This window comes from Hemiscyllium ocellatum, unplaced genomic scaffold, assembly GCF_020745735.1.
Source record: "Hemiscyllium ocellatum isolate sHemOce1 unplaced genomic scaffold, sHemOce1.pat.X.cur. scaffold_434_pat_ctg1, whole genome shotgun sequence".
Lineage (NCBI taxonomy): Eukaryota > Metazoa > Chordata > Chondrichthyes > Orectolobiformes > Hemiscylliidae > Hemiscyllium > Hemiscyllium ocellatum.
The window spans coordinates 413,566-485,654 of NW_026869053.1; positions in this window are offsets into that span (position 1 = coordinate 413,566).

Consider the following 72,089-nt stretch of genomic DNA (forward strand, 5'->3'; position numbering starts at 1 on the left):
TCTCCACTGAGCCACGATGCTGCCCCACGGAAAATACTTAGGGGTTTTCAGAAACATGACAAGTAAGAGTTATGACAACGTGGACAGACACTCAGAGCAATGAGAATTAAAATGGAAGTGTTACCATATCAGTAACAGGGTAGGCCACAGGGTGATGGGTGAATGGATCTCGGTGTGCACTGAGGACAAACAGCTGAATTGCATTCCAGAAATTGCAGCTCAAATCTGGAAATTCATTTGGTACTTTAGATCACAGCTGGACAGAGGGAGAATTGTATTCAATTACAACCTACAACGGTTTGCCCAGTCTAATCTTTGAGTCTATTATTCCCATTATCGGATCGATATTTCTGTGACAATTGTGGGTGAATATACCAGGATCAGAACCATGTGTATCTAAAACTGATGACAATCCATTTAAAGCTATCACACTGACGACTGTACTTACATTCCAAACGGCAGGACTAATATCTGATAGAGAGGGCAACACGATTACAAAGCAAACAGATCAGATCGAAGCTCTGCAGTCCTTCCGCATCCAGTCAGAAATAAAGTTGAACCATGGAACAACTGTCGAGAGAAAAGGTCTCCACAAATATTATTTGAAAACAATATTCATTTGGATTTGGACATCGCTGACTAGGTCAGTATTGATTGCCCAGAGGACTGTTAAGAGTCAATGACATTGCTGTGTGTCTGGAGTTACATGTGGGCCAGAAAAGGTATGGATGGCAGTTTCCTTCCCTAAAGGACACCAGTGAATCAAATCGATTTCTCCCACAATCAGCAATTGATCCATGATCATCATTAAACTCTTAATCCCAAACATTTATTGGATTTTAATTCCTTCAAGTACTGTAACAGGAATCGAACTCAGGTCAACAGAACATTACTGGGGTTGTTAGACTAACACGTCAGCAGCAACTCCACTTGGCTGTTGCTTCACCATTCAGCGACAAAAAGGAAACTTGCTGCACATCAGTGTCAAAGACAAGGATGCTGTGTATACACCATCCTCAGCCAGAAGTGTTCTTTGGATGATCATCGCAGAATCACAGATGCCAGACTTCAAACAATTCGATTCGCTGCACATAACGTGGAGAAACAGCTGAACAAAGTCGATGCGACAAAGGGAATAGGTCCTGACACCATTCCTGCCATAGGACTGAAGACTTGTGCTGCACAACAAGCCGTGTCTCTGGGGAAGCTGTTTCATTCCGGCTCCAACTCTGACATCTCCCTGGCAATGCTGAAAATTATACAAATGTGTCCCGTCCCCTAAGAGGAGTATAATTACAATATGACCAATTACCACCCCCCTCAGTCCCATCATGATAATCAAATTGATGAGAATTCCTTTGACAGAGCTGTCGCCCAGCACAGAAATAACGTCACAGTGCTGTGTCCGATAGGCCCCCATGTGGAGACGGTGTTGCTGTGGAAATGTCACTGGATTACTAATCCAGACCAGAATATTGCTCCGGCAGCGGGTGGAAGTTAGAAACAATTAATAAAATATCAAGATCTAAAATCTGGTGCCAGTAATATTGACCTTGAAGCGCATGTCCATTGTCAACGTAAATTTCTTTCCTCAATGTACATTCAGGAAGTGAACCTCCTGTGCTTTCCTGGTCGAGACAAAAAGTGACTCCAGACGCACAGACATGAGGCAAACTCTTCAGTGGTCTCTGAAGCGGCCATGCAAGGCCGTTATATCGAACTTCTCCGAGGTCTTAATGGATAAACATGAGATAACGCCCGGCACCAGCCTCTATATCGGAAAAGGAATTAGGAAGCACAGCCCTGTCGACACTACAGAGACCTCCTTCCTTACATCTGAGAGCTTATGACAACATCTGAGAGCTTTCCCACAGACTGCACAGAAACATCGCGAAATGAGTGGGGCATTCAACACATTGAGCCTTCCCCAATGTAGGTTTTGGCCAAACAATTCTTCAATTAACCTTTCCCTAACACTATATACTGTATATCCTTTGAAGTGATAATATATCAGAAAGATATGAAGAAGGAACTTTGGTACGTCAATTTCGCTCTCCCATTCAATATAACAATGGCTGATCCTGTATCTCCACACAAAGCTCCTGCTGCAACGTCACCCCTTTACTGTCTAGATATCCTTGTTTATATTCAGTTCCTTCGATTCCACTGTCTTATGTGGGACAGTCTGCGAGTGCAGACATTTACTCTCACCTCAATGCAGAGTGGCTTGTCTGTACCTAATACTGTGACCCTTGCTATAGATGTCCCATTATCATTCCTGCTGACAATCGGTTTCACCCTGTCAGAGTTTTATATATTTCACTGAGATCACCACCCATTTTCCTAACCTCCATGGAATACAGGCCCAGTCGACTCAAACACTGCTCGCACAACAAGCCTGCCATCCCAGATATCAGTCTGGTAATCCTTCATTACACTCCCTCAATGTCAGGTTTGTGCTTTATTAGGTAAGGAGACCAATACTGCACACATATTGCACAATGTTGGAGATGGGGTCTCACCAAGGCCCTGTGTAGCTGCAGTAAGACACACCTGGGCTAAAAGCCCCCGGAAATGAAGGTCAACACATCATTTATCTTCTTATCTGCTTTCTGTTGCAGCAGTATCGCTTTCTGTGACTAGCGCACAAGGAGATCGAGATCCTTTTCAATGATACAGCTGCCCACTTGGTGGATCTATGCATACTGGTCAGTGTGCTAATATCAATCCCAGTAATGACTTCTGGCTTCAGAACTCACTGCCCTGCATGGAGCTTGGAATTTGGTGAAGAAGTCAACAAAAGTATGCACATAAGTATCTTCATGCAGCAACTTGTATAAATTAATTCCTTTTGGAATGCTAGCCTGTTCGCCTATTTTTCCAAGCAAAATGCTCAATGTTACGTCTATCCACACTGTTCTTCATCTGTCACGTATTTTACTATTTCATCCACTCGTCTCACTAACTTTGAAACTTTTTTATATCCTCCTCACCCACTCACAATCTCAGTTTGGTACCATAAGCAGATTTGGAAAGATTACATTTAATAGACATGAACAAATGTTTGATCTGTTTTCTGAACAGGTGGAGCCCAAACCTCAATTCCTGGATTGTCCCGGTAGTCATTGCTTTCTACTGAAAAATATATGGAACGGTTTATGCTGATTCTCTTTTTCCTGTCAGCTCTCCAATTCTCAACCCATGCCAGTATATTAGATCTAGCTGTTACACACTGTTAAGCGCCAGGACAGACCCCCTCATATCATTTCAAGGAAGTAGCATAGACCCAAATTTTGCTCGTTGTCTTAAGCAAGAGTAAGTCGGATATTCCAGGAATGATGCAGCTGGTCAAATCGCTTAGTTTTAAACAAATCAGAAAGTCTCTACAAGATTATTGAGTGAGACGCAAACAGAAGCGGATACAATGCAACATAACTTAACCTATCCGAAAACCCAACAGATTATGCCAACTTAACGATGGCGTTCCAAGTATTTGATATAATCCCCATAAACACCCTATGGCAAAACCGAATTGGGAAAAAAAGTCAAACCCAGTTTCTTACAGGAGAGATGTCAGAGAGAGGGAGGAACAACATGGACCTGCATTTCTGGGTCCGGGAGCTTCACAACTGGCTGCCTGCTTTAAGTAAACAGCCAGATTGCGGAAATCAGACCAAACAATCCAAAGGAGAGGAGCAAAACTGGGATAACTGGCCACTCCCCTTTCATAAGAACAGAAGAACAGAAGGACTGGGAGCAAGAGTAGGCCGTCTGGTCCTCTGCCATTCAATCAGATCATGACTGATTTACTCGTGGTCTCTGACCGACTTCCCGCGCTCTCACCGTATCCCTTATTTACTTTATTGTTCAAAACGTATCTACCTTAGTTTTAAAAACTTTTACTGAAGTAATATTAACTACGTAACTGGGCAGGGAATGTCAGAGATTACAAACCTTTGGGTGAAGAGGTACCTTCTCAATTCAATCCTATATCGACTCCCTCTAAGATTGCGGCCATTCCCTCTTGTCCTAGCTTCACTTGCCAGTGTAAACATCCTCTCTACTTCTATCTTATATACTCACTGCATAATTTTATAGGTTTCTATGAGATCATCCTTTCATTCTTCTAAATTCCAATGAATATCGTTCCAGTCTGCTAAGTCACACCTCATAAGCCAACCCCCTCACCTCTGGAATCACCCAAATAAACCACATCTGCACCCCTCCAGTGCCAGTATACTCTTCCTGAAGTAAGGAGAACAAAACTGCATACAGTACTCCAGGTGTGGCCTTACCTACACCCTGGACAGCTGCAACATAACCTCCCTACTTATAACCGCAATCCGTTTAGCAATGAAGGGCAACATTCCATTTGATTTCCGCAGTATTTGCTGTACCTGCAGACCAACCTTCTGTGATTCATGCACAGGGACACGCAGGTCCCTCTGTACACGTTTTACCATTCAAGTGATAATCCTTTTCACTGGCACTCCCAACAAAATGGATGATATCACATTTCTGAACATTGTATTCCATCTCGGTGATAAAAGAAATGACTGCAGATGCTGGAAACTAGATTCTGGATCAGTGGTGCCGGAAGAGCACAGCAGTTCAGGAAGCATCCAACGAGCAGCAAAATTCACGTTTCGGGCAAAAGCACTTCAGCACCACTGATCCAGATTGTATTCCATGTGCCAGACCGTTAGCCACTCACTGAAATTATCTATGTTCATTCACGAAGTCTTATAGTACTCTGCATGCTTTGCTATGAAACGCATCTTCATGTCATCTGCAAACCTTGACGCACTACACATTCTCTCCAACTCCACATCATCTATATAAATTTTCAATAATTGTGGCCCCAAAACCGATCCCTGTGGCACACCACGAGGTATTGATTGCCAGCCAGAATATCTCGCAGTTACACTCACAATTTGCTTCCTGTTGGTCCAGCAATCCTCTATAATGATACTTTACCTGTAACCGTAGCTTTCCATTTCTATCTCGGGCGACCGACTCAACACAGACATCTACTATAAACCGACTGACTCCCATAGCTACCTGGACTATACCTCCTCCAACCCTGCCCCCTGTAAAAACGCCATCCCATATTCCCAATTCCTTCGTCTCCGCCGCATCTGCTCCCAAGAGGACAAGTTCCAATACAAGACAGCCCAGATGGCCTCCTTCTTCAAGGACCGCAGATTCCCCCCAGACGTGATCGACTATGCCCTCCACCGCATCTCCTCCACTTCCCGCTCCTCCGCCCTTGAGCCCCGCCCCTCTAAACGCCACCAAGACAGAACCCAACTGGTTCTCACCTACCACCCCACCAACCTCCGTATACAGCGTATCATCCGCCGTCATTTCCGCCACCTCCAAACGGACCCCACCACCAGGGATATATTTCCCTCCCCTCCCCTATCAGCGTCCCGCAAAGACCACTCCCTTCGTGTGTCATGCAGACTATGCCAGTGTACTGCTCAGTAAGCTGTACTATCTGCCCAGCATGGGGAGCTGTGCAGACCGTGCCAGTGTATTGCTGTGTAAGGTGGAATATCTGCCCAGCATGGAACACGGTACAGACCATGTCAGTGTTTTGCTCAGTAAACCGGACTATCTGCTCGGCATAGAGAGCGATGCAAACAGTGCCAATGAATTACTTAGTAAAGCAGACTATCTGCCCAACGTGGGCATTTATGTGTGATTTCAGTTACAAGCCATGGAGTATTGACTCAGATTTGTTTCTGCAGGATTGAAGCTGTAAGTGTCAGCAACAGATGAATGCCATCTTTAAGGCTGTATTTCACAGCTCACGGTTCAAATAGCAGATGGGTTGAGCCAGTGAAATATATGCTGGAGTTATCAATAGTTACAATGAGTAATAGACAGAGTATGGTGTCAGGAATTGTTTCATGGCCAAATGAATCACCACTTGTCATCTGTCTATTTCAGCCTCAGTATTGACCGGGAATGGGATGTAGTTAGAGGAACGAAATGCAGTCTGTAAAAGAACAGAACGTAGTGACCTCAATGCTTTCAATATTTAAACAGTAAGGGCAGTGATACAATGGATCATTTTTCCCAGTTGAAACTAGACAGGTCAACATAGAGACTCATGAGTAACACTGCCAGAAGCAAGGTGGGAGAGAGTGAATTAACAAGTTCATTGCCGCAGTTAGTAATGGTTTGTAAAGTGAGTATCTGGACTGAGAGTCTCAGCATGAACAATAACAGCGAGACAGATAGTAGAGTCAATGAAAGGACAGTGTTTCGGTCAATCATGATTGATAAAATTAATGACTGAACATTGAGACTTACCTGGGACACCAACGAAAGCGAGGATTGGATAATAAAAATATTGAATAATGTAAAGTGCATATTTGATCCGCAACGATAATGACATTCGATCATAATATGTAGAAAGATACCAAACATTCCAAGATAAACTCCTGTTCGTTCTTGATACATTCCAGCCTAATGTTCTTAGATTCTGATTCATTGTTGGAACATTCCAGACACTTGTGCTCCGATTCTGATCTCTCCCCACTGCCTCTCTTGAGCTGCCGACCCCTGTTAATGCTGTCGGTGGTGCTTCCACTCGTACTGTGGAATAGCACATTTAGTGGAACCCATTTATCATTAAAACATGAAACACCTCCACTGGGATAGTTAAAATCCATGGAGACTGGCAATAATCACAGTCACTGAACAAACAGGCTCAGTTAACCCCTTCCTTACGTCACTTTTTTCTATCCCAAAAAAAGGGGACATTTACTCAGTCTGGGTGGAATATATGGGCGTTGCTTAGGGATGGACCATAAATCTTTCAATCTTCTTATTCTTTCTTCCATATATGTGGGAGTAGTGCAAGAACACTGCAGGGCTCTTTTTATTACGTATTGTTTATAAAGGGAGATAGTGGTAAATGAACAGACCAGCTACATAAGGTGACTAGTGGGGACACCTCCGGAGGCAATAAACCAGTGTACCATATTTATTGCCCATTGGCGTTGTGCAGTGCTGCTCCTTGTCACATCATTCAGTGTATTGCGATTGCTGCTCAGGAACAGGAGAAGGTAAGTCTGTCCTCATGTGTCTATTACAGAGGGACAGGGGGAGACCATTCAGCCTCTCGACCCTGTTACAGATGGACAGTGGGAGGCCATAAAGCTTCTTGGGTATGTTGCAGAGGGACAGGAGGAGACCATTCAGCGTCTCGAGTCTGTTACAAATGGACAGGAGGAACCCATTCAGCCTCTTGATACAGTTGCAGAGCGACACGAGGAGGCCATTCAGCCTATTGAATCTGTTCCAGAGGGACAGGAGGAGGGAATTCTACTTCTTGAGCCTGTTATTCTGTAACTGCCAGTTTTAAAATACTTGTGAAGGAGAACAGTCCCGACATAAATTGTAAAGTTCTAAATTAAATCAGGCCAACTTTGAAAGTTTTGTATTGGCAATTTCAAAATCTGCTTGGGAGAAGCTCATAGCAGGAAAGTGGGAGGCCTTCACAAATGACATTACAAAGTCTAGAGAGAGTATGTTTCGTTTCATGAGCAATGCAAGGCTGGTAGGTGTCGGGAATGCTCGATGGTGAGTGGAATTGAGGTTCTGTTGAAGAAAAGAATGGAAGCATGTGATAAGTATAGACAGTAGGAATCGAGTGAATCCATCGAGGAGAACCAGAGTTGTAGGCTTATACTCAAGAGGGAAATCAGGGGGGTAAACTAGGGGCATGAAATATCTTTCAAAATAAGGCAAAGGACAATCCAAAGAGATTTTACAAATACATTGAGGTCAAAAGAGTAACTAGGGAGAGGGCAGCGCCCTTTAAAGATCAGAAAAGTGACCTATGTGTGGGGCTACAGGAGATTGGTGAGATACTACATAAATATTTTGCATCATTATTTACTGTGGAGTAGGAGTAGAGAACTTGGGAAATGAATGGTGATATCTTGCAACGGGTCCATATTACAGAACATTAGGAACTGGCTATATTAAAATGTATTAAGGTGCTTAACTCCCTCTGACCTTCTAAATGACTCTTGGATAGGTACTTGGAAGTTAGTACAATGAAGGTAATAGGTTAGTCTGATCTTAGAATAGGAGAAACTGCCGGCACAACATCAACAGCTCAAGGGCCTGTACTGTGTTGCACTGTTCTGTGTTCTATGACCTGATCAGGTGTACCCCAGAATCTGATGGGAAGCGAGGGAATCTATTGTTTGATATCTGGCTGAGATATGTTTATCATGGACAGACACAGGTAAGGTTGTGCCACTGTTTAAGAACAGTTGGTAAGGAAAAGTGAGGAAACTGGAGACCGGTGGGCCTGATGTCATTGGTGGGTTAGTTGTTGGAGGGGATTCTGAGGGACAGGATTGACTTGTGTTTGGAAAAGTAAATTTCGATTAGCGATAGTCAACATGAATTTGTGTGTGGGAAGTCTTGTCTCACTAATTGGATTTAGTTTATTGAAGAAGTGACGAATAAGATTGATGAAGGCACAAACGTAGAAATATGGAATAGAATTAGGACTTTAATAAAGCATTCAAAAAGGTTCAGCACGGTAAACTGTTAAGCATGGTTAGATCGCATGGAATACAGGGAGAGTTGTAGATAAATCGCTCAAAGGTGAGAGATGAAGGTAATGCTGGTGCGGGATATTTTATTTCGACTGGAGGCCTGTGACCACCAGTGTACCACAAGGATCTAATGGATTTTGTAAGATGTAAATGATTTGGATGTGAATATAATATGAATGATTAGTGAGTCTACAGATAACACCAAAATTGGTAAGGTTGTGGACAGGGAAGATGTTTAACTTAGAGTAAAAAGTGACCCTGATAAGATGTGCCAAAGGGCCGAGGGGTGACTGATGGAGTTCATATCAGACAAATGGAAGGTGTTCATTTTTGTGAGCGAAATTGGATCGGCACTTGTTGGCAGGATCCTGGGAAATGTTTCCTAACAGAGACAGCTAAATAGAAACTATAGAAACCCTGCAGTGTGTAAACAGGTCCTTTGGCCCATTGAGTCCACACTGACATTCCAGACAACAAGCTGACCAACACGCCCATACATTACCCCGGTAACTCTACATTTCCCACAGGCAATCCACCTAACTTCCATATCCCTGGATACCGCGGGGCAATTTAGTGAGGCTACTGAACATAACCTGTGCAATTTTGGACTGTGGAGGAAACCCAAGCATCCAGAGGAACCCCACACAAACATGGGGAGAAGGTGAAAACACCACACAGAGAGTCACCAAAGGGTGGTATCGAACCTAGGTAATTGGTGCCGGGATGCAACAGTGTGAGCCACTATGTCACCCAATGAGCAGTTGTGAGAGGGACTGCTTTCTCCCACTTTCTCCGGATCTGTCACATCTGTTCAGATTATTCCGAATTACAGTGGGGTGCTTCCGACAAGCCTTCCTTTACTTTTACCCTAGGATTCGCATTCTGGTGGACAGTGCCTTAAGCTGTAACTGACTCATTGTCTTCACTTCTGGCCTCACCCCTTCCTCTCCTCCCTATATCAAGTTGTCCATTCATACTGCAGCATGCAAGATAATTGCTGATCTGAACTAAAACAAACAGCTACTAAAACAAACAGATCAGAAACAAAAAAATAACAAACTGTTCTGATGAAGAATCCCCAGATTTGAAATATGACTAAATTTGACGCAAATTTTAAATAATTGAAATTCTTCATATCCAGTATGGCTTCTCCCCTACTCATGGTATTAAAAGACGAGAAATAAACCAGATCAAACCCACCCTCCTGTAACCTCAAATATTCCTTTTCATCAAGGTGCATCTCCTGCAATAGGACAACATCCACACTCTCCTTCCTAATACTAGAAAATACCTTTTTCCTCTTGACTCGCGAATGGTTCCCCTTAATGTTCCAGGTACACCATCTAAGGACAGCATTAGGCATAATACACTAAAACAATATTTGAACTCCAGAGAGGAAACACTCGAATTACAAATCACTGAGCATCAATGACAAAAGTCTCATAGAGCCTGAAAACCATACAACCTAAAGCTACTACAACTAACAAGCTCCTAAAACTTTCCAAAACTAATTACATACATCACCACAAAACAAACAGGATTCAAACTGCCAATGGCATTCGGGAAGGGCATTTACCACCACCCTCACCCACTGTGGGCACTAACACGTCCCAAATCTTCATCTTCTGCTCCACTATCAATACTGCATCCAGAACAATTAATTATAAAAAAAACAAGATTGAACTGCCCTTAGATAGGCATTTAGTCATCATGACCAACTTCGTAACTCCCTCCAGTTAGAACCACACCCGATACACCAGCAAAGCAAGAGAAGAATGAGTCGTAATATGAATGAAGAAGTTAAAAGTGTATACTCTACCCATCCACGAATGTAATTTAATACTGGCTAATACCAGAAACAAACAACAAACTTTCTTTAAACGAAAGAAACATGATTATCGATATCCATTCAAACATCAAGCCTACTTTAAAGTGTCCACAAAGTTTTAAGTTTCCCTGGAGAGCCAGTGGATCTATTGAAAGATTTACGAGTGCGTGGATCTATTAAGAGCAATACGGAGCACTGCTAGGTTCCTTCAGGAATATGAATCTCAAGTTCCCTTAGTCTTCTCTTGATGTCATCAAAACATTTTGTTTTCTGAATCACTGCCGCTGAAAAGACATGAAAGAACATACAACTGGAGCCTTTTTCGAATCTTTTCCATGGGTTCTGGAAGCTTCTATAAATCTTTGGTTGTCCCCATAACTATATAATCGCACAAGGAGAGGGCGAGGGCGTTAGTCTGAGTCTGACCTGCGCGCTATAACAAGATGAACTGTCTTACTCTTCACCCGTCCCTCTTCAGCTTCGAAGAGAAGGAATCGCGGCAGCCAGTTCTCGCAAAAAAACTCATTGGCTGACCACCTTCCGTCTGGTCCAGAAGACCGATGATGTGAACATTCTTCATCCAGCCCCTGTTCTCGAGTCGTCACTTTGTTCAGTTAAGGTATGGACCTATTTTTCAAGGACAAGGATCTGCTCCATAGAGGTATCGATCGCAGTTTGGTGCTCGACCTCATCCATTTGTTTCCAAGGTTGTCAAGTTGCTGCTCATGTTTTTTGGAGCAGAGCTGAAAGCAGGTCTAGCCTATTTCTGAACTCTTCTCCAATCATGGCTTCAATCATTTCAGTGTCCAAGGCCTGGTGAGTAACCGGGTCCATCAAACTTGCAGAGGGGGATTGCAGCTGTGGTTGCACGCATGTTCGATGCTTCTGATGGTTGCACCCTAGTGTTGGGACTTACTCTAACCTTTCCCTGCATTGTCTTTTCCACTTGACAAACCGGGATTAGTATAAATTCTGTCGCTCTTTATATGGTGAAGTTTAAGTAAATGATTGTGGTAGCGTGAATTAGACCACCATATTGCTAGTGCTGTGATATGTGGGATTCCCCTTGATACTTTATCGATGTTATAGTTTCGTTATATACCTGGATGTTCTGGAGCCGTGTCATTCGGTACTACTGTCTACACTTCTCTTCGATAATCCTTAGCTCCTTTATGTTCGTGAAACTTGCATCAGAAATATTCAATATCTTTGCCTCCAATACACTGTGGGGAAGAGTGTTTCAAAGACTCACTACATTGAGAAAACAAATATAAACCTACTCATCGGTGTGTAAGATTAGTTTTGTTTTGTATGCTTATCTGAGAAAGGATATAGTTACTTTGGAAGCAGTTCAGAGATGTTTCACTTCACTTATTCCAGGGATGAAGGATTTACATTATGACGGCTTTAAAAGGCTACTCTTGGATAAGAGCTAGTCTTATTGAAATATACGAGACATTGACGCGAGTGGATTAGGCAGATAACCACTGAATGTTTGTATAGTCCAAACTTGATGTCTTTGTCATAGAACCTCAACGGTGTGGAAGCAGGACATTCTGCCCATCGAGTCCACACCAACCCTCCGAACAGTACCTCACCCAGACCTGTCCCCCTACCCAATCCATGTAACCCTGAATTTCTCATGACTAACTCACTTAACCTACACATCCCTGGTCATTCTGGGTAATTTAACATGGCAAATCACTCTACGCTGAACATCAACATCTTTGGACTGTGGGAGGAAACTGGCGAACTGGGAGGAAACCCACACAGACACGGGACGAATATTCAAACTCCACATAGAGGGTCGTATGATGTTGAAATTGAGCTCAGTTCATTGCTGATATGAGGCAGTCGTGCTAACCAGAAATCCACCATGCTGCTCCATTAGCCCTATTCGTTACCTGCGGCCGATAAAAAAATCTGCCTGACTTGTTCCTATCACTGAACCTGACCCAGTCTGAGACCTTTATCATCGGTCATATCACCAAACTGGTTACATTAAAAATGTGTTGTGAGCAGTGGAGGAGTGGGACTAGAAAAGGAAACTGGGGACAACCTCCAACCTCCGTCTGAACCAGAGTGAGGAGAAATTCACAAAGTGGGATTTCATTCAGGTCGGAATTCTCTTTCCGAGAAGTTTGGAAGGGCTGAATGGTCTGATTTTCCATAAACAGGTGAATCAGGGATAATGGTGCATGGAAAGATTTGTGTTGTTGGGACCACAATGAGATGAGCCACGACCTTATTTACTGGTGGAGTAGTCAAAGGGCCGAATTGCTCCCTCTGCCCTGTGTTCTGATGTTCTATTCAGCCCTTCAGATCTGCTATACAGGAGCAGGTCAAGGCCATTCCGATGGTTAGGTACAGTTTTGGTAATGTACGTGTAAATTCCAGGCAAAATCAGGAAGTGGGCCCCACCCCCAATGCCTTTTTCCTGGCTTCCCCACTCTGTTACTTCTGCTCTGGAATTGCTGTGAATACAGCCCCCATACCCCACCCAGGGTTAACTCAAACAAAATATCTCCTCTCCCTGAATGCAACATTGTACAACACGACTTCCAGTAAATAACCGGTTACTTTCCAAAAGCAAACATAAAAACTTAAAAAGTAGGAACAGGAGTCGGATATTCGGCCCCTCAAGCTTGAACTCTCATTCAATAGGAACATGGCTGATCGGCTCCAGGGCTGAACTCCCCTTTCCCACACAATTCCTTGTATCTCTCCACAACTGTCTGGGTTAGCGAATTTCAGACATTCACTACTTGAGAGAATACATCATTTTTCACCTCAGATTGAAATTGATGTTCCGTATTCTGTATCTACCTCCTCGAGTTCGAGACTGCAGGGAAATGGTTAGGCTAAATTGTTACTGTTTTCTGTTTCATTCATTTCTTGAAGACAGGCGCCACATTGAAGGTTTTCTACATTCGCTGCAATACTCGTGTAATCCAGAGAGTTATGGAATATTTCACACAGTGCCGCTAGTCACTCTGTGATCACATCTTTTAAAATTAACTGTGAATACTGCTGACCTGCCTACCGTTATTCCTATCTGTTAGTTAAAAACCTTGTTGCTTTTGTTAGAGACAGTTCAAGAACTTCCCTCCTATTATCATTTTGTTTATACCATTGACAAGCTTACAGTACTTTCCCCATGAGAAAATACTGGTGTAAATTATCTGCCTGTTACCTGTGGACAATTCTCCAGTCACAACCTCCAAATGATCTCAATGTACTTTCCTCAGTTCACTTCTGCCTGAGCTCACACACACAACTTCAACCTTTTTTATGTAGAAGGAAAAGCTCATGAAGCTTGTTTTTATATTTCTTCCAAATTTATTGCATCGTATCTTTTCGTACATTTTCCTCACTTTCTGGATTCATACAGTCATGTCGTGCGCAAACAGACCATTTGGTCCAACTTGTCCACGCTGACCAGGTTTTCTAAATTAAACTAATCCCATCTGCTTGCACTTGGCCCATATGCCTCTAAACGTTTCCCATTTATATATTGGTCCAAATGTCTTTGAAATATTGTAGCTGTGCTTGCATCTACCACTGTTCATCTGGCAGCTCATACCGTTTGAAAAACGGTACCCCTTTGTCTCTTTTAAGTTTCCCCTTTCACTGTAAAGCTATGCATCTGTATTTGAACTCCCCGATCCTGCAGAAAAGACCTTCGCTATTCACCCTCTCCATGCCTCCCATGATATAATAAACTTACAGAATGCCACCCCTAAACCTAGTACACTTCATCTGATATTAACTTCAAGATCAAATATTTAACAATAATCACTGCAAATTTGAAAGAATATTAAAAATGAAAGGTAAAGAAACAGCCCAAACTTCATACTGTTAGATTTGCTCTATGTTACAAAACTAAGGCAGCACGAATGTCTTTCTACTGCCAATAAGAGGTCAAGTACCTCACTTCCTTAGTGTGAAGGCAGTGATGATGTGTACTGTGAAAACATATAAATCTAGATCTATTTAATACCACATGGTCAACATTCTCCTTCCCGTTCTCACTATGAACTTGTATGGATGTGTCTTCTTTATCTTGCATTCAGTTAGAGAGAACCCCTTTCCCCCTTTCACACTATTAATTTAAACCCATTTTGTATCATCTTCGTGTTCACCACTGCTAATAGCGGTTTTATCTTTTGTCACGCCCTCTTTTCCAAGTCAACCATCCCCCAACTCCAGCAAGGGATTAAAAAGCCCAGTTTCCAACCCTTTTCAGTTCTGAAAAAGTCACGCTGGATTTGGAACACTAAATCTGTTTCTCTGTCTCTGCAGATTCTGCCAGACCTATTGAGTTTCTCCAGAAACGAATAGACACAGCACAACTTTTCAATTAAACAAATAACTATGGATACTGGAAATAAAATTCAAAAATTGCTGGAGAAACTGCGAGCTTTGTAGAGGGTCACTGGACCCAAAAGATTAACTCTACATTCACTACAGAAGATGCTGTTGGAGCTGCTTGGTTTCTTCAGCAATTTCTGCTTTTGAACAAGTTCCAATGACGTGTGTGAAAGCTGCTCAAACGCCCTGTCCAACACGGTGCGCTGTGCACTGGGAATTGAACGATAGCCCAAAGTGCACACATTCATTGGCTCTGAAACTCCATTCGGCTGTCATCACTGACACCACCGAGCTCTTAATCTTGGTCAGGGAGAAAAGCAGAGGGAAACACATTCAATGCAAACGCAGAAGATGGCTTTACTTTGGAAGGAAAATATTCAGATGAATATATTAAAGGATTTGAGCAATGTAACAAAAATGGAAGCATGACACCAAGGAGAACCCTTAGCAGAATGTGAATATGAAATTGAAAGTACTACCGCATCAGAAAACAGGTGAGGTCACTGAGTACACGGCTGATGGGTGATTGGGTCTCTGGGTGAACAGTCAGTAGAATTGACTTGCAGATATTGCAGCTCAAACTGGGCTATCATGTGATGATGTAGACAACAGCAGCAACAGAAACAGGATTATATTCAAACATAATCTGCAACATTTTCCCCAGAATATTCCATCAGTCTACCATTACCATCAAGCCGAGTGATGGTTCAGTGACGAGTGTGGGTGAGCATGCCAAGGTCAGAACCAGGTGTACCTAAAGCAGATGACAAACCATTAAAGCTACCGCACTTGAGTGGTTTCATTCCAAACAACAGAACTAACATCTGATGGAGATGCCAAAATGATCCCAGGAGTAACAGATCACATCTAAGCTCTGCAGTCCTGCCATATCCAAACATAATGTCGGTGTACTATTAAAAAAAACTTACTGGAGGAGACGACTTCAGAAATATCCCAATCCTAAATAATGGAAGAGCCCTGCACATCAGTGAAAAAGACAAGGATGTAACTGCACCATCCTCCGGCAGAAATGTTGAATGAATGATCCACCTCACCCTCGCCATGATAACCACAGTATCGCAGATGCCAGCCTTCAACCACTCTGATTCGTTCCACGTGACATGAAGAAACAGCTGAACACAGTAGATATCACAAAGGCAATGGGTCCTGTCCCCATTCCTGCAATAGGAATGAAGATTTGTGTTGCACAACAAGCCGTGTCCCTCCGGAAACTGTTTCATTCCAGCTCCAACTCTGACATCTCCCTGACAATGCGGAAAATTACTCAACTATGTCCCGTCCCCTAATAGGTGAATAATTACATTCAGACCATTTAACACTCCCTCAGTCCCTTTACGATAGTCAAATTGGTGGGAGTTCTTTTTGACAGAGCTGTCAAGCAGCACAGAAATAACCCGCGCAGTGTGGTTTCCGGTAGGTTCCTATGTAGTGATCGTGCTGCTGTGGAAATGCCACTGAATGATTAATTAAGTACAGCATAATGATCTGGCAGCTGGTTGAAGTTAAAAATAATTATTAACATATCAAGGTCTAGAATCTGGTAATGGTAACAGTAACTTTGCATCCAATGATGATTGTAAACTTCGATCTCCTTCCCCAATGAACTTTCAGGAAGTGAATCTCCGGTGCTTTCCTGGTCTGGCCTAAATGTGACTCCAGACACACAGACAAGTGATAAACTCTTCTATGGTCTCTGAAACGGCCAAGCAAGACACGCTATTGTATCAAAATGTTCCGAGGTCTTAAAGGATAAAACTGGACAGAATATCCGGCCCCAGTCTCGTTACCAGAAAAGGGAACGGGAAACAGACCTGTTGACCCTGCAGAGACCTCACATCTGAGAGCTTGTGACAACATTGATCGAGCTTTCCCATAGACTGCACCGAAACATCGGGAAAGGAGTAGACCATTCAACAATTGAACTGCCCCCACTCTAGTTCATGGAGAAAATCTCCTCAATGCAGTTTTCCCGACACAGTGTACACATCCCTTAATATGTTTATACATTGTGAAATATAAAATAAGAACTGCTGTAGTCCCTTCAGTCCATTAATTTTGCTCCTCGATTCAATATACAGGCAGTCCTTTGATAGCAATGTTTATTAAATCGTATTTCGCTGCAATGCGATTCGTGAATTGTGCAACTATTTTTTCTATAAAGTGAATTCTCATTCACTGTGACGCGATTCTTTGCCCAGCACCAGCTGAACAACAAAACCCAGCTTCGTGATCACTCTGCCTGCAAAATGCACAATCAATGTGTTCAGCTAAAACGGGAATGTAATCCGCTCTTCAAGCCTTGAATCTGAGCCCGAAACTGGGAATATTAGCCTATATTTAGAAATAATGTTATTTCAAAGCGGGGAGAGTCTTGGGGAAAATTGAGATTCTGCCTCAGCATCACGTGGTCAGTCAGCCCTGCGTGCTTTCTGGAGAAGAGCTTGGTAGAAGGTACAGGGCTGCAATCAGTGACGGTAATGTGAAAGTGTTACATTTCACAAAGCACTATTTCATTGCAATATATGATTTAAGGGTTTACTTACACTGTGCTAGTGTGTGTGTTAGACTAACTTTAATTTTTGTTTGTTACTGACATTATGTGATTCACCCCTTACTCCTTTTTCCCCATTGGCCCCATTATTGATATTGCATGATTATCTGCTACACAGTGTTGCACAGGAACACAGTTGCAGTGATATTGGGGAACAACCTGTAAAGATATCTGATCCTCTATCTTCATACCATAAACATGCTCTCTCCCTATCCCTTTACTATATAGAAATTCTTATTTATATTCAGTGCCTTGGTTTCCACAGCCTGATCTGGGAGAGAATTCCCCAGGTTCAACCGTCTCTGAGTGTGGACATTTATTCTCATCTGAATGCAGAGTCGACTCTCTGTATCTAATATTGTGGTCCCTTGTTTTTGATGTCCCAGCCAGGGGGATTATCACTCCTGCTTCTATTGTGTATCGTCCTGACAGAGTTTTATGTATTTCACAGAGATCTCCGCTAAGTTTCCAAAACCCATCGAATACATGCACAGCCGCCCCAGACTCTGCTCCCAGAACAAGCCAGTCATCCCAGAGATCAGTCTGATCATCTTTCGCTGCTCTCCTTCAATGTCAGGTTTCTCCTGTATTAGGGTAAGGAGACTAAAACTGCACACAGTAATGCACAGTGTTCAAGATGGGGTTTCACCAAGGCCCTGTACAGCTGCAGTAAAACATCTTTTCTCCTGTAGTCAAATCGTCCTGAAATGAAGGTGAATACACGATATATCTGCCTCCCTGCTTTCTGCTCCTGCAATATTGCTTTCAGTAACTGGTGCACAGGGAGTTCCAGATCCTTTTCAATGTTACTGGCCCACACTTATTGGGTCTATATACACTGCATGCCAATGCCATTCCCAGTATTGACTTCTGGATTCAGATCTCGCTGCCCTGCACTGACCTCGGAGGGCTGCACTGAAGGAAACAAAAATGCAGCTTAAGTTCCTTTACAGATCAACATTTTTCAACCAATCCCTTTTCAAATGATAGGCTCCCGTTCTGTTTTTCCCATCAAAGGTCACAACATCACATATCCCCTGCGTCCCCTCACCCCCCAATTCCTTTCCATCTGCCACGTATTTACCCAGACTCTCCACTTGTCTCAATCACCTTGCAGTGTTTTGACATCCTGCTCACCCACTCACAATCCGATATTGTTTCGTGCCATCAGCAAACTTGGAAATATTGTATTTGATCCCCTTAACCAAATATATGATGTGTGTTAGGAATAGCTGGGCCCCAGGCCCCAATCTTGCTATATCCTCTATAGAAAAACGTTTCATTCCTAATCTCTGCTTCCTGCCAGCACTCCCATTCTAAAACCATATTAGACCCAGCTCCATTGGATTTGAATTTGCATAATAGGCTTGGGGCTTGATCAAAACTCCTTCTGAAAATCCAATCATATTGCATTGATTGCTTCTCCATAATTATGCTCAAAGTCACTTTCTCAAATATGATTCCCATTTGATAAATCTCTGTTGACTTTGTCTGTGCTCATTACCTTTAGTTCCAGTACTTCCTCTAAAACTGTTTGGTTGCTAATTTCATTCTAATCCGTTTTGCTCTACAGACTAATGTTGGCTAGTATTATTGGGAAGTTTTCTTTTTGGCTTTAATTTATTCTGTGAAGACATAACTGAAGTATTTGCTCCATAGTTCTGCCTTTGCCCTGTCCTCAATTCTCTGCTATCAAACTGTAAGAAAGCTGCACCTTTTCCCCCATAATTTTGACATTGACATATTTTCAGAAGACATTACAAGTTTAACCTTAAAACCCATGTTAATATATTGTTCAGAAACCCATCAATTCCTAGATTAAGCTATCAAATGATTGACTTTCCACAGCCATACAAACACAGAAGCACAGACTTGGTACCATCATAAATACAGCACGTTCTACATTAGTCCCATTTTCTGACACAAGGCCTGTAGTCGTGAATCTTATGGCATTTCAATTGCACAGGCATGTAATTTCTAATGATTGTGAAGTTACCATGACAACTCCTCTCTCAGGAAGTGGGTGAAAAAGCATCCTCAGTTCCTGTCCAAATCTCAAACCTTTCACTTTAAAAGGTGTTCCTTTGCTCTTGGTCCTTTGACTAAAAGGATCAGATGCTGTCAATGCACCCTTTCCATGTCTCTCGGAATCCTATCCTTCTGAATCACGGCCCACTCAGCCTTCTCTCCTCGAAACTAAACTACCTCAGCTTATCCAGCCTCTCTCCAAAGCTGATATGCTCCTTCCCAGGGAACATCCTGGTGAATCTCCACTGAAGCCCCTCCATTACAATCAGATCCTTCCTGTAATGTGGCTCCCAGAACTACAATCAGAATTCCATCTTGGCCAAACCAAAGTTCCACATAGATCTTATAATCTATGCCTTGATAAATAAAGGTTATGTTTACGACCCCTGTGTTTGCTCAAATTGTGCATTCACCTGTTTAGTCACATTCAGGGAAAAACTCTGAGCCTCCTCGTGTGCTGCTGTTGATTGTGTACTCCCCTGTTTGGCTCCTACTTCCAAAGTGTATCACCACATATTTATCAGGGTTACATTCCATCTGCCATTGCTCTGCCCATCTGACCATGTCATCTGCATCTTCCTGTAACGTAAGGCATTCCTCCTCACTGCGAACCACCCGGCCAATATTTGTGCCAAATACAAACTTAGTTGTCACACTCCCGCCACCCCTGTCTATATTCACAGCTGCATCATTTATGAATACTACAAATAATAAGGTTAATGATGACACAACATCAGGATATAGTGCAAACAGTTTATTCGGAGGCACTAGCTTCGAAAAGCTGCTTCTTCATCAGGTGTTCTGCGCTTTGAAAGCTCGTGCCTCTGAATAAACCTGCTGGACTATAACCTGGTGTTATGTGATTTTTAGATTTGTCCACCCCAGTCCAACACCAGAACCTCCGTATCACAAATAATAAGGGACACAGCACTGATCCCTGTGATACACCATTGGACACTGGTCTCCAGTCACATTAACAGCCTTCAACCACTACCCTTTGTCTCCTAACACTAAGGTGATTTGAATGCAACTTGGCAAGTTGTGAATGACTCCTACCTGTTAGCTTGTTATTCTTTTCTGCTTGCAGAATATATTGGGATTCTCCCTAATCATAGCCTGCCAGCGGGTTTCTATACCCCTGTTTTAGGCAGTTCTCACCGAGTGATGTATTTCCTCATTATTACGGTCTTAAGTGGCCAATCACTTATGTAGACATTATTGATCCTGAATCTGAATTAGACAGCAAGGGAAGCATACTGTTTATTTCCAACTTGTCAAATGTTTTGTGAATTTTCTAAATTTTACTGTGACCCTTGGTGGGCGGCACGGTGGCACAGTGGTTAGCACTGCTGCCTCACAGCGCCTGTAGACCCGGGTTCAATTCCCGACTCAGGCGACTGACTGTGTGGAGTTTGCACGTTCTCCCCGTGTCTGCGTGGGTTTCCTCCGGGTGCTCTGGTTTCCTCCCACAGTCACAAAGATGTGCGGGTCAGGTGAATTGGCCATGCTAAATTGCCCGTAGTGTTAGGCAAGGGGTAAATGTAGGGGAATGGGTGGGTTGCGCTTCGGCGGGTCGGTGTGGACTTGTTGGGCCGAAGGGCCTGTTTCCACACTGTAAGTCTAATCTAATCTACCTCTCATTCTTTGAAACTCTAGAGAACATAGACCGAGTTTCCTCATCAGGCAATCTCATTGTCTGAGGGATTAATCTGGAGAATGTTCATTGCACGTTTTTTGTGGTAAGTATCTTCTTTCTCAGATTCGGTAACCAACACATTACTCAATCGATGCACGTTTGCTCGCTGAGCTGGAAGGTTCCTTTCCAGATGTTTCATAACCTTACTAGGTAACATTTTCAGTTGATCCCATGGGAAACAATGCTGAAAATTCCTGCTTTCCATTTATATGTTTGGGTTTCTTTGGGCTGTTGATGTTATTTCCTGTGGTAATGTTACTTCCTGTGGCAAAGTCACTTCTCTGGTACGCTGCTTTGGAAAGTTAGAACGCATGAAATTGAGGAGGATCTGCCAAATTAGATACGGAATTCTCTTGATGATAGGAATCAGAGGGTAATAGTGGAAGGATATTTGTCAGACTTGAGGCCTGTGAATAGTGGAAAGCCTCAGGTGTTGGTGCTGGGGCCACTACATATTACATATATCTATGATTTACATGAGAATGTATAGGCATGATTCGTAAGTTTGAAGAAAACACTGAAATAGGCGGCATCATGGAGAGTGAGGAAGGTTATCAGAAATTTCAGAAAATGCAGCAGTACCTTGATCAGCAGGAGAAGTGGCTGAGAATTTGCAAATGGATTTTAATTTGATCAATGTAAATTCTTGTATTTTAGAAAGTCAAATCAAGGTTGGAGTTTCATGGTGAATGGTTGGGACCTAAGGAGTGTAATGGAATAGAGGGACCTTGGAATTCAGGTGCATGGTTCTCTGAAACTTGATGCAGAGGTAGACAGTGCAGCGAAGAAAGATTTTGGCACAGTGGCCTTCATCAGCGTATATCACTGAGTAACAAATTTAGGGAGTTACGTTACAGTTATACAGGATGCTGGTGAGGCCATACTGGGAGAATAATGTTCAGTTTTGTTCACTTTGCTATTGGAAGGATGTCATTAAACTGGAAAGGGTGCAAAAGAAATTTACAAGGCTGTTACAAAGGACTCAACGTTCTGAGGGATATAGGGAGAGGTTGGACAAGCTACGACTTCTTACTTTAGACATATGAGACTGAGGGGTGATCTGATAGAAGTGTGTGAGATCATGGGAGCGATGGGCAGAGTGAATGCACTCAGTTTTTTTTTCCCAGGGTTGGGCAATCACAGACTAGAGGGCATCAGTGTAAGGTCAGAGGGGAAACAATAAAATATAACCTGAGGAGCAACTGTTTTTCACACAGCGGTGTTACGCAAATGGAACGAGCTGCCAGTGGAAGAGGTTGAGGAGGGAACATTCGCAACATTTAAAAGGCATTTGAACAAATATACAGACAGGAAAGGATTAAAAGGATGCCGGGAAAGAGCAGGGAAATGGGGTTAGCGTGGATGGATATTTTGGTCTGAATGGGCGAGTTTGGGCACAAGGGCCTATGTCCGTGCTGTCGGACTCTATGACTTTAACAACCATTGCTTGCCTCCCACTGTATGTTGTATTGTACTTTCCAAATTCACTGGAGCGAACTTGACCTGGCTACCATGATGTTGAAACAGAATGATCAAGCATTCTATATTGTATGCAGACACCGTGTAAAATGCACCTTATTTACGTCACTAATCCTTAAAAGCTGCTTCAGAGCAAGGTTATTAATTGGTCCTTCTGACCACACAACAACAAATCCAAAATAACCTGCTCTCTAGTTTGCTTCGCAACATAATCTTCAACCCACCTCATATACACTTACAGAATTTATTTCCCACATCATGAGCAGTCAAAATTTAATGCAGTTCAGATGCAACTTGAGACCATCTAATAAAACTGCAGTACCATGAGACTTGCATATCTAATTTCCAGAGCATATGATGCTCAGATTTTCTGCAATCATTTTGGTTTCGAGAAATAACACACCAATATTTGCTTTTCATTGCTATTTGTATGCTCTACCTAAACTGATTCTGTGGAATCTGAGGGACAGCTGTGTGTCATTATTAGTGATAGATGTGGACAAGACATTCGGAGAGCATCACCTCGACACTGAGATGACCTGAAGTAATGTCCATCAATACAGGACAAGCATCAATATCCTCCCTGCTCTGTCAGGCTAAAGGTCACGGTATTCTCTCTGCTCTATCACCCTCACTGTATATCTGTTATAGCACCTACCCCCAGAGAATCCTCATGTTCTATCTCCAAATAAGGGTCAGGCACTTCCACTCTCACTATTGAATTCAACAACATCCTTCCCACACCTTGTCTGTCACCTACGCAAAAGCCCCCACACTAATAACACTACATGGATTGAGGAATGTCGACTGACTCGTTCCAGACACATCACAATTCCCCGAGTCCCACCTGCACCAGCACTAACAGCAGGGCCACCCATTCCTGCCCTCACTCCCCCCCTCCCTTTCGCTCATTCCAAGAGAAACAGCCTGGAATAGGACAGAAAGGGCCAAGCCGGGTGATTGAGAGCCCAATATCCATTCTGTCACCCGTCTACCCCCGCCATGTGGAGAGCACCCTAGTACGAGATGGAGCAGACTGGGATGCCTCGTGTGGAATTTCTGAAACATCCATATCCCACTGATCGATGAAGGAGCAGTGCTCAGTGAAAGACAATTCTCACTTTAAACCCACGTAGAAACACACAGAGACATATGCAATCACACACAAATAGACACATGCAGAGATAGAAACACACAGGCTGATACACAGAAAGGCAGACGTAGACACACAAATACACAGATGACAAGAAGGTGGACACACACACACACATAGAGACACACAGGGGCACAGACACTAGTGTCATTAGGATACAAATAGATAAGTCTTTGACTAATAAGGGGATCAAGGATTCTCGGGGGAAGGCAGGAGAATGAGGTTAAGGAAAATATAATAAATTATTGAACGGCACATAGGACCCGCTGAGCCGAATTACCTCATTCTGCTCCTTTTCCATGCTCATGTAAAGTTATGCTATCAAGTATTCTATTCCTTAGACAGCAGCAGATGCTGGGTTTCATACATATTTGATTCGAAAGGGTCAGTGGCAATGTGGAACAGGTTCGGAGTCCGGAATGGTTTATGTTTATTCCTAATTATTCTGTCCTTGTTACTGAAAAGAGGTGGTGATTTGATGTTCAATTTTAAAATAACAGTCCCACAAAGAAAGAAGGACGCCGCTTTCCCTTTGGTGTTTTGCTGCCTGTGGTGTCCTCATCCTCAGGGAGCAGTGAAGACTCAGTTATTGAAGATATCCAAGGCTGAGCTTGTCTGGTCTTTGCTGGACTGGAGAATCAATGTTTATTGGACACAGACAGGAGACGAATGGGCAGACACACTCGGATCATCCATGAGCATTCTGAATGGTGCCCCCAAATGGCCAATGCTGCCCCAACGCCGCATGTTGTTCCCTCAATCACCCTCGAGCCTGTTACAGAGATATACTGCTGCCCCTACCCCATGTGTTGTTCCCTCAAGTCACCCCTCGAGACTGTTGCAGAGATATACTGCTGCCCCTCTGGCATGTACTGTTCCCTTAATCCAGCCCTCGATGCAGTTACAGAGATATACTGCTGTCCCTAACCCAATCTGTTGTTCCCTCAGTTCACCCCTCGATGTTGTTACAGAGATATAGTGCTACCCCTACCCCATGTGTTGCTCCCTCAATCCACCTCTCGATGCTGTTACAGAGGCAATCTGCTGTCCCTACCCCATGTTTTGTTGCTCAATCCACCTCTCGAGGCAGTTACGTGGTAGGGGAGACCCCATGTAGTCAGACAGGATCGTTACAATGAGACAGGAGGAGGTCATTCTGCCCCTCTAAGGAATTACACAGGAATATAGAATGAGGTAATTCAGCTTGTTGAGTGCATTACACAGGCCAGGAGGAGGACATTCAACCCGTCTGAACGGCTGCACAGGAACAGGGAAGCTGTCGGTATCAGGAAATAGAGAGTAGAGACAAATGTTTATTTTCAGGCTGCAAAGATGCAACAGATGGAGTGCCTCAGAGATCACCGTGGGGTTATCAGTGATCAAATATCTTTTTCAATGATCTGCAGGAAGGGGAGGGAATGGCTTGGAGCTCAAGTGGATGGTCATTCAATGTCTTGTCAAATGGACGTTGCGAATCTGCAAAGTCGTATAGATAGGGAAGGTTAGTGAGCTAACATTCAGCAGAAATAACCTAAGGTAAGTTGTCTATTTTTGGCATGAAGGATAAAACAATTTAAATGCAGAGAGATTTTAGTACTCTGTGATTCAGGCAGTGTCCATGTTCATGGGACATGAATCATATGAAGTAGGATTTGATTTGTAAGGTAAGTGGATTCATGCTGTTTTTGGCAAAAGATATTGGTTTAATCGCAGGGATGTTTTATTGCATCTGTACAGGGCATTGCTGAGACCACACTTGATGCACTGTGTGCAGTTTTGATCCTCTGAACTGAAATAAAAGGATATAATTATTTTCGAAGATTTTCAAAGAGGTTTCCCTCTACTCATTCCGGGAATGCTGCCATTTGTTATGGGGGATTATCAGTTTTGACCAGAGCTGATAAATAGTATTGAGCCATCCATTCTGAAATGTGTATCAACTGGATGCATTGCATCTCTTGTCAGGGAGACTAAAGTGAGAGAATGAATTTTAAGAAAAAGATGTATTGACATTAAAACACATACTATGAATAAGCCTATCAATATTTACAAATTACACAAACATATGTAAGCATGTCATCAAATTAAAAAGTGGGGTCATTTTTTTGCGATTGAAAGGAATTGTGTACGAAAAGAGCAATGGTGCCCCTGCATGTAATCCATAATCGGGTTTTCCAGATAATGTTCCAGGAGAGAACACATGGCCCAGTTTGTTGTTCAGTTGACATTATTGTATGTTTCAACACAGAGAGAAAGAAAACAGTTCTCTACCTGAGAAGCAGCAGCCGATTGATCCCTCTCTCTTACTTTTTTCCGCCCGATACAAAAATGTGAGACCATAAAATCTCTGAATTATTGTATTACTCTCAATATCCATGATAAAGTAGAAGCATTGTTTTAAGCAACATAAATCATCTTTAACTACTGAACTGAAATAGAATATATCAATTGCACTTGTTGCATGGAATAGTAAACAAATGTTTACTGTTGTCATTGGTTTCAGGAGCAATAAGGTACTTACTCAGGTTATTCTACTGAACAATAATCAGATGGTGATGGAAGTCTTTGTGTTGCTTTGCGTGTATTGTTTTGTGTGAACATTGGGTCAGATAAAATTGAGATATTTGCATGAATTAGGAACAGATTGATAATTGTGTGCGAATGATCAGATTTAACATCAGACAGTTTTTGATTTTTTTTCGTAGATTGCTGAGTGAAACGTTCTTAAACCATCGTGTAATCAATGGGATAAGTGAAAGATGTGCAAACTGAACTTTCAAATGAACACACCCTGATATTTTCACGCCATTTCAATATCACATTCAAGAAAAATAGGTGACTGAAAAGCAAAAAAAAAACAAATCTTACACAATTCATAAACTGACCAATAATTAAAAATTGATAAATAATCGCAAGTGATATTTGTTTATTTTACTGAGAAGTTAATTGATCTTTTCTCATATTTATATCAATGGAGCATAAAATTCTGTTTTGTTTTAACTAAGATCTACAGAACAAGAGCAAATTAATAACTATCATGACTTTGTGTATTTCCGCTTTCTGACTGCAACATTCTCAATATTTTCTGGGGAATATTGATTGAATGGAATTATATACATTTTGTTATGAGTGACCAGAAGAAGGTATATAGCAGACAATGTGATTAGTGGAATGGACGATGATATCTCCAAATAATCTACTGATATTTTGATGGGATATACAGTAAGTGTCAGCATCGAAGCAAATTATAATCAAATAAATTTAAAAATGACTCCAAGTTTAAACTAAATACAATATTCACAATTACTGACAGATTGTACATTGCAATGTCCATGCAGTTTTTATTCTACAGAAGCATATTTCCACACTTGTAGCCCTTACTGGATTGCACAATTGTTAGATATAAGATATATTAGCAACAAAGGGATTTTCAAATACATATATTCGTGAATTTGAGAATAATGCGATATCTTATCTTGATATTAGACTGAGTACTTTGTAGAAATGAAGAGAAATATTGCAGGGAAAAGTAATTGGCGCTCTCTGAATTTCAGAGGCTGAGACGATTGTTATATTTCACCTGAGCAAAAATCAAACATTTACAAAGAATTTTGCAAGGGATATTATTGGTCGTTTGGTATGTGTATGGACCTGACTAAATCGGTATTAATATAGTAGCATTGACAATAAGAAATAATGAATGAATTTTTTGAAAAAAACACTGCAATTTTACCAAGTCTATTTTAAATTGCTGTGCAATTATTGTAATTGATAATTGCTTTTAGAATCCTGACAGATAAATTGACTAACTATTTTGAAAACACTTTGCTGTGATATTGATTGGATATTCATCGAGATTAACAAACTGAAAACTAAAGCATAAAACGTATCTGTATGATATGAAAAAAATCAATCAGCGGCAATTGAAAGAAAAATATTTTGTTTTAAAATGCAGGCAATGCAAGATTTATATGCTTCCAATAGTTTTCTTGATGAGACATGTCAATTTTGTTGATGTATTTTTTACCACAATAAATGTTTCGATAATTATTTCAGAATTAGGAGGAAATGGATTCGGCCATGGAAGTGACTATTATTCTGAACAAAATATAGAGTCACTGACTTTTGATGCGGAAATTAATTCTCATAATTGTTCACTGACATCTAATATGGAAGGAAAAGGAGAATTGTCAACATTTCCAAGCAATTTGTTTTCATATTATGAAATGAAAATAAAAATTTTGGAGGGCAATTTGTTTGAAAAAAGGAAACAGTCATTTCATATGACATTTGAGCTGAAGATTCGTTCCCATTTCCCCATTGTAGTCTTTGCAATAATTTAAAACTCAGTGTTGGTTGAACAAAAGAACAAATGGACATAATCGAAATGCATTCTTGTACACCAAAAAGTAAATGTAAAGCAATTTTATGCTGAAAATTATATCGCTCTGAATGTAATCATTTCACACACAATAAATGTTTGTATTGAATTGAAATGTCATCATTGCTATAGAAGTGTTTTCCCCTGACAGGGAATGAGGATTCAGGAGGCAGGCTGAGCTCAGGCATGTGGAAGATGTTTACTCATGCAGCAACCAGTTAATGAAGGGATCATACCCAGAGTAAAAAGTGAGGTCTGCAGATGCTGGAGATCAGAGCTGAAAATGTGTTGCTGGTTAAAGCACAGCAGGTTAGGCAGCATCCTAGGAAGGGCTCTGGCCCGAAACGTCGAATTTCCTGTTCCTAGGATGCTGCCTAACCTGCTGTGTTTTAACCAGCAACACATTTTCAGCATCATCCCCAGAGGCCACTCACGGAAGGGAGATCCATGACACATGGTAACATGTAGAGTAAAAGGCAGCATTTTACGGACTTTCTGCATCACAATGGCCACATACAATGTGGTTACAGCCCTTCCCTCCTCGTACAGCCACCCAATTGAAGCACAAAATTGCAGGTGGGCATTCTCATGGACATCCCCAGATTCATATTGGAATCTTTCCATGCATCTTGTTGACTTAGATTCCAAAGTTCTTCCTGAACTCCCTCGGGCCTCTAAGTTTACCTTATCAGTTGGGACATTTTTAATTCTGGTATTCATTATATTTTATTTTATCAAAGCCAATTACTCCTCATATAATTCACTGTCTTCATTGTATATGTACAAAGAAATAGGAAATACAGTTAATTTTAGCTTACTTGCTATAAGATGAGTAATATGACTTGTGTAATAAAGTTCGTTATATTGTGTAAGATTATACAGCTACTCTTTCTGTCAGGACTTTATAATTAATGGGCAGTCAGCATCATACCGTGGAGTAAATTCCTAAAACTAGCTAACTTCAAATCTCAGTCAAATGCTTTTCTATAATGTTTTAGTGGGCATGTGTTACATACATGAAATTTATGTTGCAAATTTCCCCTATTATACTCAATAATCTGTAATTAGAACCTTTGTTTCATATTCTGAGTAACTGTAAAATAATAACTATATCTAACAAATGAACCCTTCCGTTGTCATGATAGCTGATTAGTGAGTTAAGTAGGCTGCGCCCTGCATCTGCTGTTTATTCATTTACTGGGACAATTATCCTTTCATTTATGAACATCAGGATTGGTGATTTGTCTGTATGTTGGCATGTTCTTAACAAGAACTGTATGGAATGCAGTCGTCCTGGTGTTGGAGTAGATCCATTGGTAGTGTGATTTCTTTTAATTTAAGGCTGGAACAGACTGTTAGTCCAGTTTATCACCCCCTGACACCTTGGATTTTAGTTCTAAGGTCGGCTGCCTGTTTTTAAATGACAGGCATTTTGTATGAGCCAATATGGACCATTCTATTCCAGGTGGGGGCAGGCCATGTCTATAACAGCAAATCAACTAAGATTCAAGTATTGAAATAAAAATCACCATTCGCTGCCATTGGTTTCTGTACAATGCAATACGTTTAGATTATTGAGCATTAATTTCACACTTAAAGCTAGACGTACTGGATTTGGTCAATTCTTAAATATTATATACAAGCAACAATTAATCTTAAAAATATTTCATAGCAAACTTAAAAAAGATTAGAAATCTCATATAGCTGCCTGTCATGTGTAAAAATGAACAACATTTATTGGAGTGTAAAATAATCAGACGTCTCTTAATATGTAAGGCGGAATATTAATCCAATGATTTCAGTGAACATTCAAATGAGAAGGGAACAGATATTACCTGTGAGTGTTGGATAAGGAATCATTAATTAGTTTGTATTTGTGTTATCCTGGAATAAGACAACTATTTTTTTTTAAATAATGACACTAAGAAATACTGGATTAAATTAAAATGTGAATTTGACGATGTTTGTTGCAAAACCTAAACTGTGTGATTTTTGGAATGACAATGAATTGATAATTAATTTTAGAACTTTGGCAAAGTAAATGATTCAATATGTCTAAATGGATTTGCTCTGACGTTGACTAGATATTTCTTAATCTGTCAGCCGAGAATGCCAATTCTGGCATGATGATATGGAAAGACATTAGACATTCAGTGAACATTGATCAGAAATGGTTTGTCATTCAAAATTCTCAGATCTTCAAAATTTCTATACTTGGTTTCTCTACTTTTCTTCTGAAGAAATATCATATATAATAAGAACAAATTCTGCATTGTACTTAATTCATGCAATTTTTCATCTCATCAATATTTAGACATTTGAGTCAGAATTATAAAGAAAGTAAGTCATAAGGGAGATTTATTTCCACACAAGCATATAGTCAACAGCATTTATCAATGTATTTGTTTCAATGTTGTCTCTGAATAAGCAGATAAATACATGTAAGGGGGATCTTTTGACAATGTAATCAGCCACAATTAAATTTTTAACATAATTTTTGACTTGGAAATCTATCAGAAAAAAATCCTATATTCAGGACTTGCTTCATCTCGATACATGTTACGTGTAGTATCCTCAGTCATAAGAAATAAGGTGTCATCATGGGTCTGGAAAACATATAGTGTGTAAATTATAATAAGGTTTCTCTTACGTATCTTTGGATCTGGTGAGACTGAGATATTCATCCTGAGAACAAAACGGCACGTGCAAAGCGTATTTCACCGAACAGTAATGAGGTGGTCTTGAAGACCATTACGAGTACTTTGATTTCAATAATGTTGAGCTGATTTCCATGATTTGGGAAATATTTTACAACATTTTACCAAAATTCTGGATTCTAAGCATTTAATGGGTTTCATGAAAACTCCCCTCACTTGTCGTCATTATCAAGCGAGGTGTATAACGCTCAGGCACTGGCTGCAAGTCGAGGTGCCAGGAAGTCTGCATAAAACTCTTCAAAGCACAACTCTCGGGCTGGTTGTGACTGGATCTCTCGAACATTTGTGACCTCTTTGACTGGTCTTTCCACAATTATCTGGAGGTGATCATTTTGTCTAATGTTTGCTTTAGGTTGGCCTTTTTAGCTCCGATTTCTCCATCTGTAGGAATATTTATAATGTTCAATTATGTGCGACAGGTCACTTGACGTTACTGGACAGGTAAAATATGATTGGGAGATGCCGGTGTTGGACTGGGGTGTACAAAGTTAAAAATTACACAACACCAGGTTATAGTCCAACAGGTTTAATTGGAAGCACACTAGCTTTCGGAGCGACGCTCTTTCATCAGGTGATCACCCGATGAAGAAGCATCGCTCCGAAAGCTAGTGTTTTTCCAATTAACCTTATTGGCTATAAACTGGTGTTGTGTGATTTATAAATTTGTACACCTCAGTCCAACACCAGCATTTCCAAATCAGATCAACCATGAATTCGTTGAATGGTTGAGCAGACTCCTTGCGCTGAATAGCATACTTCCACTTGGTTTAACATTTCGTCTAACGCCTTATTTTATTCACAAGTTCAGAATTGTGAGGGGATGGGATGAAGTGACATAAAAGGTTTATTGAACAGATCAGACGCAGCAGGAGCAAAGCTCATAAACTCAGGAAGAAGAAATATGCTGTGGCCTGGGGGCAACAAATGACACTGGGCCCAGCACAGGTGGCTGTGTACAGAATCTGTGATTGCTGAAGAAAGTTGCTCGATATTATACAGTTGGCAAGTCAGTGATCACGCTGGATGATGGATCATTGTATGACTCACACACAGCAGGAATTTGTGAAAGAATGAAATGTTTGTTTCATTGGAGACATTTTCTGTGGTTCCAATTCCGATTGACTGTTTGAAATACTGATCAGATTTTTGTGTGAAGTGTCAGGTTAAAATACTCATGAACAACCCCATTGGATAAGCCTGTGCTCCCGATCTGTAGTTTTGTTTTCTTTCTTTCGATGTAAATTCATAGAAGGACAGGATGGAATGTAGGGCGGAAAGAAAAATGGGTTCTTTCTCATTTCACCAATTTTATCTACAATTGAATAGAATGGCTGCTCTCACTCTTCATTTCGTCTTTAATGTGGTGTCGATTATTTGTGAATCTCCCGTGCAGTGAAGGGCAAGAACAAGATTCTCGATCCAGTGTATACCAGAGTGTGAGCTGCAAATAAAAACTGCTAGAGCGGTACATAAAGTTAGCAACCAGAGTGTGACTCGAACCAGTGAATGTGGAGCACAGCGGTATAATTACCCACCACCATAATCCCTCGGTCCCCTCTGCACATTTTGTAGAGGGGTGACATATGACCACACCATTGTGCTTCTGCCTTCACCAGAATTATAATAACAGCAAATTCCAATAAATAGCCATGCTGGTCAGAATGAATAACTGTCATTGATACATTCTGAGTCAGAACTGAGTCAGAATGAAATAGGACAAGAATTTTCTTTCATATTTACACGTACATTTGACTCATAATTTCTTCCGTCACTTTCTCTCTCACGTGAAGAAGCAGCCATAGAGAGGGAAATAAAGGCGATGTTGTCGCTCAATGGCCTTTCTCATTTGGCTGAACCTGAATTGGATTAAATCGCAAGAACCGCTGATTTGTTCGTTTCATTTTAATTTTGCTGAAACCTCACAATGTTCATTAATAATCAGAAGTGAATTAGATATATCTCATTGGAACGATTAATGTTGTATTCAAATTTGCTCTGACTTTATTTCAGCTTAAGGAAAATACTGCTAAGAAAAACAGAGGGTTAAAGTGCAAAAGAAAACTCACCAGTTTTGTTGCTCGTTGCTTTGGCAAATTTCACTGAGTACGAAATGGACCAAACATCGTGGTGTTTATTCTCACATCCTGAACGCATTTGATAAAAGCAGGAAGTCGTTCTCCAAGCAACTGGTCATTTCCTATTCATTATGTAATATCGTCACTTCACAATAAATAAAAATCCACTCAGTTCCATTTACAATGCTTTAGGTGGAATATTATGCCAAATCTTTCAAAATGCAGACTTTTGGAACCGAATCTTATTCAGCTGCACACATTAAAGGAATTTCTTTACATTTAAAGTCAACCAACTTAGGCATTGTTTCCCCACAACTTCCGACCGACTACACCCCACCCCTACACCTTTACCTACCCACACGCTGTGTCTCTCCTTGTGAAATTTATTCCTTGCATGTCAACAAAAGTGCCTTTCCAAATATTTTGAAAACCAGATTCTCGGAGTGACAGCGATTGTGTTCTCACCATTTCTTTCTCCTTCAAAGGTTTGATTAAAGGTATTGAACACCTGACATCTAGATGTTTACTTACTTGAAAGATGGAATATTCCACCTATTTACTCTGACCAAGCATTTCATAACCTGCAAAAAAAAACATTAAGTCTTCCTTGGTTTAAGGATAACTCAGTTCTCAGTTTTCCAAGAAGACAAGTGAATAAAATCTCATCTTCAGTACACCCCCATCAGCATCTTCTCTAATGTCTGTACACCCCAATAAACCCCGTCATTATCAATTCATGGAATCACAGAATCCTACAGTGCAGAAAGAGCATTTCAGTCAATCGGGCCAGTATCGACTCTCTGAAGAGCATCTCACCTAGACCCACCTCCCCTCCCTATTTCCATATATTTCACCTGAAGAAGGGGAATCCCTCCCCCCTTATGATTTCAAATAAACCTGTTGGAGTATAATCTGACGTCCTGTGATTTCTGACCTTATCCCCACATTTCCCATGGCTAATTCACTTAACTTACTTAATTCACACCCTGGACACGAGAGGGCAACTTAACTTTGCCAATCAACCCAACCCTCCCTCTGAAAACCAGTGCGAATTACTGAGACAATGTTCCATCATACTGAGTAAATGCTGTATCATTTTGTAATGGTTTTATACCCTGGTAGCAGCCTCATCAGAATAAATGAACCCAAATTCAATGTATCGAAACGGTACTCTGTCGTTTACAATTTCATTCGTGCTGCGGGAAATGTTTCTGCACTCATATTTGAATGTGTTTACGTTGTTTCTTCCTCGGCTTCCTGCTTCTAGTAAACACTTCAATCCGGAACGAGTCTGTCAAATGCTTTTCATTCCAACACAGTCACAAGGTGAAGTTTGCAGAAGGCACGTGTTTGGCCGTTCACAGACACACAGCCTTCCTGAGAGCTGCAGTCCTTCCCCACCTTTATTCAGGCAGCACTGTCCTTCCTGTGACATGCCCCATCTAGAATAGAAGGACAGGTATCAATACCCGCACTTGGGAATGGAGCGACAGTTTTAAAATATTTACACTGTCCCCAGCGGAGAATTGAGCCCTGTGACAGGCGCGAATACTAACTACTATACTACCGAGAACAAGAGTGTCAAAGGAGGCCCTTCAACCAATTGTGGCCACACTTCTCAAATACAACTGCCTAATGAACTGAATCACATTTCACAATTCTTACCCCACAGCCTTATATGTCTTGGCATCACAAGCTCACATCTGAATATTTATTCAGGTTGTAAGGGTTTCTGACGCTCTGAACAATGCAGATAGTTTATTCCAAATTCTAACCACCAACTGGCTGATAAAGCTTTTTTGTACATCTTCGCGACTGCGCCACTCAGTTCCTCTGATTCTGTGGCTGGGAATTGGGACTATGTGGCAGCAATGGTTACTGCCTTGTGTGGGGAAACTGGTGAAGTAGCCGATGTTAAACTGCATTACGATTGAAGCATACATTTCAACAACACCTGCACTGTCCCCGGAGTTTTTGATGTTTTGGAGAAATCTACTTATCTCAGCCTTTAGCATATTAATGATGGAATCACCACAGCTTCTGGGGGAACCGACATTAAACGGTCAGCCCATTCTGAGTTCCCACATACCTGCCACTGTTCGCTTAGCACTGATATTGTGCATTTGATGCGCTGCCTAATATGTCCTGTGAGACTGTACTTATTGCACACTGTCAGGGCACTCAGCTGTGGAATGCTCTGATCGTATAGTGGTTAGTACTCTGCGTTGTGTCCGTAATAACCTCGGTTCGAATCCGAATCACGGCAATAATTGCTCTATCTGCTCCAGCTCTTGGGAAACAAAAAGGAATCAGTTGTTTGGATGACGTAATTTTTTTCCAAGGTGATGATCTTTTCCCTTCAAATTCTGCTCGCTCACATCTCTGTATTTCATATGTCAGAATTCAAATCCACCCGTTCTCAGAGATTTCACTCCCTCCTACGATCACTAACTGAACTGTTCATCCCATACCCCCATTACATTAATTTAGAGATGCCGGTGTTGGACTATGGTGTAAAAAGTTAAAAACCACACAACACCAGGTTAGAGTCTAACATATTTAACTGAGCAATAGTTTTCGGAGCGCTGCCCTTTCATCATGTGGTTGTGGAGTCATTTCCTATTCATTAAGGCACTGCAAAATCTAACACTTACTCTCACATTGATACATTCAGTCTGTGCTGCTGCGGTCAATGTTGCTGGGTGAATGTGCCCCAACCCCACCATCAGGACCTGCAGGTCAGTTGATCCATTTGATTACGGCTGTTGTGAGACCAATCCTCAGGTAGCAGCTTTTACTGATATGGACTTGCGATTATGGGGGGTCAAACTCAGGAAAATGATACAGGACAATATCGAGGAAAAGCGACTTCTTTCAGAAAGATTAATTTCACGGGTTTTCCGCAATGGCCGAACACGATTATCACTGGACTGTTCACTCAGATACAGAGCAAATGAACCAGGGACCCGGGTTTGACTCCAAACATGCCAGGTTATAGAATTGAGATTCAATACGTATCTGGAATTACGAATCTAATAACACCTATAAATCCATGGGCAATTGTTGAAAAAAAACAAAACCATCGTGTTCACTGACGTCCTTTGAGGAAGGAACCTACTATTCTTACCTGGTCAGGCCTCGATGTGACTCCAGACTCACTGCAATACGGTTGAGTCTCGACTACCCGCTGTACAATTAGGGATCGCAATCAATACTCCCGAGACAGCGACGCGCTCATTCTGTAACAGAATAGGAAAAAAAGTTAATTTAGCTCTGACTAGAGTACTGTGTGCAGTTCTGCAATTCACAGTATAGCAATGATGTGATGGCACTGCGAACGTTGCAGGAGAGATTCACTGGGATATTGCCTGGGCTGACGAGTTTCAGTTATGAGGAGAGATTGGACAGACTGGGGTTGTTTGTCGCCGAGCAGAGGAGATTGGAGAAGACATGACTGAGATGTACAAAATAATGCGGGATATGGATAGGATAGACTGAAAGAAGCGTTTGTTATTGATGGAAGGATTGAACACTGAGGCCAAGAGATTTTGGGAAAAGCCAAAAAGGTTTGATTATATGTGCGGAAATGGTCAGAGAGGTGGAAACTCTTTTAACCTGAAAAAATTCAGATGTGAATTTGTGATGCCAAGACATATCAGACTATCGGCTAAATAATCAGGTCGTTAAGCAGTTATGTTGGACAAATGCGGCCACAACAAGCTGCAGGGCCTCCTTCGATTTTGTTGTCTTCCACAGTATCGTGGTTCGTGTCCCCGCCTGTCACTGGGCTCAATTCTCCGCTGGGGGCACCGTAAATGTTTTAAACCTGTCGCTCTGTTCCCCAGTGAAGGTTATTAATGCCTGGCCTTCCATTCTCGATTGGTTATGTCACAGGAAGGACAGTGCTGTCAGAATCAGCTGGGGAAGGACTGCAACTCCTGGGGAGAGAGTGTGTCAGTGAAAGTGCAAACATGTAACTTCTGCAAACTGCACATTGTGTTTGTGTTGCAATGAAAACCATTATATAGAGTTGTTCCTGACTGTGTTTATATAAAGCAGCAATCTGAGGAAGAAAACAGAGTAAACCCATTCAGATCTGAGTGCAGAAACATTCACTCGGCTGAGTTGCCAATGTATAAAGTCATTAAACATGATACAGATAGTGTTCGAAATGATGGTACATTTGCTCAGTGGTTCGCACTGCTGGTAAGTCTGTAGGTTAGGTGGATTGGCCCTGTTAAATTCGTTGATGTATTCAGGGAGTGAATTCAGTAAGTTAATTGAGTTAGCCATGGGTAACGCAGTGATAAAGTCAGCAGTCACACGATGCCAGGTTTCATTCCAACAGGTTTATTTGAAATCACAAGCCAGAGGCATGCCAGGATAGAGACGGGAGCTAGGTCTGGTTGAGATGCTGTTTCGAATGTCCCTACAGACCTGATCGGCTGAATTGTACTTTCTGCATTGTTGGGAATCTGTGATTCTATCAGAGAGGTCACTGCCAGCGCTTACTGGGCTGCTAAGACATTAGAGACGAAACTGACTGTGTTTCGTGGGGATGCAATTTTATTTACTTGTAGAACATAGAACATAGAACATAGAAAGATACAGCGCAGTACAGGCACTTCGGCCCTCGATGTTGCGCCGACCGAATCCTACCTAACCTACACTAGCCCAATAACTTCCAAATGCCTATCCAATGCCCGCTTAAATGACCATAAAGAAGGAGAGTTCACCACTGCTACTGGCAGGGCATTCCATGAACTCACAACCCGCTGTGTAAAGAATCTACCCCTAATATCTGTCCTATACCTACCACCCCTTAATTTAAAGCTGTGTCCCCTAGTAACACCTGACTCCATTAGCGGTAAAAAGTTCTCAGTGTCGACCCTATCTAAACGCCTAATCATCTTATACACCTCTATCAAATCTCCCCTAAACCTTCTCTTCTCCAATGAGAACAGCCCCAAGTGCCTCAGCCTTTCCTCATAAGATTTTCCTACCATTCCAGGCAACATCCTGGTAAACCTCCTCTGCACTCGTTCCAATGCCTCCACATCCTTCCTATAGTATGGCGACCAAAACTGCTCACAATACACCAGATGAGGCCGCACCAGAGTCTTATACAGTTGCAACATGACCTCAGGACTCCGGAACTCAATTCCTCTACCAATAAAGCCCAGTACACCATATGCCTTCCTCACAGCACTATTTACCTGGGTGGCAACTTTCAGAGATCTGTGTACATGGACACCAAGATCCCTCTGCTCATCCACACTACCAAGTAGCCTACCATTAGCCCAGTAATCCATCATCTTGTTACTCCTACCAAAGTGAATGACTTCACACTTAGCTACATTGAATTCCATTTGCCACCTTTCTGCCCAGCTCTGCAACTTATCTATATCCCGCTGTAACCTACCACTTCCTTCCTCACTATCCACAACTCCACCGACTTTTGTGTCATCCGCTTACCCAGCTTTCAAGCCCTTCCTCTAGATCATTTATAAAGATAACAAAAAGCAATGGTCCCAAAACAGATCCTTGTGGTACACCGCTAGTAACTGCACTTCAAGATGAACTTAGTCCATCAACTACTACCCTCTGTCTCCTTCCAGCCAGCCAATTCCTAATCCAAACCTCTAATGTATCCTCAATGCCATACCTCCGTAGTTTTAGCATTAGCCTACCATGGGGAACCTTATCGAACGCCTTACTAAAATCCATATACACAACATCTACTGCTTTACCCTCGTCCACTTCCTTAGTCACCTTCTCAAAGAACTCAATAAGGTTTGTGAGGCACGACCTGCCCTTCACAAAACCATGCTGGCTATCCTTGATCACGTTATTCCTATCCAGATGTTCATAAATCTTATCCCTTACCATTCTCTCTAAGACTTTGCCCACCACTGAAGTCAGACTCACTGGCCTATAGTTACTAGGGCTATCCCTACTCCCTTTCTTGAATAAGGGGACCACATTCGCTATCCTCCAGTCCTCTGGTACTATTCCCGTTGACAATGACGACATAAAAATCCAGGCCAATGGCTCTGCTATCTCCTCCCTAGCTTCCCATAGGATCCTAGGGTAAATGCCATCAGGCCCAGGAGACTTATCTATTTTCATCCTCTCCAATATTCCCAGAACCTCTTTCCTGCATATTTCCAGGCCATCCATTCTAATCATTTGTGACTCCATATTCACGTCAGCAACAGTGTCCTGTTCCTGAGTGAATACTGATGAAAAGTATTGATTTAGTGTCTCTCCAATCTCCTCCGCCTCCACACACAACTTCCCACTACTATCCTTGACTGGACCGATACCTACCCTAGTCATCCTTTTATTCCTGACATACCTATAGAAAGCCTTTGGGTTTTCCCTAATCCTACCAGCTAAAGACTTTTCATGTCCCCTTCTCGCTTCTCTTAGCTCTCTCTTTAGATCCTTCCTGGCTACCTTATAACTCTCTATCGCCCCAACTGAACCTTCACTCCTCATCTTTACATATGCCGCCTTCTTCCCTTTCACAAGGGATTCCAATTCCTTACTAAACCACGGCTGCCTCACAAGGCCCTTTACACCATGCCTGACTGGTACATACTTATCGAGGACACGTAGTAGCTGCTCCTTGAACAATCCCCACATCTCATTAGTGTTCTTCTCTTGAAGCCTGTTTTTCCAATCCACACATCCTAAGTCATGCCTCACTGCATCATAATTTCCCTGCCCCCAGCTATAACTCTTGCCCTGCGGCGCACACTTATCCCTCTCCATCACTAAAGTAAAAGTCACCGAGTTGTGGTCACTGTCCCCGAAGTGCTCACCTACCTCCAAGTCTAACACCTGGCCTGGTTCATTACCTAGAACCAAATCCAGTATAGCCTCACCTCTTGTTGGCCTGTCTACATATTGTGTCAGGAAACCCTCCTGCACACATTGGACAAACACCGACCCATCTAATGAACTCGAGCTATAGCTCTCCCAGTCAATATCTGGGAAGTTAAAGTCCCCCATAACAGCCACCCTGCTACCTTCACTCTTTTCCTGAATCATCCTCGCAATATTATCCTCTACTTCTCTAGGACTATTAGGAGGCCTGTAGAAAACACCTAACAGGGTGACCTCACCTTTCCTATTTCTAACCTCAGCCCAAACTACCTCAGATGGCAAGTCCTCTTCCATCGTCCATTCCACTGCTGTAATACTATCTTTGACAAGTAATGCCACACCTCCCCCTTTTTTACCCCCATGTCTGATCCTACTAAAACATTTAAACCCTGGAACCTGCAACAGCCATTCTTGTCCCTGTTCTACCCACGTCTCTGTAATGGCCACAACATCGAAGTCCCAGGTACCAACCCACGCTGCAAGTTCACCTACCTTATTTCTTATACTTCTGGCATTGAAGTATACACACTTCAATCCACCCTTCTGTTTACAGGCACCCTCCTTCGAGATCGCTGCATTATTCATAACCTCCCTACACTCAAGGTCCTGTACCCTAAAGCTACAGTCCAGGTTCCCATGCCCCGGCGGAGTTAGTTTAAACCCTCCCAAAGAGCACTAGCAAACCTCCCCCCAAGGATACTGGTGCCCCTCAGGTTCAGGTGTAGACCATCCTTTTTATAGAGGTCCCACCTTCCCCAGAAAGAACCCCAGTTGTCCAGAAACCGGAATCCCTCCCTCCTGCACCATCCCTGTAGCCACGCATTCAACTGCTCTCTCTCCCTATTCCTCGACTCTCTATCTCGTGGCACGGGTAACAAACCAGAGACTACAACTCTGTTTGTTCTAGCTCTGAGCTTCCAATCTAGCTCCCTGAAAGCCTGTCTGACATCCTCACCCCTCTTCCTACCTATATCGTTGGTGCCAACGTGGACCACGATCTGGGGCTGCTCCCCCACCCCCTTAAGGACCCGGAAAACACGATCAGCGACATCACGTACCCTTGCACCTGGGAGGCAACATAACAAACGTGAGTCACTGTCGCCCCCACAAAACCGTCTGTCTGTACCCCTCACTATCGAGTCCCCTAGAACTATCGCTCTACCTTTCTCCAACCTTCCCTTCTGAGCAACGGGGCCAGGCTCCGTGCCAGAGGCCTGAACCTCGTTGCTTGCCCCTGGTAAGTCATCCCACCCACAAGTATCCAAAACGGTATACTTGTTCTTGATTGGAATGACCGCAGGGGGTCCCTGCACTGGCTTTCTCCTCCCACTCCCCCTCACTGTCACCCATCTATCTTGTGTGTTGGAAAATTTGAAACTGAATCATGGAAAACCGAATGTAAGTTTTCCAGAGTATTTGAGGTTTGGAGAGAGTAAATAGGTGGTAAATTCTCTCTTTCAAGTTCGCAAATTTCTGAACGTCAGGCTTTCAAAACCATCGATGTCGGGCAAAGAAATAATGAGAGCAGAATTTTTGTCACTCTGAGAATCCATTTCCAAATATTTGGAGAGACACATTTCGAGACACAGAAGCAGTGAGTTTCACCAGGAGAGAGACAGCCTGTGGCCAGGTAAAAGTGTAAATGTGGTGTGTGTGTGTCTGTGGGGTGGGTGGGGGGGGCGGGGAGGTGTGTCTGCGGTGGAAGTTGTGAGAATGAGAATAAGGGATTCTGCTACAGAGAGCCAGCTTGGCTTTGATGAGCCACTTTCTATGCCATAACACAATTGTTTGTACTTGCTTAACTTGTTCTGGTTATTTGTCTTCAGGGGTTAAATTATCATTAAGGTGTATCTACTCTGTGTTCATGCTCAGACCAACACTGGTTGTCCTTCCACAGCAGGAGAAATTTGTTCATTGCTTTATACATGGTTGTGGGGGAGTCCCCAGGTAGAATACACAGAACTGAAAATCTGCTCTAGGGTGTTTTCACCAGGATTGTGAATATCTTGGAACATCTAGTGCCACACCAATACCTGAAATGCTTTCCGACTGACTGACTAAATGAAAAATGTTCCTTCCACAGCATGCTGCTGGCTGGAGTTCTGTGTTCAGTGTTGTTTCACAAGGATCCGAAATGCAATATCTATTGTCTGTAACATATATCAATGATTAGCATGGAAATGTAAACGATTTAATTAGCAAGTTTCTAGATGGTACAAATTGATGAAGTTGTGAATGTTGTCAAAGGATACAGCAAGAAAGAGATCAGTTGGAAACCCCATACAAAAATAGATTTTATTCTAGACAAGTGTGAGGTGATGTATTTTGGGAGACTCATTGCAAGAGGAATGTATTCACTAAACCGAAGGGCTCTCAGCAGCATTGATATACAGAAGGATCTTCAGGGGCAAGTTCACAGCTCCCTGAGAGTGGTGAAGGAGGTGGATGGCAGGCATGCCTTCTTCTGTCAGGGGAGTGAATATAAAACTGTCATTAGGCCACCTTTGGAGAATTGTGTGGTTTTGATCAATACATAAAAAGGAGGATGTGCAGGCTTTGGATAGCGTGAGAAAAGGTTTACCAGGATGTTGCCTGGATTGGGAGAGGTTGGAAAGACTTGGATTTTTGTCTTGGGGAAGTCAGTGGCTGCGGGTGATCCGAAAGGCTCACACAGAGTGAAAAATCTGAATCTTTTTCCAAGTTGAAATGGCAAATTCTACAGGCCATAGATTTAAGGGGAGCGGGGGCAAGGTTAAAGGAAATGAAAACTGAAACAACTGCAGATACTGTAAAACAGAAGCAGAAGCATTTTCAGGAAAAGTTCAGCAGGTCTAGCAGCTTCTATGAAGATAAATTAAAGTTAACGTTTCTGAGGAAGGGTGACCAGACCCGAAACATTAACTGATTTTTCTTCACAGATGTTGCATGATCTGCTGAGCATTTCCAACAACATGTGCAAGTTTAAAGGCAGTTGAGTCAGACAAGTTTCTTATGCAGAAGGCGGTAAGTGACAAGAATGTACTTTCCTGAGAGATAGGAAAAGCAGAAAAAAATCACAACTTTTAAGAGGCATTTGGTGGGCACATAATCAGGCATGGGTTTGCAGCGATATGGACCATGTACAGGCAGGTGGAATTAGTTTGGAATGGCATCATGATCCGCACACTCGTGTTGGGCCAATTATTCCGGTGCTGTACTGTTCTGTTTTCCAGGAAGTAGAATGTGTGGAGCGAGAGATAATATTTTGAGTGGAATATGTCTCTTCTGTAGAACGCACAGTAAGTTGATGCATTTTGAGAGAAGCAATGTCAAAAGGGAATATATATTTGAATGGCACAGATACAGAGAGCAGGACAGCAGCAATGGGAGACAATGTGTACCAATCATTAAAGGAGAGAAAACATAAACTAGTTTGAGTAAAACAAATGGATGCTTGGCTTCATTAATGGGGGAATGATAATAAACTCACGGAAAAGATGCTGACCCTTGACAAAACTTTAGTTAGGTCGCAGTCAATCGTTACATTCAATTCTGGTCAACAGATTCCTTATCAGAATGAGGAAGTTAAAATACCATAGAGGGGCCAGTTCCATACCTTTTGCTTCTCTTTCAGGACACTGTGGGGTCTCAAGGGTTAAACATTCCTTGCTAAAGGCCTTATTTCATCAACTGAAGGCCTGTACTCTTAGAATACAGACAGAAAACTTCAGAAAGGGGGAGGCTGACTGTATCTCAAAATAGAACCTCTTGCAGCCACACATGTGGATTGCCCCGTAACCCTAGACAGAGGAATTTGCCCTTTCCCGACAAGACTGAGAGCCCTAGGCACAACCCAATTAAACTGCCTCCTGCTCCCATTGTCTTACCTCTCCTCCATATTAGCATAGGTAAGTGAATCCCCCATTTACTGAAGGAAGAACCATTCTGCCGTAATCTCTTCCCATCAACACATAATCATGAACAATATGATAATCAATCTCTGTAATCCATTCACATGTTATAACAGGACATTGACATTCATCAAGCTTTGCAAATTCATAATTCCCTACTTTAAACTGTGTAATAACATTCGCCCATGTGACTGATATGCCTTTGTCTAATTCCTATCTGTCTCTGTGGGTAAGGCAGAGATTCGTGAAGAAGGGTCTCTACAAGTAGATACTCGGCTACTTTAGAGACACTTTGAAACTCTCGCTGGCTGTCCAATAATAAAGCTATTGCTGTTGTGCAGAAAACTTGCATCGTCTGGATTTGTGGAACAATATAGTCATCAACAATGAAGGATATGAGTGATCTTCAGAGTGTGGAGTACAGACTTACTGGAGTTGTTCACTGATGAAGACAATGCAGTCACTGGATTGAATTGAATAAATTGCGATTTTCTTTGAAGTGAAGAAGTTGGATATAGTTTTGATGGAGCTGTATAAGATTATATCAGACCTAGATATAGCAGACAAAAATATCTGTATTCGATAGGTGATGGCACAAGAATTAAGGTCAGATGTAAGGTTTTGAGACGGGGGAGATGAGCAAGCGTTTCTACTGACTGTATTGGCTGGAAATATGCAGAACATGTTGCTTATCATGGTGGTGCAAGGAGAGAAGATCAATGATTAATAAAAACAATTATATCAGATCTGAGGGAAATAAACTTGCAGAGTTTGGGGTACATATGGGGAATGAGAATATTGGATTCTGCTACAGAGAGCCAGCTTGGATTTGTTGGGCCTCTTTCTATGCTATAATGCATTTTATTTGGACTTGCTTAAATTGCTCTGCTCACCAATTAAGTTGTCATTTAGGGAAATCTGCTCAGTGTTCCTACTCAGACCAATACAGGCTGTCCCTCCACAGCAGGAGATAATGTTTACTGCCTTATACTGGGTCCCTGATGGGTGGGGGGAGGGGGGGATGGAGGCTAACGGTGTATGTAACAGTCTGCTAGCATTAATCTGAAATGGCAGAACACCAGTGCAGCCATACTAGGGACTGACTCTGGAAATGTGGGGAATGCCAGAAGGGAATTCTTTACCGATCCCACCTGGAAACTGGCCAAACCAGTCAGAACTGTTCACCTGCTCAGTGCGTGTGTCGGGGGAAGGGATCCACTCAGGCATCCATCCTGCTGAGACACCAGTCAATTTACTGATAGCCACAGTTGAAGGATTTTTTCCCCCTCTTTCTCACGCCAAGTGATGTACAATGGTTTTGGCAGCTCATAAAAGTTTTGCACACAGAGAACTTAGGTTTGGAAATGTTTATGACATGTTCAAAGATGTTCAGATTCACACTGGGTAGAGACTTTTATTTTCCTTTATTCATTCACAGGAGGAGGGTGTTGCTGGCCCGGCAGCATTTCCTGCCCATCCCTAATTGCCCAGGGGGCAGGTAAGAGTCAACCACATTGCTGTGGGTCTGAGGTCACAATTTAGGCCAGACCAGGTAAGGATGGCAGCTTCCTTCCTGAAAGGGTAGATGGGTTTTTCTGACAATCTATTAATGGTCATCATCACACTCTAAATTCACAAGTTTTTTTTATTGAATTGAAATTCCCCCATCTGCTGTAGCAGGCTTTGAACCCAGGTCTCCAGAACACTTCCTGGGATTTTAGATTAACTGTCTCGTGACAATACCACTTGGCCAATCCTTCCCCACATCGCTGTCCATCTGCACAGAGTGAACGCTGATTTCCTGGTTCATCAGAACTGGTTCATCACATGTAAGTTTGCTCAATGATTGCAGGAGTTGGATGTTGATTGGCAATTGACATCCATCTCCGCACCATGTATTCTGGGGTTTGTTTCTGGTGATGATTGGAAGCACCATCAGTCTTTTTATCTTTTGAGGATAAAAACAGTTTCAATTAGCTTTCTGTTAAATGCATGGCAATCAATTCTATTTCACAAAGCTCAGGCAGTTTAATTTCTTTTGAAGGGCTCTCCATCTCCCCAACCTCGTCCATCCTTACCCCCAAGAGTGCAATAATCTCATAGAGTCTCTTTATGACAATGAATGAGACAATCTGATCAGCTGCTTCTTTCCCTACTCCTATGTCGGGTTGGATCTTAAACTCCCCTTGCTGCAGTTGTGATCCTGCATCATTGTACAGTGTTGCTCGTATTTCATGTCTTGGCCTATCAGTGTTCATGATACGGCATGTAGTATATGGGACCAACAGTGTAAGAGTTTAGCTTTTCCCTTCCAACAACAGCTGTAGAATTGTACTCCAACAAAACTTACAGAATCATGGCAAGCATATACCCCAATTTACCTCTTACCATCGAATCAGAGGATCAATCCTCGTTCAAATGAGAGAATGCAGGAGGGCATGCCAGTAACAGCAGCATGAATACCTAAAAATGAGGTATTAACCTGATGAGGTTACCAAAGAGGACTACTTGTGTTCCAAACAGCATAAGTGGCAAGTCATAGATAGAGCGAAGCAATCCGGGAAACAACAGATCTAAGATCTGCAGTCCAACCACATCCAGCTGTGAATGAAATCAGAGCACAGCTGGAGTTCTGAGGACAGTTCTCTTCAAGATAGTAACCAACAAGAACATCAGACTGGATTAATTATCTTAAAACTCAAGTCCGTTTGATATTCATATATTTACAATCAATGTTCAATTCACCAATGTAGCTGAAGGTAAAGACAATCTTCAAGTGATTGTAACAGTGGAGATATCTGAATACTTATTCAGCAAATTAAAGCCTGTTGTGTTTAGATAGTAATAATTTTAAAGAGATGTTAAAAAAGTAAGGTGACTTGAGTATAATGGAAGTCATTGATTGGTGGGTAGCTGATAATCTTGTCTTAATCTGAAATTAATTTAGGATTATTCAACAAATAAACACTTCGTGGGAATCCCAGCCCCAGGGAGTGCACATCCAGTTCCATGTGGGAAAACCAGGACACTTCTTGTCTGAGCGTCAACCACAAGAACACGGAGGTGACACTGGAAATGTCAGGAACACTCGTTAAAGTACTGCACACACTTCTGATCCCCACATTCCAGGGTTGATGTGATCACACCAGAGAGGGTACAGAGGAGATTGATCAGAATGTTTCTACAATTGGAAAATTTCTGCTCTGAGGAAAAGTTGGATAGGCTGGGGATGATTTCCGAGGAGGATGAGCTGTGATTTAATTGAAGTGATAAAATGCTGAGGAATCCAGATCGAGTGGATAGGAAGGAGCTATTCATTAACAGAGAGGTCAGAAACTGGAGGATTTAGATTGAAACTAATTCTGAGAAAGAAGGGGAGGGGAGAATTCATTTCACTCGGAGATCGTTGGGAACAGGAACTCACTGATGGGGTGGCAGAGGCAGTAACCAGCATCACATTAGAATAAAAGGACATGGATGTAACTGAGATGCTGGAGCACACAGGGCTGTGGACTAAAGTTTGCAGAATGGGATCATTGTGATTTATTTAACATTTCTCCAGAATATTAAACTCAAGTCCAATTTGAGAATTTATAAACATCATCTGACCTAAATTCAAAATGTCAGAATAAATTTATCAGAAAGTTACAGCACAGATCGAGGCCATGCATGTCATGGCTGTAATAGAATGACCCAGGCTTTACAGCGTTCTGTACTCACCAATGAGAACAACAATTTCAGACTGTGAACTCTGCCCTCTATGTTGTTATAATCTGTTTTTTCAATGTATTTCTTTGACAGCTGCTCACCTTGTTTCCTGGTTTCTTTCCCAGCCCTAACTCCATTCCCCGTGGCCTTGAGGGACTACCATTTCTGCTGTTTAATCTCTCTTGCCATCCCCTGTGTGACACTGTCTTTTTGTCCTTGTCTCACCCCCACCTTGCTCACAACTTTTTAAATTTCTGTTGGTTCCCTGACCTCCGTGACGTCACTGCACCCCCTGGGTTAGTGGCATGAGTTTTGAATTCTCTTCCTCATGAGACAATCGGAAATCTTTCTGGCTGCAGTTTCTCCCAGATTTTATTTTGAAAAAAAAAGAACATTTGCGTCAGAGTTAAGTATTTGTGAGCCTTCATTCACAATCCTGAGCACTTAGACATCATCTGTCACCCTCCCTCAGATGTGCAGGTTTGATGGATTGGCCGTGCTAACAGGGCCTGTAGTGTGTAGGTTATGTGGGTTGGTTTAGCCATGCTAAATGTGGGGTTATGGAGGTAGGGTGGGACAGCAGGTCATTGTAGACTCGACGGACCGAATAGTCTCTTTGTGCGCCTAAGGGATTCTGTAATTCTAACTAATTGTGATTGTTGTCACATTTTCCAAAGGCCAGGTTCATTCAGCTCAGGTACACATGCTGCCTTTTGTGTTTCTGTGGGTCCTCACTCAATACTTTACTTCAGTTTTACATCAATTTCACACTGTATGTGAGGGTGGGAATGGATTTGCAAATATAAACACTCCAACCGAAACCCCTCACAGGTCAGGAACTGTTTCTGCTACTTGCATCACTCACAAGGAACAGAAAAATAAAGGTTCAGTCACAAATCTGACAGAAACAGAGGTTATAATCACCAGGAAAGGCTAAACAGCTTAAAACTTTTTTCTTAAGAAAAGAGGAGGCTCAGAGACAGCCTGGTACAAATAGGAAGCGTTGTGTCTGTATTTTCAGAGATTTGAGATTGAAATATTTGGGTTGGAAGCATGCTTCATTCCCCCAGAGCAACAAAGGTGCTATCTAAATGTGCATCTTTCTTTCTGTCTATCTGTCTGAGTCAAAACTCAGATGGATATGTCATTGTCTGAGTATTTTCCCGAATTCCTGATTGAATCTGCATCCGCCCACAATCTCAGGTGCCAGCTGCCTCGAGTCCACCCACATGGACATGTTGAGGAGCATGACAGGAGAATGGATTGAAACCGAGAGTTCAATAGCCAGAATGAAATAGGAAGAAGGAAATTAAGAGGATTTTTGGATCCCAGGGGATGCAGACTCCAGGCTGAATCCTTTGTGGGCATTCCCGCAGTTAAACGTGACAGCATTCCATGATGAGAGTTAAACCCGGATGGCAGGAGAGAGAGCCACTGAACATTAGCAGGTTTAGTTCAAACCCGGGAGGTTTGTTCAGTCAGAAACAGTGTGTTAGACATGGATGTGAAGTGAGCAGTGAGGGGAAATGTTACCACATTCTGCAGATGAATAACTTTCATTGGAACAGGAGGAGGCCATTCAGCCCTTCAACCCTACTCTGCCATTCAATAGATCATGGTTGATTTGTGGCCTGAGTTGCAATGTTCAAAACTCTCAAAACTCATCAGTAAACTCCTCTGCAAACGACAAGATCAATATTCAAAAACAAAACATCTGCAAATGCTGGGAAATCAGGATCAAAAACAGAAATTGCTGGAAAAAGTCACAGATCTGGTAGCATCTGTGGAGAGTGAACCTTTGGGTCTAGTGACCGGTCAGGTGACCAGCTGCAGCTGACCATTCCGCTGTTTCTGTAACACTCTCTGGAACAGGTTCTGGTGCGAGGGGAATGAGATTGTCAATAATAACTGAGAGAAACAGGAGGACGTGCTGAATCAGAATAAAACCCATTTTGGTCTTGCACTTTTAATCAAAGGCAAACATTATTCATTATCATTTCAGAAATAAGCTAGTAGGCCAGAAATTAACTCTTCATGTCATTGGGCCTGGGAAACTGTGTTAATTCTGACCTGGTCCAGCAGACATGTGAATCCAGACCCTGAATAATGGGGTTGACACTGAACCATCTCCTGGGCAGTTAGAATGGATGACAAATGCTGCCCCAGCAAGTGATGCCGTGATCCCAGGAACAAACAAAATAAATCCGATCGCTGTGGTTAGTTGTGAACTCGCCTGTGTTATTGGAAGAGGATGAATGGGAAGGTTTATCGGGTAAAGGGAGAAGAATGTCATTCAGTGAGGTGATCCTTTGGAGAGATGATGAGCCAATCAGCCTCCTTTTGTACAGTAACAATTCTGTGAATAATTAATTCTGAGCCCTCTAAGGAAATATCAGAGCAGGGTTTGTAAAAAGGTCAGATTGAATGAGCATCTCGGTGAACACAAGTGAGACACAGGTCCAGAGAGGTTTTGGAATGGAGTAAATTAAATTTTATACATTTGTAGTCATAAACATTACAGCAGTGAAAAATGGGAGTGATCGGAAGAGTGGAATTACAGCAGCAAATAAATCTTCAACATTGATGCAGCTAAAGGGGATGTTGGGTAAAGATATCATAGTTACTGTTTATTTTATTCCAGGCACACCAGCCTAGGAGCACATCCATCCTTACTGGATCTGTCCTATCGAGCTCTTGAAGATTTTTGTTCCATTGAAGTGTTTCATGTTTAGATACTCCAGAGAAGACAGCTTCAAGCTCCTCAATCTCTCCTGCCAGGGCAATGCTGCTGCTAGAATTCAATTCACTGGCATGTTACTGGCTGCTTCATGGACTGGAACTGGCAATCGAGACCGAAAGGTTCCTGTATAAAATACCTTCAATGGTATTGCCAGACGTGAGCGGTTTTAGGAATATGACCTTGACTTATGGTCATTGAGTGTCAGAGCAGTTCCTGTTGTGGGGCATCCTGTTTAGATTCAATCTATTGATAACGATTAGAACTGACTAGCACTAGCTCTGTCAAAGATGTCAGAGCATTATGGCTGTCATCGAAGCTGGTAACAAACTACCCATGAGTTAATAATCGTAAATGATAGAGTAGGCACGGGGTCTGATGGCACTGTTGGAGTATTGATGTTGTTGTTAATCACATTAACTCAGCAGGAGTTGATTGAATTCATATTGCCTCTTTCTGAATCTCAGTATGTATCTCTGGGCAAGCAGTCTCCACAAACAGCAATGAACAGGGGTCATCTGTTTTGATTAAATTGCTCTATAGCACTGCTGCTTCACAGCACTAGGTACAAGGTTGGAATCCAGCCTTGGTCAACAGCCTGTGTGGAGTTTGCTCATTCTCCCCAAGATAGTGTGGGTCCACTCCAGGTGCTCTGGTTTCCTCCAAAGATTTGCGGATTAGGTGGATCAGTCGTGCTCAATTGTCCACAGTGTCCAGGATTGTGGAGACTCGGTGGATCAGCCATGGGGAATGCAGTGTTACATGGGTGGAGTGCTCCAGATGGGATGCTCTTTGGATAGTTGGTGGGATTTGATGGGCCAATGCTCTCCTTCCACACTGTCGGGATTCTATTCTATGATTGAGGATAAAGGTGACACAGCCGGGTGCCCTTGGAGAAGGAGCATGTTGTGTACATCAATGCTCTCGATGCCTTCAGATAGAGGGAGGCACCGCAGTGGATACAGTGCTTTATCTCCATTGCTCCCTCCTCACCCCCAACTCTACTCTGATTTGGTCCCTTCCCACATTGTCATTTGTAATGGTTTGCTTTGCCTGTAAGGGAAGTTGTTTATAAATATTCAATTGGTTACACGGGTGGTTTACTGCTGGTGATTATATGTTAACCAAAACCCAAATGGCGTAATGATGATGTTGATGGTGGGAAGGTTGCTGTGATCACATTTCTGGATTGGAGAAATGGAGAAAAAAAAACGCTTCACTGCTCACAGAATGAGAACTAAAACTCAGTTAAATCAAACCAAAGGTTCCGACAGGGAGGGAACATTTCCCTGGAGCTTGATTAACTGGAAAGTGATGGTGTCCGGGAGTAGACAGGATTTATTTTACAGGGCGTTTGAAATTTTTAAAAACTGTTATATTCAGATCGTTTCATTTCATTTCTTTTAGTTTTATTTATTGCGGAATAAACAGCTACAACATTTTAACACTAAATTCACAAACCTTGTTTTAAAGATAAATGTTGAATAAAATCCATCAAACCATCCCTCACTGAAAACTGATGTGGAAGTGCAATCTCCTGGAAAATCCCTGCCCACTCCTTCCTATCCGGGCTCTATGACTATTTACATACCTGGGATATAGCAGCAGGAGGAGGCCATTCAGCCTTTCAATCCTGCTCCACCATTCAATGGGAAACAGCTGACCATCCAGCTCAGTCTCCTGTTCCTGCTGTGTTCCAATCCCCTTTCATGACTTTACCTCGAAGAACTATATCTAAGTCCTCCTTTGGTTTCACTGCCTTTTGTTCCAGTGACGTTGTGGTGTTACTGTGTGGGTGTAGGCAGGGGTAATGTGATGGTGCTGCCTCCTGGAGGATGCACTCAGGGTCCCTCATCATCCTGCAGTAACATCAACTGGGTTTCAGCAACTAGAGATAGAAACCATATCCAGGATATGGGCATCACTGGCTCAACCAGCATTTATTCCCCATCTCTAGTTACCCTTGAGAAGATGGTAGAGAGCTGCTGTCTTGAATCATTCGCAGTCCATTTGGCGCGGATAGACCGACAGGGAGAGTGTTGCAGAATTTTGGCCAAGTTATTCTCTATCTTTGGTTCTTCAAATGCTGGTTAACATAATCGGGATCTGCATATGAGTTTGAGATTTCAGTCTGCAAATCTTGTACAGGTTAGACATTCAGAGCAGACAATTCTAGTTTCTCTATAATATCTTTTTCCCCTTTCTTCCCCCTAAAGCTGTAACCCTCCAGCCCACTTACTCTGTCCCCCCATTCTGCCTCTGCTGTCCCTAATTTACCCTCCCCCATTCTCATGGAGTTACTGGTAAACAGATCCATACCACCACTTCCTGTCCTCGTTAGACTCTGCATCCTTTCTGGGTTTACTCTATTTCACTTCAGTTACTGCAAGTCAATAATGTTACAGCAGAATAAATCAAAAGGAAACAGAAAGGGTGGTAGCAGATCCTGGACAGAAGAGGAACCTTCAGTCTGGGAGAATGGGTCAGATCCTTCTTTGTTTCCCAAAGAAGGATCTGACCCATTGATTACTAGCATTATGACAAGTTGGGGATGAAACTTGGTCCCATGTGGGTGTGGTGACACTTTGAACCCCCAACCCGTCAATACTACAAGCTGATTCGTTCCTCCTCCAGCCAATCACAATGTCAAATGTTTCCGCTAATTACCCCAAAGCACATGCTCCAAAATCCGCCCGTATTCTGTACATGTGCAGTTCTGGGTTTCCCCCGCACACGCGTGGTCCCTGCCTCAGTGATTGTGGGAGTTGTAGTCCCCATGAAGCCACTGGAGACACGTTTCGAGATAGTGAATGAAAAGTGTGGGTTGGAGGGTGTTGTGTATTGGATCCCCATTCATACACACAGGACACATGGGCTGTTACTGGGTTTTACCGAGACATCTGCTTCCACAACCTGATTTCTGACGTAAGGAACATAGATTGCGGGGTTGGGAGGTTAATAAGGGGTAGCAGAGTTTAAGCAGAGTTAGCTGAGTTGTTAGCATTGCTGCCACACAGCGTCAGGGACCCGGGTTTGATTTCAGCCAGATGCGACTGTGTGGAGTTTACACGTTCTCACCATGTCTGCGTGGGTTTCCTAGGGTGCTCGAGCTTCCTCCCAGAGTCCAAAGATGTGTAGGTTAGGTGGATTGCCTATGTTAAATTTCCCACAGTGTCCATGTATGTGCTGGTTAGGCCATTAGCCATGGGAAATGCAGGGTGACAGGGACAGGGTGGGTCTGAATGGGATACTCATCATAGGCTGGTGTGGACTCGATGGATGAATACTCTGTTTCTGCACTGTAGGGACTCTATTCTCATGAAGAAGAATGTACCTATCTAAATGTGTTGCAAATCTGTGGAATTCCCTATTCAAAATGCGGTGGATGCCAGGACAACGAGCAGATTTAATGAAGAGATACAGATGTTGAATTTGTAATGAGATGAAGGGTGAGAGAGCAGGTGGGAAAATCTAGCTGAGACCGAGGTGAGCTCAATCATCACCGTATTAAATGGTGCAGCTGGTTCGAAGAGCTGCATTGCCTCTCCTGTGCCCAATGCTTATCTTCTTACGGTAATAACTGGAAAGCTGAATCCAAAACTCACTACGTTCACCAAAGGAGATTTTGGAAAAAGCAGGATAGTCAGGTGGATTAGCGTTCCAAACTTAGATAGTGAGGAAGCGTATAGGAGATAATGATTTTGCAATTTTAAACTCAGGGGAGACAGTGATTTATGGTTTTAGACTGTGTCGTACATTCACACCGTCCAGAATACTCTGTTGTGAATATCCATCCTATACTTTAATACAAAGCCAAGGTCTTTGACAATGAAACGCAAAACACCCAGGAAACTTCACCTCACCTCGTAATCTGATAAAAGACTTCTGATAAATCTGGTTGAACTTAGAACACAGCTGGAAAGCTGGAAGATTAAATCCAATCCAAGATCCAGTGCTTAAACAAAGGAGACTACAATAGGATGAGGCAGGAGTTGGCTAATGTAAACTAGAAGCAAAGACTTTACCACGGGAAAGTTGATGGACAACGTGGGAATTTTTCGAAGTGCACAGCAAAAGTATATATCAGAGAAAAGGAAGGACTGTAGGAAAAGGAGTAATCTGCCATGAGTGGCTCAGGAAATAAGGGAGTCTATCAAAATGAAATAGAAGGCATACAAATTGGCAATAACCAAGGAGAAACTAGGAGATTAGAAAATCTTTAAAGATCAACAAAAAGCTAGATGGGACTGGGGGAGAAAAGTGATGAGTAGCTGTCCCCAGGGCCAGAATAGCAGTTTACACTGCTAGAGGGGAACCTATTGTGTGGGGAAATGTGGCGTCTCATTGTTGAAGCACTTAACTGTTACCATAGAGATAATCCTGATCAAGTTAAAAATCACACCACACTCCAAAAGCTTGTACTTCCAAATAAACCTGTTGGACTATAACCTAATGTTGTGTGATTTATAAGTTTGTCTACCCCACCCCAACACCAGCTCCTCCATATCAGAATCCTGATCGACATCCCCACTGAAACTGAAGTGCCTGTCAGATACTTGAGGGAGCCACAGAGGTGTATGTTTTAACCACAAAGTGCGAAACTGAACTAGACTTTCTATCTGACCGTTGCCATGGAGATAATACTGAGAGAGAGTCTCTATTCAAAGTCCCAAACCACAAAAGGTATAGGAATGGCAGCTTTACATTGGACAGGTGGGAAGTTACCTGATGCTGCCTGGAGGTGTTTTGCATGTACACTATCCAGGTAACTGCCATGTCTCATCAATAAAGACTCAAAGAAGACCACTCAGAGTTCTCTACCTAGTTATTCCTATCCAGCAGCGTTCAGGAATATGAGTACACAGCAGTCAGTCTTCGCAGTGGTGGATACGAAGAACATGCCAGTAATTGATAAGGAGACTGAGGAAGGTGAGGAACTAGAAACAATCATTATCACGAAAGAGTTAGAGCCGGACAAGCTAATGGAGCTAAAGGTAGATAAGTCTCATTGCCCTGATGGAATACATCCCAGGTACCAACAGGGTTAGTGGGAGAAATAGCAGATGCACTTAGAGTCATAGCATCCTACAGCAGAGACAGGCCCTTTGGCCCAAACTGGCCCATGCCGACCAGAATGTCCATCCACACTAACCCCATTTCCCTGCACTTGGCCCATCTGCTTCTGACCCTTTCCTATCCATGTATTTGTCCAAATGTCTTTTACCTGTTGCGAGTGTATCCACCTCAACCACTTCCACTGACAGCTCAGTCCATATACATACCACCCTCTGGGTAAAACAGTTGCCCCTCAGCTTCCCTTTTATTCTTTCTCCTCTAAACTTCAACTGATGCCCTCCAGTCCTTGATTCCCTGGGAAAAAGTCTGAATGCATTCACCTTATCCATGCCCCTCATGGTCTTATACACTTCTAGAACAGTACCCACACAGTTTCCTCTGCTCTAAATAAAAAAATCCTCGCTTGTCCAACCTCTCCCTGTAACTCAGACCCCTGAGCCCTGACAACATCCTTTTAAATTGTTCTGCACTTTTTACAGTTTAATAACTGAAACCTACACTGCATTCTTCATATTTCCAGTGTTTCCCCACGGCGCTGGAACCGACGTGACAACGCCAATGGATTACAATCCAAGATCGAGAATGAACTCCTTTACAACAATCCGTTTTCATAGTATTCCCATGGTGCAGGTATCCTTGTGTCTTTCTGGTTGCATGGTTAATTAAAGACTTGTCCGTCTACAAAGCAAAGCTGTGGCTTAATTTTTCCTGGGAGATGTGCCATGATTTTTCAGACTTTCAAAAACAAACTCTCTCTCCACAGTCACCACCCTAACATGGACTTGGCTATACCTCAGTATTTTTTCCAGTCACACTCTTATTTGGAATATTCGCCCACGGACAGAATACACACCTTTCCTTCCACAGGAAAAGGCCAATGAATATTCAGATCGGCACGGATCAAGTAACAATCAGATCTGAACATGAAGTTCAATTTAAATTTCTCATCCACAAATCCCCCCTTTCAGTACCCTACAACTGAGAAAACAACTCACTATATTAATACAGGATGGATCTTTATAAGACAATTATAGTATTAAATTGTAGTTTCATGTTTCTCAAAGTTTTAACTCTCAGTCTAACAATTTCTTTCTTCTGTGAACTGAAATCCAAACCAATCTCCTCACTCCTTCCCTCCAAACCAGTTCTCACACTCTCTCCTTTGTTTGATTTCAGTTTCCTAGCTTTTGTCTGCGGACTAAGAACCAAATCAGAGGCATTTCACAGAAACTGGACTGGGATGAAACCTGGTTTGGAGGGATTATCTTTTAAGAAACGGCTGAAGTAGTTGGGACTCCACTCACTGGATTTGGGAAGAATGAGAGGTGATCGCATTGTAACATGTAGGATTCTTGAGGAGTTTGACAGGGTAAATACTGAGAGGATGTTTCCCATCATGAGGGAGTCTAGAACCAGATTCTGGGTCAGTCACGGAATCAAGGGTTCTGTTTTAGATTCGTCAAGTTTAAGGCAACACCGACACGGGTCAGGGATTTCAGTAGCAATGGAGCTGGGGTGAGGGGGAGACAAGCAACATTTTAGAGATTGGAATTCCTGGTGTTTGTGATTGTGTAGATGTCTGATCAGAAGGTCACCTTGGGGTTACAGATATGACAGCAATATTGTGAAGAGTATGGTTCTATCTCAGATATTTCCCAGGGAGAGGAAGGGGGTTAGCAGTAAGGGAAAGGAATTTGTAATAGCAACTGAAGGCAATGAGTTTTCCCACCACAATGTTTCATTGGAGGAAACTGCAGCCAATCGCGTAGTGGGAGTGTGATGAGCAGTTTGATAACTGAGTAATGGAGAGGGATGAAGGGGAGGGAGAGCTGGGCATTGTCAGTGTACATGTGAAACCTAACACGGTGCTTTTTGGACGATGTCACCTCCTGGCAGTATGTAGCTGAGAAACAGGAGAGACTAAGGAGGGACACCAAATACAAGGAATTCAGAAAGGAAAGAGAGAGTCGGGATGGAGTAGGTGTTTGCAACAACGGTGGGATCAAATATTAGTTTGTAGCAGAATGGGAGAGAAGGACATAACCAGAAAAGACAGACAGATAGAACAAGGAACAATATCTGTGCTTTAGTGAGGGGGAGTGATGAGGAGGAGCAGACCAACTCCAAAAGCATGATTCCTACATTAGTGAGATTTCCAACTCCAACCTAGACATTGTAGCCGGGCACATACCAGCTGCTGTGCGAGTCGGACCGGGACCATGGAACTCTTTTCATGTGACTCTGCATGTGTGGTTATCCAGGAGCACAATTCGAAATGCAAGAAAATGGGCTTCTGGGCTGTCTGGTAGTCTGGCCGAGCGGTCTAAGGCGCTGGATCCAGGTTCTAGTCCTGAAAGGGGCGTGGGTTCGAATCTCGCCACTGCTATTTCAGTTGATCAACTCTGCCACTGCAGCATTGTTGAAATCCCCGCTGCGTTGATATTCCAGGGAAATTAACTGTGGAAACATACTGAATATTGTACGGTCTCTCTGCAGACCTAATGTTGTTCGCCTCCTCTGCAGAAAATCGCAAATAGCTCCGCGACTGGTTTACGTTCCAGGCAAGTTGAGGTTTTACTGGAACCGAATGGAGACTGTTATTTCATCGCTGTTGTGAAACAAAGTCCTGCGGTGAGTCGATTCATCGTTATTTGGCTTTCTGGCGAATGGGAAAATCTTTCCAATGCATATGTTATTGAATTTCTCCCATTTCCTGCATTTCCGTCCTGGAGACACCGTAAGGGAAAGGTAATCTAATCGAGACTGTGATTGGTGAAATTCACTTTTTTATGGCCCATACTTATTATATTCTTTCTTTCTCTCTTTTCAGCATTGTCTGGGAAGTGGTGGTGCACTACGGCTGCAGTATGTTTGAAAGAGTAGTTTGGAATTGCCCTGTTGGTAGTTGTGAGATTACTTTATGCCTCATGTCCTCGGACTGTCTCACATTTAGCATTCATGCTTCGCTGTGTCTGAACATGCATTAGGTATGCCAGTTTTGTTTGTGTTCCGTGTTAAATGCTTTCTGTTTGCGATTCGCTCAATATATTACGAGTTAACAGGGGTTCTGAGGTAACTTGCAGCAGCAAAAATCCTCAACTGAGGGTCTGGGAAAGTTTCACGAAGCAAGGTCAGTCGGAGCAAAAGTAAGGAAGTCGTTCGTTTCTGCAGTGTTTCACAATACTACCTTTCCCGTGAGCAGTCGAACAGACTAAATGATTGTGCTACAGAATGCGACGGCAAGCTCCGCTAAAAAGCAATCCTTTAAAACCGCTGTAAGCAACACAAGGTTATTGGGGTACACCGCGTGAAAACAGATACTTCGGTGTATCTCATCCATGCTCAACACATCACCAAAATTAAAGAAGTCCCGTTCTTTGGCCTCAATCCCTCTAAACCCATCCTATCCAGAAACTCATCCAATTACCATTGCAATTTTGTGAGTGCAATAGCCTCCTCCACTCCCTCTGCTAGCTCATTCCATACACGCATAACCTTGTGTGTGGGAAATGTGCCTCGGGGTCCTTTGTCAATTTCAGACCACTCACCTTAAACCTATGCTCTCGAGTTTCCAACTCACCCTAGCTTGGGTAAAACACGTAATTACTCAGTTTACAAACCTTCCATAAAATCATGTCGCAGCCGTTATGCTGCCGGGAAAGTTGTCCCAGCCTATTCCACCTCACTCTACAGTCCAAACATTGACCACATCCTTGTTTATATTGTGTCATCAATTTCACGTCTATTTTTTTTTAACTTTTTCAAGATGTCAATTACCCTGGATAACAACGAGCTCTTGGAAAAAGAAAGGTGAAAAGTAGAATGGCTTCAAATTTCAGTGCTGGATGCCACAGAGCCGCAGCGCGCCCGGCTGAGGCTTGTTTCTGTACTGTAGTGGTCATCGCGTTCGCCTCACACGCGAAAGGTCCCCAGTTCGAAACTGCGCAGAAACTGCTTTGTTCTTCAATTGCAGCCTTTTACACGGACAAGAACGGAGCTTTCTTGCTTGCTCTCCCATCTGCAAACCTGCCTTCGAAAATGCTCGGACAAATCTGCTCTCTTTGTGAAATGTGATGCAATTCCATTTAATTAGTGAGTAAAGCATTGTAAAGGTTTTCTCCAACCTGGGTCTGATCATAAGTCATTCTGTTTGAGAGTATAGTTACCGCGTTCTGATCCCTTCCACGAAAAGAAGAAAACACATTTGCATTCCTTGCGTAGGCGGGCTGATTCAAAGACAGGGAAGAAGCTGATGCGCTGGTGTCACAGCGCACCACTGATTCCTGAACTAGTCTGTCTGTCAAATGAACCCCAAAGTCGTCTCTGCAAGGGCTCATTTGGAAGCTGCCTGTCTTTATTCAACGTCCGAGAATTGGCACCAGAGGTGCTGAATCATGGTTTGGATCAGTTCTCACGTTAGTGACTCATTCAATCATCAACAGCAATGAAAGAAATTATACTCTCCGAGGAACCTCTGGACCTGTGCTTTCATAGCACCGCTAGTATTAAGGTGCGCCCCGAGATCTAAGCCATGTTGGAACTGAAACGGAGGAATCGACAGAGAGGCTGCAGAATAACATCGCATCCTTTTGGTTTTCATTAAATCACTGACGAGCAGGAAACTGTAAACGGGAGGGCGAGTGGGAAAGTGAGGCAGTTGCAGCTCTGGTGAAACTCCTTCTTTGTGAGTCACTCAGCAACAAGAGACGTGAAGGTGACTCAGGCGTGAGAGCTCTTCACATCGAGAACAAAAAGCAATCACGTGCAGTTAGCACCTCTCCTGGAGTGGGGGTGGGGTGAGATAATTACCTTTTGACTTCAGTTACTATGTTCAGAAACTGCCTTTTAAATTGAGGTGAACAGAAACTGCATTTCTAATAAGCACCATGGAATTTAGCAAGATTTATTGAATCGCTTCTCGTCGATTCCCACGCAGGTTTGCAACTCAGTCGGTATCGATGTGGCTCATGTCCAGGTATGAACATCCTTGCAGCCAATTGCATGGTTAAGGTAAAAGGCAAGGAAAGTGGCATCTCGAACTGGCCCCGAGATAATGTGATCTGTCGTTCTCGGATTGTAATGCTACCTCCGGTTTTAGGGTGGAGAACATTCTTTGGGACCCTTATGCTACAAAACAGACACAGTGACTGAAACTATAGTGCACGGTATGATGTGGAACACGGCCTGTTCAGCTTTGCGCATTTTCCCTGGAGTCTCGTGTGTTTCATGTTCCGTGTAAAAGTGAAAGTTGTCCTGTTTCGAGAAATCATTGAGCAAAGCAAGAATCGAAATTGCAGTAATGTCAAGCAGCTCATGGTTATTTGAACAAATCGTAACCGAACATATATTCTCACGCACTCACAGACACATTTGTCGCTGAAAAGAGTCTGAGTAGGTAGACTCAGCTTACGATTGCTTTTTGTCTGGATTGAGGGGCTCCTTCTCTGTGATTCACTCAGCAACCAGAGACATGAAGGTGACTCAGGCAGAGCGCTCTTCACATCGAGAACAAAGAGCACTCAGGTACAGTCAGCACCTCTTTAACATCTTCTGTGGTTGGGTCGGGTAATCACCTTTTGAGTTCTATTAAGATCCTCAAAAACTGAAAGTTGTCCTGTTTCGAGCAGAAGACGAAATCAATTACCATAGCAACAATCCAAATACCAGCAATATCATGCAGCTCATGGTTACTTTGCTCAATCATTCTCTCATACAGACATTACATTTGTGGCTTTAGCAAATCTCAGAAGCTTGATTCCAGCTATCAAATGATTTTTGGCTGGATTGAATATTTGTTGCGAGATTGATATTGTAGTTGGGCATATGAATGCAGCTGTGCCAGCAGGAGAGGGATCACAGAACTGTTTCCCTGTGACTTTGCTTCTAATGTTTCACAAGAGCACCATGGAAGGTGTAAGACAATATACTGCAGCTGTGGCTGGTTTCGTGGCCAAGTGACCGAAGAAACCGCTTTCTCACGACAAACTCTCAGGTGGCTCGAGTTCAGATCCAACCGCTGCCCTTTGTGGGTGTGCTGTCTGTTTTACTGTAGCCTGTTAAATGATGCTGTGTTTAAATTCCAACACTACCATGTGGTTTTGCTTTTGGAAATGTACCTCTGATTTGGGAGAGTGCACACTCTCTATCCTGTCAATGTTCATGCTGTTATGATCACGTTTGAGTCCCACATGAAATGTCCCGGTCTCAAGCGGTTCTACTGCTGCATCATGTTCCGGCCAAGTTGTGTTATTGATTGTTTTCACTGAAACAGAACGGAGATTGGTATTGCATCGCTGTTGTGAAACAAAATCCTGCAGTGACTTTACTTCCCATTATTTGGTGTTCCGGCGAATGGGAAAATAATTCCACTAAATTGTGATGTCATATGGTCTTAAATTTCTTTTATTTCCTTCCCTTCTGCCCTGGAGATGGAGGAAGCAGGCACTGCCGCATTGTTGATCGGATGGGCAAATTAATCTAAACGAGACTGTGTTTGGGAATCTCTTAACTTTTCTTGGTCCATTCATGTTCAGTTCTTTCTTTTCCCTCATTTCGGAGCTTTTCGGGAGGTGGCGGTGCACCAAGTTTCCAATACATTTTGGGACTGCAGTTTGGAATTGCTCTGAAGGATCTGGGAGCTCTTTATAGCTGATTGCCCTCGGACTGTCCCCAGAACAGCATTCATGCTTCAATGTCTCTTAAAATGCATTTTAAACAAACTCCTATTTCCCAGCATTTGTCCCCTATCCCACTAAACGCTTCCTATCCAGAAGCTCATCCGGTTGCCTTTGAAATCTTCTGAGTTTACGAGCCTCCTCCACTTCCTCTGGTCGCTGATTCCATACACGCACAACCTTCTGTGTGGGAAAGGTGCCTCAATCCCTTTTATATTTTACCCGTCCCACCTTAAACCTATGCTCTCCAGTTTTTAACTCGCCCCATATTGCAGAGATCAATAACTCATTTTTTTCTGTTGACAAACCTTCCTTCAGGCCGTGCCCGACGATGATGGGTAAGACGTCCCAGCATGTTCAGGCTCGCCCGACATTCCAAACTGTGCACCCCTGACACCATCTTTGTCTATATTTTGTGAGCAATTTCCCGTGATTTTCTTATTTTTTAATGATGCCAATTACGCTGGAGAATAACCAGCTCCTCGAAACAGAAAGATGAAGCGTTGAACGGCTGTAAAGATTAGTGCTGGCCGACTCTGAACACCAGCTGCTCGCGGGGATGTTTTCTGTAATGTAGTGGCTGTTAGAGTCACCTCATTCAGGAAAACTCCCCACTTCAAAATCGGGCAAGAATAGCCTTATTCCCGATGGCAGCCTTTCAGACTGACATGAGCAGAGTTTTATAACTTGCTGTTCACGTCAGCAAACCTGGCTTTGAATTTGGTCGCTCATACATGCTCGCGTGATGAAACGGAATGCAATCCCATTTCATTTCTATGTGAAACATTGTCACAGTGGTCGCCAATATGGTTTGAATATGCACAGATGTGTACAGCACTGATGGCCATTCTGTGTCACAGTGGAGTTCCTGGACTCTGATCCTTCCACTAAAAACAGTACCACATTTGCTTTCCTTGGGCAGGCGGCCTGGTTCAAAGCCAAGGGGCAAAGGTTCCCAGCAACAATCCTCAACTGAGAACCTGGGCATGTTTCATGGGGAATGGTCAGTGGGAGTAACATTGTGGAAGCACCCGGTTCTGCAGTGTTTCTAAACACTAAATTCAAGAGCGATTGGATTTTAGTATTCTGAGGCATAATTTAAATTGGTTGGTAAAATTGGAATTGTTTCTTAATTAGCAAACAAAACTGACTTGTTTCACAGCCAACCGTTACATCTTTCCAATTTTCCAGTACACGCTGAGACTGCTAGTTGGTCATCACAGGTATTTGTCAGCGCTCAGTTCCGAACAGCATTCACTCTCATTTAAAGGTGGAGGGCACGTCTTCAACTTCATAACACTGTTCTCATCACAAAATCCTGCAGCTTCTAATCTTGGGGACAGGGGTTGGTTGCAGCCGTTACCGTATTAAAAGTAAAGTTTCTCACAGGGGAAGCGCCATTCATGAAGAGACAGTTTCTGTAATCTGTGTCCCAGGGCTGTGCAGGGAGCTGCAGTGGCCACTTTCTGTTGACAGCTGGGGTCTGGAGAGAGCAGTGTTTGTCCCTATCTTACTCCATGTGGAGCCAGGGAACACAGAATCATCAATGGTTTGGGCTGCATTTCAACCTTGCCATGGATTTTCCGGTTTAAATGGAGCTACGGTAGTATTCCCATCGTCTGATCTGGAACAACCAAAGCTCCATACCTGGATGGTGTCAAACTAACAACCTTTATCTTTCAGCCCGCTGCTGACCATTGGATTCATACAGCCTGTCACCAACCAGGCGTGCCGACTTCTCGAAAGCAGGAAGGTTAGCGGGGATCTGAAGGGCGGTGGAACAACTGGAGCTCTCACTGTTTTCAGAGTCTGTCACCAATTTTCCTGCTTTCATTACCTAAATTGTCAGAGAGCTTGAGGGGTCTGCAAACACCCAGAGGGAAAGGAACTGGAAATTAGAAGATACCCAGATCGTTCAAAATGACTGCCTGAGCTACATCACTATGACTCTGATACTGGGATAATTCAAGCACACAGCTTGACAGAATCTGAAAATTAAACACAGAACTTCAGGCTGTTCAGTCCAAATGCAATCCATTAAGATACAATGGATATTGAATCCCTTCTATATAACCACTTCATCAAATCCTCCCTGTCAATCTATCCACAATCTTAATTTTTGTATCTCGTTGTCCATATCCTCCAGCTAATGTGAACATCTTGTTTTCATCTTGCTTACCTATAACAATAATAAGCCAATAAGCTTTGTCACATCTTGCTTCAACTCCAGTTGCCCAATTGCATCATAAGCCACTCCTGAAACTTTCTTGTAAATGAATGAGCCTATCCCCTTTCTGGAACCTCCAATCCTTCGCAATGTATGATGATCTCTGTTGTGAATATACTGATCACCCTCGACTTCGAGGAGCGATAATGTGAGTTTCTGAAATTATAGAGAGGGTGCAGGAGGAACCCAATAGGAATGGCACCTTTTGGGAGAGAGAAATAATGTTCATGTTTAGAGATAATTTCTTACTTTATTTTGATTATTCTTTTTTCTCTGCCCTAATAGTGATGGATCTTGTAAGATTCTTTCTCTGAGGACTTCAAGGAAGGATATATACACAATAGTATCAAACTAAGGGAATTATTTGTCTGTCTGATTTCTCACCTGGACCAGCATTGCCTTTATTAAACTTCTTTGAATATGTGAAGAAGATTCACAGACAGGACACGCCAAAGAAACATTTAATCAAAATCTGACAGATTTACTTCATTCGCTGTCTCGTCCCCGTCCTCCACCTTCCATTTGATCCCCACCTCTACTCCTCTCTTCCATTGTTCTCCTTCTCTGCTACAAACTCTTTCCCCCTACACCCTCTACCCCTCTACTCCCTCTCACGCCATTCACCCCTCGCTCCTCACTCCCGTCCTCCTGTTCCCTCTCCTACCCAACTCCTCTTACCCTTTCCTCCCATCTCTCCTCCTACTCTCGCCTACCGTTCCCAGCTCTCTCCTTCCCCCTCTCTCCTACAGCCCTCTCTCCACCCCTCTTTCCTCTGCCCTGCCTCTTTTCCCAATCCACCTATCCCTGCACCTCCCCTTCCTCCACCCTCTCTTCTCCCCTCCCTCCTCACCTCTCCCTCCCGTTCCCTCCTCACTCTCCCTTCCCATTTCTCACATTGAAAGATGAGGCATACAAAGTGGTCAAAAACAGCAGGAAACTGGAAGATTGGGAAAGCGTTAAAGATCAGAAGAAAGCAACAAAAAGAGTGATAAAGAACTGTAGGAAAGAAAAGGAGAGAAAATATGTACCACAGAATTTAAAGACAGATTTCAGACGTTTCTATGAAAACATTAAATGAAAAATAGTGGCTAAGGTAAATGTGGGTCCTTCAGGGGATGAGAAGGGACATTTAGTTATGGGATGTGATGAAATGGCGGAGGCACTGAACAGGTATTTTGTATCGGTCTTCACAGTGGAGGGGGCTAATAACATGCCAGAGATTGACAAAGAGATGGAGTCGGTGAGGATCTGGAAACAAACGTTATTACGGAACGCTAGTGTTGGGCCAGCTCATGGAGCTAAGGAGAGACTAGTCTCCTGTCCTGGTGTAATCCATCCAGCGTGCTAAAAGAGACAGTGGGGTATAGAACAGGTGCACTGTCAGTAACTTTCCCAATTTGCTGGACTCTGGGCAGTTCCACCAAATTGGAATACAGTGGCGCCGCTGTTTAAAAAGGAAGGTAAACAAAAGATGGGGAAGTATAGATCAGTTAGCATAACATCTGTAGTGAGGAAAATGCTTGAGTCTCTTATCAAGGAAGAAAGAGCAAGGCACTGCTAGATACCCAAATGCATACCTTCCCACACATGGAACAGCTGAACGACTTCTCCCCCATGTGAATAGGGTGATGTTAAATAAAGACCATTAAATTTTAGATCTTTACAGATCTTAAAGATTTTTTCCCCACAGTCAGGGGAAAGCCCTCTTGTCAGTGTAAAGCCACTGGTGTGACATGAATTTGGATGACAAAATAAATCTGTTCACACAGAAAGTCTGTGTCAGTGAGTCTCCAGTAGGTCTGTGAATTTTCAATCCTTCTCACGATCCAGATATTTCCATGGTGCTGATCTCCTCGCACATCTCCAAGTTGGAAGATCTGGCGTATCCTTTCCCATAAACACAACATATTTATGGCTTCTCTGTCTGTGAATGTTTTTAGATTGTTAACTGGATAATGTTAAATAATTTCTCCAGTCAGTTCACTGGAACACTCACATTCTTAGATGTGTGTGTGTGTGTGTGTGTGTGTGTGTGTGTGTGTGTGTGTGTGTGTGTGTGTGTGTGTGTGTGTGTGTGTGTGTGTGTCTGTCTGTCTGTCTGTGTTGGGGCTTGACCACACACAATGTTGTTTGAAACTTTTGCTCACTGACAAACAAGATAATCACGTTCCCTTTATGTCCAAATGAATTTGGTGACTCTGTTGGATCTTTATATCATGTTTGATTTGTCTCACTTCTTGCGAGAGGTGCAAGTGGAGTTCAATGCAGCTAAATGTGAGATGAGGCACTTTGGGAACAATAACAGAATATTGGGTTTTGGTGGTCGAGTGGATGTCCAGAGGGATCTTGGAGTCCATGTACATAATCCCTGAAAGTTGTCACCCAGATGGATAGTCCTGTTAAGGCGGCATCCGGTGTGTTAGGTTTCATTGGTAGAGAGATGGAGTTCTGGAAGCGCAATATCATGCTGTAACCATACAAAATGCTGGTGTGGTCACAATTGGAATATTGTGTTCAGTTCTGGTCGCCCCATTACAAAAAGGATGTGGAAGCATTGGAAAAGGTGCCAAGGAGATTTATCAGCATGGTGCCTGGTCTGGAGGGAAGGTCTTATGAGGAAAGGCTGAGAGAGTTGGATCTGTTATCATTGGAAAGAAGGCGGCTAAGGGGGGATTTGATAGAGACATATAAGATAAGCAGAGGATTAGATAGGGTCGACAGTGAAAGTCTTTTTCCTAGGATGATGACGTCAGCATGTACGAGAGGGCACAACTACAAATTGAGGGGTGATAGATTTAAGACAGATATCAGAGGCAAATGCTTTACACAGAGAGAGTGGTAAGTGTGTGGAATGCCCTCCCTGCTAAGGTAGTCAACTCAGCCACATTCGGGAGATTTAAATAATCCTTAGATAAGCTCATGGATGATTTTGGGATAGCGTAGGGGGACGAGTTGAGAAAATTCCACAGGTCAGCGCAACATTGAGGGCCGAAGGGCCTCTTCTCCACTTTATTGTTCTACGTTCTATGTTCTATCATCTGAATCTTTTTCCAAGGTAGAAATGACAAATTCTAGAGGCCACGGATTTCAGTGGACAGGGGGAAATTTAAAGAAAATAAAAACCGAAATAACAGAAGATGTGGTAAATCAGAAACAAAAACAGAAGTTTCTGGAAATGCTCAACAAGTCTGGAAGCATCTGTGAAGAGAAATCAGAGTTCATGTTTCTGAGGAAGGACCCGAAACATGAAGGGATTTTTACTTTCTCAGATGCTGCAAGACCTGCTGAGCATTTCCAACAATATGTGAAAGTTTAAAGGTAGTTATGTCAGGCAAGTTTCTAATGCAAAAGGTGGTAGATGACTAGAATGTACTCTCCTGGGAGGTGGTAAAAGCAGAAACAATCATGATGCTTAAGAGGCATTTGGGCAGACTCATGAGCCGACAGGGGTTGGCAGGGATATGGATCATGTCCAGACAGGTGGAATTAGTTTGGAATGGCATGATGGTCTGCACAGACATGGTGGACCGATTATTCCGGTGCTGTACTGTTCTGTTTTCCCGGGGGTACAGTGTGTAGCGCGAGAGATAATATTTTTTGGAACACACAGTAGTTGATACATTTTGAGACAGGAAATATATATTTGCATGGCACAGACACAAAGAGTAGAGAGTGAGGGAAGTGCGGGGGGGTGGGACAATGTGTACAATTCTTTAAAGGAGATAGGACATAATCAAAGTGTTTTGATCAAAACATATGGGAGCCTGGGTTTCATTAAACAATTTCATTGACGGGTTCGGTCACAGTCAATCATTGTATCCAATTCAGGTCAACAGATTCCTGCTCAGGAAGGATCTGAGTGATCTTCAGGGTGTGGAGTACAGACTTACTGGAGTGGTGTACTGATGAAGAAAATGCAGTCACTGGATGGATTTGGAAAAAAATGCTATTTTCTTTGAAGAAATCAAGTTGAATATATCTTGATAGAATAAAATGGATAAGATTATAACACATCCAGATAGACCAGACAATAAAATAAATCGCACTTGATAGGTGATGGTTCAAAATTTAAGCTAAGATATAACTTTTCAGAAAGTGGGAGATGAGCAAATGTTCCCGTTGACTGTACTGACTGGAAATATGCAGAACATGCTGCCTATTATGGTGGTGCAAGTAGAGATGGTCAATGATTAACAAATACGATTATATCAGATCTGAGAGAAATAAACGTTCTGGGTTTTGGGGGCAGTTGGAGAATGAGAATAAGGGATTCTGCTACAGAGAGCCAGCTTGGCTTTGATGAGCCCCGTTCTATGCCATAACACATTTTTTTGTACTTGCTTAAGTTGTTCTGGTTATTTGTCTTCAGGGGTTGTATTATCATTAAGGTGAATCTACTCTGTGTTCATGCTCAGACCAACACAGGTTGTCCTTCCACAGCAGGAGATAATGTTCATTGCTTTATACATGGATGTGGGGGAGTCCCAGGTAGAATACACAGAACTGAAAATCTGCTCTAGGGTGTTTTCACCAGGATTGTGAATATCTTGGAACATCTAGTGCCCCACCAATACTTGAAATGCTTTCCGACTGACTGACTAAATGAAAAATGTTCCTTCCACAGCATGCTGCTGGCTGGAGTTCTGTGTTCAGTGTTGTTTCACAAGGATCCGAAATGCAATAGCTATTGTCTGTAACATATATCAATGATTAGCATGGAAATGTAAACGATTTAATTAGCAAGTTTCTAGATGGTACAAATTGATGAAGTTGTGAATGTTGTCAAAGGATACAGCAAGAAAGAGATCAGTTGGAAAACCCATACAAAAACAGATTTTAATCTGGACAAGTGTGAGGTGATGTATTTTGGGAGACTCATTGCAAGAGGAATGTATTCACTAAACCGAAGGGCTCTCAGCAGCATGGATATACAGAGGGATCTTCAAGGGCAAGTTCACAGCTCCCTGAAAGTGGTGAAGGAGGTGGATGGCAGGCATGCCTTCTTCTGTCAGGGGAGTGAATATAAAACTGTCATTAGGCCACCTTTGGAGAATTGTGTGGTTTTGATCAATACATAAAAAGGAGGATGTGCAGGCTTTGGATAGCGTGAGAAAAGGTTTACCAGGATGTTGCCTGGATTGGGAGAGGTTGGAAAGACTTGGATTTTTGTCTTGGGGAAGTCAGTGGCTGCGGGTGATCCGAAAGGCTCAGACAAAGTGAAAAATCTCAATCTTTTTCCAAGTTGAAATGGCAAATTCTACAGGTCATAGATTTAAGGGGAGTGGGGGCAAGTTTAAAGGAAACGAAAACTGAAACAACTGCAGATGCTGTAAAACACAAGCAGAAACATTTTCGGGAAAAGTTCAGCAGGTCTAGCAGCTTCTATGAAGATAAATTAAAGTTAACGTTTCTGAGGAAAGGTGACCAGACCCGAAACATGAACTGATTTTTCTTCACAGATGCTGCATGATCTGCTGAGCATTTCCAACAACATGTGCAAGTTTAAAGGCAGTTGTGTCAGACAAGTTTCTTATGCAGAAGGCGGTAAGTGACAAGAATTACTTTCCTGAGAGATAGGAAAAGCAGGAAAAAAATCACAACTTTTAAGAGGCATTTGGGTGGGCACATAATCAGGCATGGGCTGGCAGTGATATGGACCATGTACAGGCAGGGGGAATTAGTTTGGAATGGCCTCATGATCCGCACACTCATGTTGGGCCAATTATTCCGGTGCTGTACTGTTCTGTTTTCCAGCAGATAGAATGTGTGGAGCGAGAGATAATATTTTGAGTGGAATATGGCTCTTCTTTAGAACACACAGTAAGTTGATGCATTTTGAGAGAAGCAATGTCAAAAGGGAATATATATTTGAATGACACAGAAACAGAGAGCACGACAGCAGCAATGGGAGACAATGTGTACCAATCATTAAAGGAGAGAAAACATAAACTGGTTTGAGTAAAACAAATGGATGCTTGGCTTCATTAATGGGGGAATGATAATAAACTCACAGAAAAGATGCTGACCCTTGACAAGACTCTAGTTTGGTCGCAGTCAGTCATTACATTCAATTCTGGTCAACAGATTCCTGATCAGAATGAGGAAGTTAAAATACCACAGAGGGGCCAGTTCCATAACTTTTGCTTCTCTTTCCGGACACTTTGCGGTTCCAATGGTTAAACATTCCTTGCCAAAGGCCTTATTTCATCAACTGAAGGCCTATACTCTTAGAATACAGACAGAACACCTCAGAAAGGGGGAGGCTGACTGTATCTCAAAATAGAACCTCTTGCAGCCACACATGTGGATTGCCTGACAGCATTTCCTGCCCATCCCTGATTGCCCAGAGGGCAGGTAAGAGGGTCTGCAGTCACAATGCAGGCCAGAACAAGTAAGGATGGCAACTTCCTTCCTGAAAGGGTAGATGGGTTTTTCCCCTGACAATCTATTAATGGTCACCATGAGACTGTAAATTCACAAGTTTTTTTTTATTGAATTGAAATATCCCCAAACGGCTGCAGCAGGCTTTGAACCCAGGTCTCCAGAACACACTCTTGCGTTTTAGATTAACTGTCTCACGACAATACCACTCGGCCAATCCTTCCCCACATCGCTGTCCATCTGCACAGAGTGAACAGTGATTTTCTGGTTCATCAGAACTGGTTCATCACATGTAAGTTTGCACAATGATTGCAGGAGTTGGATGTTGATTGGCAATTGACATCCATCTCCGCACCATGTATTCTGGGGTTTGTTTCTGGTGATGATTGGAAGCACCATCAGTCTTCTTATCTTTTGGTGATAAAAAGAGTTTCAATTAGCTTTCTGTTAAATGCATGACAATCAATTCATTTTCACAACGCTCAGGAAGATTACTTTCTTTTGAAGGGCTCTCCATCTCCCCAACCTCGTCCATCCTTACCCCCAAGAGTGCAATAATCTCATAGAGTCTCTTTATGACAATGAATGAGACAATCTGATCAGCTGCTTCTTTCCCTACTCCTATGTCGGGTTGGATCTTAAACTCCCCTTGCTGCAGTTGTGATCCTGCATCATTGTACAGTGTTGCTCGTATTTCATGTCTTGGCCTATCAGTGTTCATGATACTGCATGTAGTATATGGGACCAACAGTGTAAGAGTTTAGCTCTTTCCTTCCAACAACAGCAGTAGAATTGTACTCCAACAAAACTTACAGAATCATGGCCCAGCATATACCCCAATTTACCTCTTACCATCGAATCAGAGGATCAATTCTCGTTCAAATGAGAGAATTCAGGAGGGCATGCCAGTAACAGCAGCATGAATACCTAAAAATGAGGTATTAACCTGATGAGGTTACCAAAGAGGACTACTTGTGTTCCAAACAGCATAAGTGGCAAGTGATAGATAGAGCGAAGCAATCCGGGAAACAACAGATCTAAGATCTGCAGTCCAACCACATCCAGCTGTGAATGAAATCAGAGCACAGCTGGAGTTCTGAGGACAGTTCTCTTCAAGATATTAACCAAAAGGAACATCAGACTGGATTAATTATCTTAAAACTCAAGTCCGTTTGATATTCATATATTTACAATCAATGTTCAATTCACCAATGTAGCTGAAGGTAAAGACAATCTTCAAGTGATTGTAACAGTGGAGACATCTGAAAGCTTGATCAGCAAATTAAAGCCTGTTGTGTTTAGATAATAAAAATTTTAAGGAAATTTTAAAAAAGTAAGGTGACTTGAGTATAATGGAAGAAATTGATTGGTGGGTAGCTGATAATCTTGTCTTAATCTGAAATTAATTTAGGATTATTCAACAAATAAACACTTTGTGGGAATCCCAGCCCCATGGAGTGCACATCCAGTTCCATGTGGGAAAACCAGGACACTTCTTGTCTGAGCGTCAACCACAAGAACACGGAGGTGACACTGGAAATGTCAGGAACACTCGTTAAAGTACTGAACACAATTCTGATCCCCAAATTCCAGGGTTGGTGTGATCACGCCAGACAG